Source organism: Sphaerodactylus townsendi, linkage group LG02 (genome assembly GCF_021028975.2).
Source record: "Sphaerodactylus townsendi isolate TG3544 linkage group LG02, MPM_Stown_v2.3, whole genome shotgun sequence".
NCBI classification, from domain to species: domain Eukaryota; kingdom Metazoa; phylum Chordata; class Lepidosauria; order Squamata; family Sphaerodactylidae; genus Sphaerodactylus; species Sphaerodactylus townsendi.
In genome coordinates, this window is record NC_059426.1 from 70,422,481 (window position 1) to 70,494,379 (window position 71,899).

Here is a 71,899-nt window from a genome sequence, read left to right on the forward strand (position 1 = left end):
GCCCAGCTAAGGCCAGGAAGGGCATGATATTAAATAAAAGGTTTTTGCTGTTGTTGTCATCATCTCAGCTATTCCTGCTTCTTCAATCTCTGTGGCACTGCCGCCTTTGGCTGGCACTTTGGGGAAAAGCAGTACAACCTAATACAACCTAAAAGAAAAGAGCGAAGACAAGGACTATAAAGCACTGAGAGTAACTGATAGTTATGGGCAACAACTCTGTAATTACCCAAGGCCTCTTCCACACATGTAGAATAAGGTACTTTCAATCCACTTTCACAATTGTTTGCAAGTGGTTTTTGCTTTTTTGTACAGTAAAATCCAGTTGCAAAGTGGATTGAAAGTGCATTATTCTGTATGTGCAGAAGGGACCCAAGAGCCAGGCAGAAGAGACATACATCCTTTGTTGTGGCTGCCATCTTTAGGAACTGGTAGGCTATTTGCAGATTCTTTCCATGTAATGAGATGAACCTAATACACAAGTGCAGACTACAAAGCAATAACCCCTAAAAGTTACTCATAACCATGCCAGTAACAGTGAACACATTGAACTCCCTTCTGAACTGTTATCAGCATCTGCTTTTTGTACCAGCTGTATCATCACCATTCATGAAACCATGTTTTTGTTTTTAAAAAGTGAATGTTTATATGCCATCTCAGTGAAACTGATTTCTATTCTCAAAGGTGCTGAGATTATTATACCTGCCGCTTGTGATCTGCATTATTTAAACTGCAAATTATCCAGTTCTAGACTCTCAATATAAAGTCCCTGCTGAATAGAACAGTCTCTGAGATGTTATCTCAGCAGTCCAGTGTTTCTCAAGAATCTGTAGGTGTTATGATGAAACTCTCATTTTTACATCTTCTCCATCCTATTAGTGGAAATTGCACCAGGAGCAGAGGATTGGACAAATAGAAGAGTTTCAACTTCATACTCGCTCTGTCTAATGAATCAAAAATATTAAACAAGTATTTCTAAATAATCAGAAGAGCAAAAGGTGATAGGAGACCACAGAAAATATGGGTAGGTTAAAGAACATTTCTAGTTTTTACGTTAACTCCCCTTTACTATAGATGACCCCCATTTGTGGGGTGCCCAAGTGCACCTATTTCTTTTTCCTTTCATCTCTTTCTTGAAAAATCAGGTGAACAGTGGAAGGTGAAAATTCTTTGCTCATTTCTGCTTTCCTTTACATCCCTTTCACGCCTCTTATATTCAACTGGCCCAAGTGAGTATATCCAAAATATTTTAAGTATATGAAGGTCTCATCACAAAGATTTGGAGTACCATTTTATGTGGAAAAGATGTGCCAGTGTTGGGGAAAAAAACATAATCCATGGAAGCAGGAAGGGTGGCTGTCTTTCCATGCAAATGTAGACAGATTTGATAATCATGACATCTCTCAAGAGAACTTGGAAATTCGAGCTCTGTGTGGTATATCTTAAAGAGAATTCATGAAGCCTCACAAGCAAGGCTGCCAAGGAGGAAATAAGAGGACAATATTCTAGAAGCCCAGAATAATGTGAGACTCAAGGCAAAGAATGTGATTGGCTCTCATGTGAAGTGTAGGGTGGGGGGGGGAGGAATTTTATTCCAGGTGCCCATGGCAGATCTGTGTAGTTCAAGAAGTTACACTACCCACAATCTTTTGAAAGAAACTGACTATTTTTAGGGGGGGGGGGGGTTAACGACTGTGAAATAATTATTCATGGTTCTTGCTCAGAAGTGGTGTAAGTTGATTTTTTAAAAGCCTACGCAGAAGAGATAAAATATATGATTTTGTTCAAGTTAAAGAAGATATTCAATATTACTGAGCAATAGACAACAATATTAAATATTGTTATCTTTTGTGGGACTCAAGCAATTAATCAGGAAACCAGAATGGATTCTAACACCTTCTTCAAAAGGAAAGAATTACTTTATTAAACATTTTAATTTGAACCATTAAGATGTTTTTATAATGCATTTAGGCAATGTAAAGGCTTAGTGATCAATTTCTCTTTACAAATCTGTCAGTCTTATGTAAAATTATGCCAGTCAATTAATTTCAGTGGGTTTAAACAGGAGTAACTCTATGCAGGATTGCACTGTTTGCTCAATGGAATAACTTGCCATAATGAAATCTGTAAATTCTGTCTTAAACAGCTGAGCACACAAATATTTTCTCTAATGAGAGTGCAAAAAAGAAGTTCAAGGTCTGAAAGTCAGTTATTAATACTTAATATTCATAAAGCACTTGAAAAACAAGGGGCTGTTTCCTATGAAATTACATGGAACCTTTCACTGGTGCAAGAGGCTCTTCTGCCAGCACCAGGCTACTTATCCAGAAAGAAGGCTGTGTTATCAGTGGGAATGCTCTGTAGGTTCCAATCCAAAGTACTACACAGGAATATTTTAGACAATTTTCTCTTGTAGTGTTTAGCAATACTGTTATCAATGTTTATCACATTTATCTTGGTGTAGGGGTTGTGTGCAGTTGTACCCCGCCCCATTAAAACTTCCTTTATAAACATCAGTTACAGTATGAAGAAGCAGAATTCTGGATTTGTTTTTAGATGCTTGAGGAAGCTCTAACAGTACCAGATGCAAATAAAATATCCTGGTTTTGGCCACTGGCACTGACTGTGGATGTTCAGTCCTGATTTTATATTACGTATTCTGTGATTTAGTCATTTAACACATAGTAACACATAGTAAAGTTATCTTCTGAAGAAATTCATCACATGATAGGGAATCAGTAGTCATACTTCAATCTGTTAAATATTTAGAATACATGTAAGAATCTCTACAATGGGGAACAGAAATGTTGTGATGTGTGTGCCATAGCTGTTTTATACAGTAATAACCACTAAGTAACCAAAAAACATTGGCTGTTTCCGCACAGCCAGATTTGTGGGGCTGCATTGGCATGATTCATGTTGATGCAAGCCCTGGGGCCACTGGCGTAATGCCCATTGGGCAATGTGGGCAGCTGCCCAGGGCATCACCTTGTGGGGGGCATCAAAATGCTGGGTTCATTTTTGGGTATTTTAGTGGTTTTCCATTTTTGGCCTGCAGGGGGCGCGGTTTTTAGGCTAGTGGCACCAAAATTTCAGTGTATCATCAGGAGACTGTCCTTATGCTACCCCCCAAGTTTGGTTCAGGGAGTCCAAAGATATGGACTCCCAAAGGTTTGGTTCAGGGAGTCCAAAGATATGGACTCCCAAAGGGGGTGCCCCTATCCCCCATTGTTTCCAATGGGAGCTAATAGGAGATGGGGGATACAGTTTTGAGGGTCCATAACTTGGGCCCTCCTGAACCAAACTTCACCAAACTTGGGGGGTATCATTAGGGCAGTCTCCTGATGAGACCCTGAAAGTTTTGAGACTGTGCCTTCAGAAATGTGCCCCCCACAGCCTGCAACCCCCATTGACAGCAATGCAGAAAACTCAATGCAGAACAAAGATTCTTGGGCAAATTTCTAGGATGTTCCTGCACAGGGTGCATTTTTGGATGTATCGGCACCAAAATTTCTGGGTATCATCTGGAGATGATGGCACCCCCCAAGGTTTGGTGCAGTTTGGTTCAGGGGGGCCAAAGTTATGGACCCTCAAAACTGTAGCCCCCATCTCCTATTAGCTCCCATTGGAAACAATGGGGGATGGGGCACCCCCTTTGGGAGTCCATAACGTTGGACTCCTTAAACCAAACCTCACCAAACTTGGGGAGTAGCATAAGGACAGTCTCCTGATGATATGCTGAAATTTCGGTGCTGATATGTCTAAAAATGCACCCCCTGCAGGCACCAATGTCCTGGTGCAAAAAAAATTGGTCGTGGTGGAGTGGCCGCCCATGGGGGGGCGGGGGCATCCAACTCAGGTTTTGCCCAGGGCTACAGTTTGCCCAGGGCTGCCTCGTTATGCCCCTGCCTGGGGCTGTTCACATGGATAATTTGGCCCTCATCCGGGTCATGCGCCAGCTGGCAGGAGCCGAGTGGCCTACTGTGCAGCCACACAGCCCCCCACACAGCTTCTTACCTTCTTCCTGGCTTCCATCGCTCTGAGGAGGCCAGGGGACACGCCCCCATGGCCAGGAAGCGCACCCGGCTTGGAAACAATGGGAGGCCAGGAAGGCGTCAATCCTCCTGGCCATTCCTCAGAGTGACGGAAGAATGGCAGGAGAATCAGTAAGAAGCTGTTTAAGCAGAAGAATATGCTGTACGGCTTCCACCCCTGCCCGTTAAACAGAGGCAATGGGTGGAAGCCGGTGTATTCCAAAAACAGTGTCTTTCCAAAACAGTAAACAATATTTATTTGATCCTCTGAAGATGCCAGCCACAGATGCAGGCAAAACGTCAGGAGAGAATGCTGCTAGAACACGGCCATACAGCCCGGAAACCACACAGCACCCAAATATTTATACTGTATTACAAAAATGGTGTTTAAAAGCGGCGTCTTCACGCTGCGGGGGAGGGGGGAGTGAGGACGGCACTGCTGTGATGCAGCAGTGCCTCCTGTGTGAACAGCACCCCAGGGACAGTGTTTTTTCCGTCCCCAGGGCACTGTTTTTTGGCCATGCGGAAACGGCCATAGAGAACTCTCCTAATAACTACAGGGCAAACTACATGTGAATTTGGGGACGATTATGCACAAGATTTCTGATGCGCAATGGGGGCAAATGTCTATCACAGCAAGATTTCTTGTATGGATGTATTTCCTCAAGCCCTGCTTTTACTTTCCATTCTCTCCACAAGTGAGACCTCTTCCAGTGTGGTTTTTAATTTGCTTCACCGCCAGAGCAGGCAGATTTGCCAGTGAGCCCAAGTTTGCCCCAGACTCGCCAGCTTGCCTGGCTCCACCCTTCCCACTCCACTCCCTCACACTGCTCTCCCCTTTCCCCTTGCTCCCCCATCTATGTTGCCAGCTCTTTCCTGCTTCTCTAGATGCTCATATTTCTCTAGATGCTCATATTTATATCAATATAATAATAACAGAGGAATTTCCCAAGAAACAGTACAACCCTCCACCCCACCTCCCCTGGTCTGCTTCTGCCCTCCCCAATGATCAAGAGGGCTTCCTAAAACTTCATTTCAAACAAGCCTTTTATTTTAAAACAATCCTATCTCATTTCTTCTCAGCAGTGGCAGGAAGAAGGAGAGAGAGAGAGAATGTGTGTGTCTGGAGGGGGAGGGAGGGGAAGAGAATATCAGCTCTATCACATTGTCCTCTTCTTCAGATGCATGTGGTCCAGGCTTTGTCTCTTTCTTTTGGGGGAGGGTATTTTTTTGAACGTTATATTGATATAACTGCAATTTAAACAAAGCCCTTTATCTTGCAACTATTGGGTGTGATAAAATTGGTGCCATTAAAAGGGAGGTGATGGGCAGATTAAGAGAACCAGGAAAGCAGCTGTGGTTCAGGCACTGGACTGCCTCCTCGTGTGTAAATGTGAGAAGCCCATACTATAGCCCCACTGGTGTTGGGGAAAGAGTGTGTTAACTCCCCTTCTCAGCAAAATGTTTTTCAACAGATTGAAATTGACTCTTAAACCTGTTTTCAGTCCTAGTGGAGAAAAAAGACACACAATACTAGTACATATCTGTTTTCTCTATCGAGGGTAAAACAGTCCAGAGGGAATTTTCAGTCAGGGAAACAGCTTAGGGTAAGAGTAGTAATTTTTTAAATAAAAAACCTTCACTAGTGCCACAGCCCAATCTATGGCCCTTTCCGCACGGGCCATTAACAGTGCCCTGCAGATGGCAAAAATGCCGTCCCCAGGGAGCTGTTCGCAAAGGGGGTGCAGCTGCTGTGCAGCCGCACCGCCCTCGCGCCTCCCGAGCGGTGCGAAGCCGCCATTTTCCGACCTCGCTTCCCCAGTGAGGTTTATGGAAAATGGCAGCTTCGAGCCGCTACCGTGTGAACGACAGCAGCTCAAAGGCGCCCTCCCTCCCCCTTTCAACTGTTGACCTACCATCGCCACGGTCGTTGCTGAGGCCTGGGGACATGCCCCCCCCCCGCCCTGCGGACGGCCGCGGCAACGGTAGGTTGACCGGGCGACGGCGCTCTGCGGCGCCGTCTTCCCGGTTGTTTCTGGGACCGTTCGTGCGAACGGTCCCAGGGGGGTTGGGTTGGGTTGGCGTCGTGTACGCCGACCCAACCCCAATCGTGGCCATGCGGAAACGGCCTATGTCTTCCATCACACTTCTTAGATGCTTTCTAAGAGCCAGAAATCACAATGGGAGTTCCACTCATGAAACATCAGCACTATGTGAACATTCATCCTAAAGGCCTACGGCATTAGTATTTTTGTTGGGTTTTACATGCAGTTGTACTGACATTTACTTACCACATTACAATTGCCATTATGTAATTCTTAAAAAGATTTACCATGTCCAGTTTATAAAAACATAAAAGGGAACTGTATGCTGCACCTTCTTCAGATCATCTGGGCAAGATCTATAAAATCCTTAGACCTTGAAGTTGTTAATCTTTTCCCCATTATTAAGGAGAGATGGCACACAGGCTTCAATCAGATCTCTACAGAAATGGGGAACAACTGAGAATATATTAACTGGGTTTTTTTTCTCTCTTGTTAGTGGAAGAAGATGTGGCAATGGAAAACCATTCTACAATTCAAGAATTTATTTTTGCTGGATTTGCTGAATCATCAAACCTGCAGATTCCTCTCTTTGCATTTTTCCTCACCATATACATTATCACTTTGACTGGAAATCTAGGGATGATTCTTTTAATAAGAATGAATTCTCAGTTACACACCCCCATGTATTTCTTCCTTAGTAATTTGTCCTTTGTAGATGTCTGCTACTCCACAGTTGTCACACCCAAGATGCTGATGGACTTTATTATAAAGAGGAATGCTATTTCATTGACTGGTTGTGCTGTACAAATGTGGTTTTTTGGTCTCTTTTTAGCCACTGAGTGTTTCCTCTTGGCTTCTATGGCATATGACAGATACATGGCTATTTCTAATCCACTGCTCTATACAGTCATTATGTCACGACGAGTTTGTGTACAATTAGTGGTCACCCCTTATCTAGTTGGAGTGTTGAATGCCACAACACATACAACTTTAACTTTTCAGTTGTCATTCTGCAATCACTACATAATCAACCATTTCTTCTGTGATATACCTGCAGTCATCTCAGTGTCCTGTTCAGACACCCAACTGAACAATATGGTGCTTTTTGGTCTATCTTGCACGTTGGGCATTGGGAGCACCTCTATTATTATTGTCTCCTACATCTATATTCTCACTGCCATTCTCAGAATCCACTCCAGTACAGGCAGGCACAAAGCCTTCTCCACCTGCTCCACCCACCTCACGGTTGTGACTATCTTTTATGGGACTCTCTTTTTTACGTATGTGCGTCCCAGCTCCAGCTCATCAATGCAGGAGGACAAGATGGTCTCCATGCTCTACACAGTGATGATCCCCATGCTCAACCCTTTGATATATAGCCTGAGGAACAAAGAAGTGAAAGATGCAGTGAGGAGAGTGTTCAGAGGGGGGAAGCTCACTCTAGCATAGAAAAAAGTGCACTGTTTTTGATCCTTTCCTGATGGACCATAACAAACCTTGAGTAAAACAATAATGGATCCTTTCAACAATTTTAATATGTTAATTTTAGGGAGCATTAGGCAAGCACTTTTTTATGATATAACTGCATAGGACATTTTTTTCAAAAGCGAGAATATTATTTCTATTATTTCATATTATGGTATAGATTGGGGGGTTTAGATTATGAATATAATAGTATATGTGTCTGTCATTAAATAATTCATCAACGCATGGAGGTATATGAGTGAGAATGCATCCACAAGCTCTGAAAAAGTTGTGTTGGACCTTATATGCTCTGACCTGACATTAGTGTACCTGTTCTGTCATTCAACTCCAGTAGCACCTCGGTGGTGCTGGAAAGTGCCATCATGTCACAATGGACTTATGGTGAACCCATATGGTTTTCAAAGCAAGACATATTCAGAGGTGGTTTGCCAGTGCCTGCCTCCAAGCAGCACCTTAGAGACCACAACATTTTGGGAGTATCAGCTTTCAAGGGTAAAGCTCTCTTAGGCCCTGTCCGCACGGGCGGTTAATGGCGCCCTGGGGACGGCAAAAACGTCGTCCCCAGGGAGCCAGCCATGCAGCCGCGCCACCCTTGTGCCGACTGACTAGCGCGAAGCCACCGTTTTCCGGCCTCGCTCCCCCTCCCACCCTGCACTTACCTTGTCCCCGGCCGTCCGGCACGTCGCCGAGGCCTGGGGACACGCCCCCCTACCCTGCGACGCTGGAGCAGTCATGCAGGGCCGGGGAGGCGTGTCTCCAGGCCTCGGCGACGTGCCGGACGGCCGGGGACATGCTGGGTTGGCAGGGCGACGGCGCTCCATGGCACCGTCGTCCCGGCTGTTTCTGGGACAGTTCATGCCAACGGTCCCAGGGGGGTTGGGTCGGCGTGGGATGCGCCGACCCAACCCCCAACGATGCCGTGCGGAAACGGCCATAGGTATCTGAATGCCCCAGAAATCTTGTTGCTCTCTAAGGAGCTACTGGACTTGAAACTAGTTGTTCTACTTCACACCAACACAGCTACCTTCTGAAGCTATTATGTTCTAAAGTGGGTCTCAGCATAAAGAGTCAGACATGTTCTTTGGATAGCACATTCACCTCAGATCATTATAAGTCATCCTGATGGTGACCTGAAACAGAGGTTCCCAACCACTTTAAGCCTGTCGGAACCGTGAGAATTCTGAAACAGAATGGTGGGTGAAGGAACAAAAGTAAGGTTTTTTAACACACTGGGAAACATGACAGAGAATGAAACACTATGGTGGCAGCTCATGGTAAAACTATGTTATTTTAATCTGCATAGCCAATCAGATCCCCACTACAAATTAAAAGTCCTGCTGGCAATAGCCCCACCTGGTCACACCCACTTTCTAAAAATACTTGGCAGGCTCCAGAACAGGTGCTGGAGAGTGCCATGGTACCTACAGGCACCATTCTGGTGATCCTTGACCTAGGGGATTACTGTCACTGCCAGGAAATTTTACCTTGACAAGCCATTCTAGCAACTTCAGAAAGTGTATCCATATGAGAACCCCTAAGTAGAGAAGCTAACAAATTTTACATGAAGCCATGTTTCATGGAATAGTCCCACTGACTCACAAGAGCCATTCTATTTTGACTCTCCAAGGTGTCAAGGTACAAAGAAGTTTCTCAAGTCTCTACCTGGCAATGAGATGAACTCCCGAGTGTGCCTGACTCTCAGAATTATTTTCTCTTGCTTTTCTTTTGGTATACTGCCACCATCTGGTCAGTTTCAGAAATTCCTGCCAAAAGAGTCAGCAGTCCTAGCTTTCCTTCTACATTTTCATATAAAGGCTCCTCCTAGTGGTTGTTGTGGGCTTTCCGGGCTGTGTGGCCATGGTCTGGTAGATCTTGTTCCTAATGGTTCGCCTACATCTGTGACTGGCATCTTCAGAGGTGTATCATATAGAGAAGTTCTCTCTGTTGAGTCCAGTAGTGAAAGCTCTTCCTAGTGCCCATGTCTCCCACTACCTGGTGACTGGTTACCAAGGGGGCAGCTTACCACACTTGCACACCCCAGCAAAAAAGTGATCTAGAAGCCAACTTCCTCACTTCCTCCGAGTCTGCTTTAGATAGCATATTTGAAAAGTGGAGGCCTGCGTGGTGCACAGAGCAGCTACCAACATTTAAAATATAAAGATTTATTGAAAAAGCCACTCATATACTCTGCACAGCCAGAGTAGCAAGGAATACAAATAAAAGACAGTCCTCTCTCCCTCGGCCCTACATGGCCCTACACAGGTTTTTATGTACCCATGTTTCCCCAAAAATAAGACAGGGTCTTATATTAATTTTTGCTCCAAAAGATGCATTAGGGCTTATTTTCAGAGGATGTCTTATTTTTCCCCCATGATTTTGTGTCCCGCAGCTGACCAGATCAGCTGCACCAAGGAATCTGTAACTAGGGCTTATTTTTGGAGTAGGGCTTATATTTCAAGCATCCTCCAAAAATCCCAAAAAATCATGCTAGGGCTTATTTTCAGGGTAGGTCTTATTTCGGGGAAACAGGTAGTATCTACAGGGGGGGAAAGATATTTTGACTGGGTTTTCTCAAGCCATTAGAAAGTCAGAAATTATTGCATGAATTGGGGTGCTGTGTGGTTTCCGGGCTGTATGGCTGTGTTCTAGCAGCATTCTCTCCTGATCCTCTGAAGATGCCAGCCACAGATGCAGGCGAAACGTCAGGAGAGAATGCTGCTAGAACACGGCCATACAGCCCGGAAACCACACAGCACCCCAGTGATTCCGGACGTGAAAGCCTTCGACAATATATTGCATGAATTCCTTGACCAGGAGCTCCATCCAAAGGGGGAGGTGAATCCGCTTCAGGGAGCAGTGCACCACCATGCCAGCCCATTCACCCTCCCCAGGACACTTATCCTGGCAGAGGGATGCCATCATCCCCCAGTGCTGGAACAATGCACTGAATGCCATGGCAGCATCGCAGCGCTCCCACCACAATAGCGGGGCCAGACTCTAAGTACACTGAAATAATAGTTTAATTTTAAAAAAACTTCTGGAACAAAAAGAAGGTAGATACCTGCCTCATCTGTGGATGGCCTGTTTTGCGGCTTTCAACATTCAAACAGGAGCCAGCATTTTCCAAACAGCTATATTAGATAGTAAACTGAACTAAATCTAATTGTTTAAAATTATTATTCTGTTGCTCCCTGGGTGCAGACTTAATGGAGCCTTTTCCCCCAAATCTCCTTTTTTGTTCTTTAAATAGAAATAAAATGATATCTTAAAGGGAAAGTAACACAGTTTTTTACCCATTGTTTGCAGGAGTGATGCAGAAAAGCCTGCCCCAGTTCTTTTATCCAGCAGAGGAGGAGGAGGAGGAGGAGGAGGATTAGTTTGGATTTATACCCCACCTTTCTCTCCTGTAAGGAGACTCAAGGTGGCTTACAAGCTCCTTTCCGTTCCTCTCCCCACAACAGATACCTTGTGACGTAGGTGGGACTGAGAGAGTTCTGAAGAACTGTGACTAGCCCAAGGAATGTAGGAGTGTGGAAACACATCTGGTTCACCAGATAAGCCTCTGCCACTTAGGTGGGGAATCAAACCCTGTTCTCCAGATTAGAATCCACATGTAAGAAACAATGTCCACAGAGAGGAAAAGGCCAATTATACACTGGTGCTCTGCCCCACAGGAACTGTACATTTATTTTGCAGCAGAAGCCACACGATTCCCGAGAGCAGGCAAACCCCGATATTTTCCTTTGCTTCAGGGTTTCCACTTTTTCTGGTCTTCCCTTCACACTCCCCACAGGCATTCCCAGGGGACTGATAACCGGCTTTTTTAAAACAAAAAATTAATATTAAGGTCCCATCACAATAGTGATGTGAGGAATATCGATATAGCCCTGTTTGTGCACTCCCAACTCTTCTTCCCTCCCCCTTTCCCATCCTCCAAGTTCCTAATGCTTTCTTGGGTGAAGAAGCAGGGGTTTGCTGGGCCATTGCATCCTCCTCCACCACCAATGATCAATTGCACCTGGCCCACTTCTCTACCAAGCTGTGCAGCAGTGCAGCAGAGGGAGGGAGGGAGGCTGTGCCATGGAAGAATATCAATATAAAATTTAAAGGTTTTTTTGAAAACTGTCAATCTTGCAATTGACAGGGAGCAACTCAGAAGCAAAGGCAGGTAAGCCATGTAGATGGCAGTGGGGTATCTCCTTGCGTGCAAACAAGGAAACTCAAGGAAACCCCAGTGTGACCCCTGTGTGGAGCAAAGAGTTTGCAGAAAGCACTCCATGCATAATGAGCCCAGGTCAGGAAAAGATTTAGGAAGCAGATTTCTAGATTCCCCCTGGCAAAATATATTAGCAAAATACTGCACTGCTATAAAAGTCAGCAAAAGCCATACAATGAATCTTTCCTTGCTCAGAGGCAAGGGAAGTGCATAGAACTTTTGACAATATATGCATCCTAAGTAACTCTTTTGTTTTGAAAGGGTATCTTCAAATCACACTCCCATGGAAATACTTTCTATACCCAAAGGCATAGAGATAATTGTAACTGCCATGTGTGGCCTGATTACTTGGAGGGCAAGTCCAAGTAAGCTCTCAATATAAAGTCTTTGCTGAACAGCTGAGCCGGAGATATTGTGGGGCTCATCTCAGGCAGTTCAATTCAATCTGTAGGCATCATAAGGAAACTGCCATTACTGCATATCCTCTGTCTTATCACTGGAAATTGAATTGATGAAAAAAGTGCACCACATAGAAGAAACTCATCACACCTATCCCCATTAATGTGCAAGAGCAAATCAGCACTGAAAACTTAAAAATAACTTGGGGAAGTGCTCGGAGATCATAGGAAAATGGGTAGGTTGAAGATTTTTTCAGTTGTTATTTCCACTTATCACAGAAAGCTAGATCTGTCTCTTTCCTTTCCTTACCAAATTAAAAGCACAGGCAACAAAAGCTAAAATATCTTTAGCAGTAATATTTTACCAATTACTGTCCTCCCTGGCACTCTTACCCCACCTTACAGCTCACTTGACCCAAATGAAGAGAAATGTAATTGCTTTATCAAAGAGAATTCAACTGCTGGAGGGTGGCGGTCTTGAAAAGGAAGCTATCTTGAATCCTTTTATGTGAATGTGCTGGAAAAAAAGAGACCATACCTGTAAAAAAGATGTATCTGGTGAAGGAAAGTAAAAGAGAGGCATATCCATTCATTCAAAAGGTGCCATGGCCAACCTGCTGTGGGTTTGGATGGTGCTGTAAATCTCCTTTTTATTATGAAACAGCAAAAGGTGACAGTGAAACAATGACTCATGATTTTGTAATCAGAGCAAGAAACAAGGAAAGTAAATCATATTCTTGCTCAAAGCTAAGATCTACAAGTGCATACTGGCTGTCTCCTTTTGCAAGAAAGGAGGGTATGAAATATTACCAAAAAAGCAAGATTAGATGCTCTTCAAGGTACGCATAGTCTGTACTTGATAAAATTCCGTCTGTTCATCAACCCGTCTCATCTCGGGTCCAATTCAACTAGTTTGTTTGTTACAGGCAGTTAACCAAGAAGAAGGTCTGAACATAAATGGACATAGGAAAGAGTCGTATTCTGGTTTATAATGCAGTGAGGTACTGAAAAGGCTAAGATATAGGTTTTGCTTTAAGAACTATGGTAACAAACAAAGTCTGCCCATTCGTTGTAGGGACCAAATGTTTTAAATGTATGAGCACTGTTTAGAATAATATTCATTAAACATCTTTTTCAAAAGGTAGTGTATGCAGGATTTTCTACAAACTTTTTACCAGTAGAATTTAGTTTTAAAACTATCTGAACCTATCATTTTTGTCTTGGAATAATATGTGGTGTTACTGCCAGTTACAGCTGATTTTAAAAGCCAATTGGAGTTCAAGAAACTGGAACGTTGCTAGTGACTCAAAAGAGGTGGTATTCTATGCTCCAGGGAGACTAACAAAGTGCCTTGTTTAAATCCATTCACTCTGGTTGTTTAAAATTTTATCATGACTGATTGGGCCATTCATTGTTCTGTGTGCCATTTGGCTTAGTGCTTCAATACAGGAGATTGACTCTACTTTTAATATCAGGAAACTCATTAAAAGACAGGAAGACAAGAGACATTTCCATATGTAAGGCAATTTAAGAATGCATGTAGTTTTTCTGGCAAGGGAAACAGAATGACTGTGAAGTGTACACTGAAAACAAATAGCTCCAAAACTCCCCTTTCTCTGATATGCCAGTGTTTGAAGCCATTTCAGTCTCACGACAGCCAGAGTTGGCCATGACAAACCATGGCAGACCTCAGTGAACATAGATGCATGCATGCTTTTTTGTATTTACTTAAGCTGATGTAAATCATGGTCTACTTCCGAAGTGAGTTAAAAACATTTGGAATTCAAACATTTCTTGATGACAGTCTGTTTACAGATGCAAACAGAGAGGAAAACTTACACAAATAAAAATAAGAATTCAGAAGAGCCCTGCTGGAACAGACTAGTGGGCTATCAAATTCAGAATTCTGTCTTCCACATGGCCAACCAGGTAACACTGGAGCTCAGAGATCAAGATCCACCCCCTCTTTCTGCTGCCCCCTCCTAACAAGTAGCATTCAGATGTGTATTGTCATTAAATAAACATACATGCACGTACACAAGCATACTGCCTTCTATGGAATTGGGACTAAAGATTTCCCTTGCATTTCTAAAATAATACATCTTGCACTGGTCATAGTGTTTGCATTCACTGCCACACCTCCTTGAGGAGTTTATTCCAAATTGTAGCAGTAAAAGATTTCCTGCCAGAAGTTGCTAATCATTTCCATAACTGAGGTGAATAGAACTGGATTCTTCTGCTGAGTCTCAGAAGGTAAAGTTATATAAATTGGAAGTACAAGAATTGTTTCTTTTTGTTCCATACAGTACAACGAGATGTAGCACTGGAAAACCATACTATGGTGCACGACTTTGTTCTTGCTGGATTCAGTGACTCTTCAAAACTGCAGATCCCTCTCTTTATGTTTTTTCTTGCAATATACGTTACCACCCTGGTTGCCAATCTTGGAATGGTACTGTTAATAAAGACTGACCCTCAACTTCACACTCCCATGTACTTCTTCCTGAGCAATTTGTCCTTTGTAGACTTCTGCTACTCCACTGTTGTCACCCCCAAGATGCTGGCTGACTTTTTTATGAGGCAAAAAACTATTTCTTTAACAGCGTGTGCTGTACAAATGTGGTTTTTTGTTTTCTTTTTAGCCGCAGAGTGTTTCCTCTTAGCTGCAATGGCATACGATCGATACATTGCCATTTCCAATCCACTGCTTTATACAGCAATTATGTCACAAAGAGTTTGCTCCCAGCTAGTGGTCCTACCCTATCTTGTTGGACTGCTGAATGCCACTATACACACATCTTTATATTTTCAGTTAACTTTCTGTAACAACAACATAATTAATCATTTCTTCTGTGACATTCTTGCAGTCATATCACTGTCCTGTTCAGATACACGACTTCACAAGAGGTTGCTTTTTGTTCTGTCTGCCACTTTTGGTATTGTGAACATTGCTATTATCATTGCATCCTACATCTATATTTTTACTGCCATTCTCAGAATCCACTCCAGTACAGGCAGGCACAAAGCCTTCTCCACCTGCTCCACCCACCTCACGGTTGTGACTATCTTTTATGGGACTCTCTTTTTTACGTATGTGCGTCCCAGCTCCAGCTCATCAATGCAGGAGGACAAGATGGTCTCCATGCTCTACACAGTGATGATCCCCATGCTCAACCCCTTGATATATAGCCTGAGGAACAAAGAAGTGAAAGACGCAGTGAGGAGAGTGTTCAGAGGGGGGAAGCTCACTCTAGCATAGAAAAAAGTGCACTGGTTTTGATCGTTTCCTAATGAACAATAACAAATCTTGAATAAAATGAAGTATTGCAAATGTTATGAGGCATTTTAATTCCATACAACTTCAGATGGAACAATACTGTTATTTCCTTAATATCCTTTTTTATCAGTCTACATGAGTGTAGACAACAGAATGATATCACTACATAGAGTGAGTAAAAAGAAAAAAAAATCCCATTGTATGTTGTTTGGCTTGTTGATTGGAACAAAATACTTAGGGAGTACCTGTCTTTCACACTTTTATATGCAGACCCAATAACATGCAGTAATTTTCAACTGCACCAATCAGTCTTATCCTGGAAATACCCTTGTGAATGTCCACATCTCACAAAGCTCATCTGCATGAATGCAGAAGTCAGGTCGATTGCTAATAGTAACTGTACAAGGATTGGCAGTATCTCCAGTTCTGTTGTGTTTTCTAGAATCCATACCATTTATAGTTATTGCAAAGGACATGAGAGAAAAGTACAGGGATAATCAAATATATGACTGGTTGCTTTCAAGGCTCATCCCTTAGGCCCCTTCCACACACGCAAAATAATGCATTTTCAAACCACTTTCACAACTGTTTGCAAGTGGATTTTGCCATTCCGCACAGCTTCAAAGAGCACTGAAAGCAGTTTGAAAGTGCATTATTCTGCATGTGCGGAATGAGCCTTAGAGTCAGGAAACCTGATCTGGGAAGCTTCAGAATTGTTGTTCTGAAGCCAAGCCTGAAGATTTCTGACAGTAGTGGTTTGAGGGGGGAGAGATAGGAAGGAGAGGGAGACCCAGGTACAGGGTGGCTTCCTCACCCAATTCAAAATTTGACTTTTGAATTCTCAAGCATATAGCTGCTGAGAGACTTGCTATTATTCAGCTGCATCCAGAAATTGTCACTGGATTTGTTATTCCTACTGCACTTTTTCATCTGATCGGTAAGGCTGATCTGCTGCTGAAACATCCATGCATTATATTTTCATCGACACAATTTTGGAATACATGCAGGCTAATAAACTGAAGCGAAATCCTGACAAGACAGAAGTGTTGCTGGTGGGCAGCAGGTTTGACTTCAAATTTAAAGTGTCACCCATTCTGGATAGAGTTGCCCTCAAGAATCACATCCATAATCTGGGTGTTCTCTTGAACCCAGACCTACTGGTAGATAGGCAGGTGGCAGCTGTGGCCAAGAATGCCTTTTACCAGCTTTGACTGGTGAGCCACCTGAGGCCTTTCCTGGACAAGAAATATCTGGCCACTGTGGTGCATGTCCTGATAATGTCTAGATTTAATTACTGTGATGCACTCTATTTGGGGTTACCCTTGAGAAGTGTCTGGAAACTTCAATTGGTACAGAATTCTGAAGCAAGGATGTTGAGTCTGTGGATTATGGGAACCACTCCAGTCTTGGTCCACAAAGAGTGGCTCACAGTTTGTTTCCAGAAACAACTGAAGATGCTGGTCTTGATTGTCAAAGCCTTCTGTGGTTTGAGATCAACAAACCTGAAGGACTGCCTAATTCCTTATGAACCTGCTCAACCACTATAGTCATCTTTGGAGGCTCAGTTTTGAGTACCCCCATCTCCTGAGATTAGGCAGTTGGCGACCTGGGAGAGGTCCTTCTCATTCTTAGCACCAAAACTCCAGAACTCTCTCCCCTGAAATTTGTCTGTTTCTTTCTGTTGGCAATTTCCACCAGTGGGTGAAGACTTTTTTTGTAACCCCACATTCCTAACCAATGTTTTTATGTTTTGTACATTTTGAACTATTTTGTGTTTGGAAGGGAGACAGACGTCCATGGAATATCAGGGAAGTGACATGGAGACAAGCAATGACAAGCCACCTCTGAATGTCTCTTGCCTTGAAACCCTAGAGCTAAAATGCCTTCTCCATTGTGGTGCCCACTTTGTGTAATAGCCAAGCTGGGGAGGTCAGGAAGACTCCCACTCTCCTGACTGTCCATAAACAATGAAAAACTGAATTATTCAGAAGGGGTTTACAATCAGAAGAGTAGGACTATAAAATGTAATGTTAATGCTTATGCTTTGCTTCAGCTCTGATTTTTTAGATTCTATAACCCTAATCCTATCAAATAAATAAATAAATAACAATACCTGAAGGTCTGTGTGGAGATCTGCCTTCCCACCCCCGCCCACTGGAGCCTGTGCTGTCCCTCCTAACCCTTCCCAGGAGGTGTTGACCCGGACTCTGTCCCAGGTTTGGGGGGCTGCAGTGTTTTGTATAGCCACTGGACCCACAGGGTGCCTGAGTGGGACAGCTGAGTGAGTCATATGGCCCCTCCACCCACTCTTCCACACCAAGTCCTCCTCCCTCTGACCCTTGCTCTGTTTGCATCTTTCTTCCTCCTGGTTCTATTTCTACCTTCCTCCCTCCAAACTCCTTCTCCCTACGCCCCCCCCCCCCGTGCTTGTGTTCTCTCATCCACTCTCCACCACCATCCTTCCTCCTTCTCCTCTTCCACCACTTCCTCATCTTCCTTTTCCAGCCCCTTTTATCTCTTCCCCTCCTTCCTTCCACCAATCTCACCCCCTGCAGTCAATACGAAGTCAATACGAAGGTGGACTCTCCTTCCTGGTCAAATTCTCCGGCCCTCCCATTGGCCAGTCATCCCCTGAGCCCTCTTCCTGGGCATGGGCTCCATGCCTGGCTCGCCCGTCCCTTCCCATCCGCTACTACGGTCATATTCTCAGGCCCTCTTTTGGGTGCCCCGCCTTCTGAGGCTAAGCAGGTGGCAACTTGAAAAATTAACTTATCTGATATAAATTTTGTAAATAAATACAAATAAAATGTTCCTCCTATCTTTCTTCTGTTAGTTTAAAAATAGGAAATTCACTGATTGCAGTATGCATTGAACATCAAGACATACCCCTGGTTATTTATGGCATAATAATTAAATTGTCATTAGGAGATTATGAAGCTTGAAAATAGCATAGAAAACAGACAAGGGCAGCCAACTGAACTCAACAATTCTCTGTACTTTGCATCAAAATTCTTGTTAAAACCATTTCAGTTCAAAGCAGTGAAATAACTTTGAAAGGATAGCATTATTGACAGTTTACTCCAAGCTTAGTCACATTTAAAAGTCAACACTAGCTCAGTGCTGTGGTGACCTAGATATAGTTTATCACATGTGATGACCTTATCTGTTTTGATCTGATTTTTGGAAAAAAAAGTGTTTTAACAGATGAGGAACATTAGCATTCAATCTATCATCGTAGCATCTAGGCGCAAGTCTGCTAAATATTTTTAAAGAGATTTTTAAAGACCTTCTTCATATAGATTTGGTTCTTTTGCTTTTGTGCATCTTCTGCTTCCCCGGCTGCATTCTAGTAACTTAGGATATAGGATGGAACAATTACGGAGTGTGTGTGTCAAGTGCCATCAAGTTGCTTCCAACTTACGGTGACTCTTTGAATTTTAAAACCTTCAATATGTCCTACTGGTAACAGCCTTGCTCATGTCTTGCAAACTGAGGTTAAAATAAGTATTTAATAAGTGTACACATAAAAAAAACAAAGATTAATAGTTTAAAACAAGGGTTCTGGAAACCAGTTCTCAGCATATTTTGCACATCAACCCCTCCAGTTTATACTCAGGTGTTATTACACATACAATTGATGAAAATACCAAATGACCAACAAAACCATACGTGTTTCAGCCCTTGTGGCCTTCCTCAGTGGTTAATAAGATAACATTTTTGAAATACACATTCAACAATTGGTGTAAAAATCCAAACCAGGAATTGTTTTCTTGTCTCACCTTGTTGTGCAATTTAAGAATGAAGCAGCCAGTACTGGGTGGGGAACACACCAGGGACATCTCTGAGGAGGATGGCAGCTCTCAAACAAATGAAGTGGGCAATTGGAGAAATGTAACCCATAGAAGCAGAAGGAATAGGAAGCATTCTGTAAATTTGAAACTATAGAATCATTTTGAGTTTCTCTCCCTTCTCGATGAGGATAAGAAACAGACACAGGAGGAAGCTAATTCCAGGGTCTCCAGAGCAAGGGCGTAGAGTGGGGGTGGGGCTCTCGGGTTCCAACCCCCATTACATGTCCAGAAGCTCCCTAAGCCTCCAATTCCCTGTGCCCTGTGCTCCCCATGCCCCTCCTCCCCATGCCTCGCCCTGGCTCTTTCATTGCTCCCCCATGCCTCCCCACCAGCTGGACTCCCAGTGGCAGTCCCTCCTGTTCTCCCCTCAGGGGAGAAGAGACTGCCATCCCCGGCCTTGGAGAGCTGCTTTTATAAGCACTGAGTCCAGAGACGGGGCTCAGGGGGTGGGCCCACACCCCCACCTGCCCCTGGGCATGTGGCCACGCCTCCCCAAACCTCAGTGCTTATAAAAGCAGCTCTCCAAGGCTGGGGATGGCAGTCTCTTGTGGCCTCCTGGAGAAGTCTGGACACAGTGTGTAACAGACTTCTCTCTGTGATACACCTCTGAAGATGCCAGCAACAGATGCAGGCAAAATGTTAGGAACAAGGTCTACCAGACCACAGCCACACAGCCCGGAAAACCCACAACAACCAACATTGAAAGTGGTGCTGTTTGGGGGGTGGGTGGGGGATCTACCCTGAAACAGCATCATTTTCAATGTTCTTTAAACTAGGGAGCCCAGAGTCTCCCTTTAATGTGGATTTAAAAGGAGAATCCAGGCTCTCTAGTTTAAACAACATTAAAAGTGATGCTGATTCAGGATGGATTCCCACACCCCACCCCAAAACAGCATCACTTTCAATGCTGTTTAAACTAGGGAGCCCAGAGTCTCCCTTTAAGGTGAATTTAAAAGGAGAATCTGGGCTCTCTAGTCTAAACAACATTGAAAGTGATGCTGTTTTGGGGTGCATTCCCCCCTCCCAACAGCATCACTTTCAATGTTGTTTAAACTAGAGAACTTCGGGTGTGCAGATTTGTGAGTTGGGGCATGTTCTATAATGTGATGGTGACTTTGAGATGACCTGGTGCAAAAAATCATTCTTTTGTTGTGGGGGGGGGGGGGGGGCCACCCATATGGGGAGGGCATCAAACTCAGATTTTGCCCCGGGCTCCATTTTTCCTAGCTACACTTCTGGGGCAACACATTCCTGCTCAGCATGGTGCAAGCAGGGTGGGCTTACCAGGGGGAAGCATCCTGGAGCAGCCTATAGAAGTTGTCATCTTTGACTCCATCAGAGATACTTGGCATCCCTTCCCTGAAAGAGACTGGGCAGAGCATGATAGGTGATCATGGAAAAACTCACCTCTTGGCTGGCTGGGGGCTGCAGCGTCAGCCCGACAGCCTTTTTCTCCTCCCAAAGAAACTCTGCATGGTCATGCTTCTTCAGAGGGTCCCAGAGGGCAGAAGTCAAGAGATGAGTCAGATCTTTCCCTTGAGTGATCAAGACCCTACATAGTTGGCACAGCACAAAACGGCACTCCTCCATCAGTTGAAAGTGCTTCCAGACTTCAGAGGGCCAGATTTTCCTATATCTAGGCTGCCCACACTGTAGTCTTTGTCTAGTGTGTCTGGGCTACCTTTGGTTCGGTTGCCAGCTGCTCTATCCTTCTTGGAATTCAACATTGGCATTGAACCCTTTGGACCCTATCCTCTACAAGACAGTGGCCATTATACTCCCTGCAATGACCTACCTCTTTCAAACCTATCCCCTTCCCTCCTTGTTTCTTACCATTAGTGCATGTGCATGTGTATGTTTATTATTTTATTTTCTTAATAAAAATTGATAAACTTTATTTCTGGACTCTTGTAGTTTTCTGATGGAAAAAACCTCCATAAACCCAGGTGGCAAAGATCCCAGTTACTCTCTCACACAACCTAAGGCCTCTTCCCTGTTAATTCCCCATCCTAAAGGGGACAGACCCTACCATTTCAGGTAACACCACTGCTTTGCCTTTCTGCCACCATTATATCCCTGAGCCAATCTCTGGAACTGAAAAGCACAACCACCACAAAATGTAGGCAAAAGGGGGAAAGGAAGGATCAATCAGAAAAGCTCAATCCTCCTGTCAGACCCTGCCCCCCAAGCCTTGCAATGCATTTTGGGGCCCCTCCCCCCCCAACCATCTATTAAGCAAAAGAGCAAATGTCCAATAGACAAAACTTTAAAAAAATTAAAACTAATTATTTATGAAGTGGTAAAACAAAGCATAAAGAGGTGCTGTCTTTCACCCACTACCCCCCACCCACCAAGTATTCGGTGGGATCCGACATCCTCCTCAAAGACATGCAGCATAAGACACTGGTTTATAAAAAGGTTGTTGCTGATCTGGTCCCTTTTAGCATTCCATCAATAATTTCATGAATTTTTTTTTTAAAAAAAAAGAGACTGATCACTATATTAGAGCATTCAGTCATCATCCCCCCCCCTCCACAAAAATAAAAATAAAAATCGGTAGCAGGGGGTGGAGAGATGAAAAAGTGGGAAGGTGGGAGAGGATGGGCATGGATGAGATGGCTGGGTGTTCTGGGTGTCACACGGCAGGACCATACATTGGGGTGTGTCCTGACAAAGGGATGGTGGGAAAAACTGAATGGATCATTATGGATATCAAATGAAACTAACTCTGAAGTGGCTTGAAGAAAAAATGGACAAAACGTGCTCCAATCCTTCCCCCTTTCCCAGAAAAAAGCTATTAAATATCAAAGCAGCCCTAAAGAGAAAAAACATGTGTGGAAAACAAAATGACACAGTTGGGGACTAGAACCAATGAAAACCACTTGTGCAGAAAAACTCTTAAGCTCCAATAAGGCAGGTAGTGATTTCCGCCACTACAGCTGTGCTCCTTTTCAACAGATTTACCTTCTACAGTTCTGTGTATTCTGTTCTCCAAAGAAAAAGGCTATCTGTTCCAACCATTTTTTAAACATTTTCATTGATAAAAAATAAAATAATAGGAAAAAAAATGGAATCTTATCAATATTACAGTTCTAAATACTGAGAGAGAAAAGAAAATTATGCATACAATACTATGTAGAAATCATAACAGCTACCCTCATTGGCAATTTTTGATATAAATTCTAACAGTGCTAAATAGATTAATATAAAGCATTAATGAATGGTTAGTAATTGATTATTATAAATTTCTAGCATTTTTCTCACAAACTGTAAAAATATAAATAAAAATCATAATGGAAATGTTCTGACAATTTTTAAATTACCTCATTTGGCATAAAATAGAACAGAAATGAATCAAAATATAATTTAATGTAATTTCTTGGGAATTCACTGGGAGTTCCATTCTTCCCAAGTATTTGCAGACCCAGTTCTAATTCAGACCTCACCACATGGACAAGAGGTTTCAGCCTTCTCTCCTGCACACTATTTTCCTCTCCTGAAATGGCTCCCAGGAACCAATATTTTCTCTGTTGCAAAAACTGTGAGTAGCTGTCATTAAAGTTTCCCAATGAAGCAAATAGTGGCCACCTCCTAACATACTATCTTAACATGGAAACTATGGCCCTTTCCCCACTTACCATTTGCGGTGCGCTACTCTCAGCGTGAGTAATTTCTGGCGCGGGGTCGTGTTCCCCACTGCCCCGCGCTCTGCGCGGGGTCATCAAAAGGTGCCGTTTTTTCAGCGCCAGAAATGACGGGCGCTGAGGGGATGCAAGAGCGGCAGAGTCGGGGCGGCTGCGTTGTCGCTGCTCGGACTTGTGGGGAGCGCTGCTGGACCCCGTGCTATTTGGGGAGAGTAGCACGCAGCAAACGGTAAGTGGGGAAAGGGCCTATATCTTCAGTCCAAGATCTGTAAATTCTACATTTGCTTGCTGTTTGTGAAAAAGTCCAGCAGGTGGCAGTAGTGCACCACAACATTTGCTGCTCACAAAAACATTACCATACAAGGATGTCTCCCTTCCCTCAACAATGTTCCTCCTGTGAGTAGATGACTGCTGTCAGCCTGTCAACTTATTTACCAGAGGGCAATTGATGTGAATCGGTTTGGGCAGTCACTGTGTGTGCATCTGCTAGTGAATTCTGAATTAAAGTAAACAACCACCTACTCAAAAATCTCTTTGAAGAGGCTGCCTTTTAAAAATAAAATAAAGATGATGACTTTTTTAACATCACATTTATTTCACACACATCTCTTTCCCTTGGGACTAACATCTGGCCTTCACGAAGGCCACTCAATGACTCCCATCCACATCCATGCAGATCTCCCACTGAGCTCCATAAAGTGAGCAGCGGAGTAAATGCTAAGCTGACGAATCTTTCTTGAACACAGCACTGCCAAAGCTTCCTCCAGCTGTGATGCTATCCAGAATGTCACCAGGAAAACAGATCTTCATTAAATCTGCTTTGAGACTTTGCAAAAATAACCAAAGATGTAAGTAGTACTCTAATTTACCTTTGTATATTCTTTGATTTTAATATATTTATTGTTTCACGTATTTCAAATCTGCAAGCAAGGAAAACTGTTTTTTTTTATCTTCAACTTTAGACAGAGACATACAATGTTTCCATAAAAATAATCCAGTTAACAAGTCAAATTTCACTGTAGCACAAACTTGAAAAAAACCACAGTCCCCCACCAGGGAGCCCAGTTTCTCCTTTTAAATCCACCTTAAATGGGAGAATCTGGGCTTTCCAGTTTAAATAACATTGAAAGTGATGCCGTTTCCCTCAATTGGGGGGACTGGATACAACACCATAAAATGTTTTCATAGCAGTAATAAAACATTTTGAAAGAATTTTGAAAATGTTTTCCAAAAATTATTTCTGCTGTGTGGCATGGCCCATTTCTGTGTTCAGATTTGTGAGTTGGGGGATGTTCTATAATGTGATGGTGACTTTGAAATGACCTGGTGGAAAAAATCATTGTTTGGTCATGGTGGGGGAGGGTGGCCGCCCATGGGAGGGGGATCAAACTCAGGTTTTGCCCAGGGCTCCAGTTTGCCTAGGCGCGCCTCTGCTGAGGTCCCTGTCATCCCTAGGTGCCATCCACAAACCTAGTAAACATTTAATCCTATTTTAACTGCCATGCATTTATTTACATTAGTTTTATCCTGCTTTTCTCCTGTAAGGGCCTCAAGGTGACTTACAACAAGAAAATGTAAACAAGAATTCAGATTATAAAATAAGCAATAAAAATGCATACCAGTTAGTACAGAATAGATCCTCTCTCCTAAATTCTAAGAATCTGATAAGGGTAACGTGAAATAATGTGTGATGTAGAAGATCCCATTGAAGTCTATAGGAACAGAATGTGCATGCCAGAGGGTTTATAGGATTTCCTTAATCACAATCAGAAAAATGTCAGAGCTAGGGAGCCTTTTCTACCTGTGCAATCCCTCAGCCTTCTTGCAGCCTTCTGTATAATAAGCCTCAAAACAGATCAGAATTAGATCTATCCCATCATTTTATGGGGTCAGCTGTGGAACAGGTGAACAGGGAGATGGTACTATATCAGTAGTTCCCAGAGGCGGAGCAAGGGAAAACTGCTCCCAGGATGCGTGCGTGCCCTGCGCCCCTGCTGCAGCATTGCTCACCCCCGCCTGCCCCCAGAATGCCCTGGAACGCCCCTGCCACACCCACACCACGCCCCCTCAAGGACTGGCCATGCCTCCACTGCTGTTCTGCCCAAAGTGTTGTGCCCCCCTGCCCTGTGGGCATTACGCCACTGGTAGTTCCCACTGCCCAGCATTTTGGTATGGTGACCTACAAGTTGAAATTTACTTTGTACAGTGAGCCATCCAGGGCTGGCCCAAAGTTTCTGTTTCCCTAGGCAAACTATAACCTTGGCACCCATGAATTCCAGCATTCCATTTTCTATAGCAGGGAGAAGTCAACAAACATCGCACGTAGGGTGCAATTGCCCTACTATGAAACATCAAGCAAATGGGAATTCATCTCCTCCTCCTCTACCAGTTGGGCCAGAGTTTGAGAAAGTGTACTTAGAGTGAGGAGATACACAAAGAGGGCAGATGGCACTGAAAAGGTTGGTGGCAAGGGGCTCAGTGCAGTACATTTCCCATAGAAAGGAGAAGGCAATGAGGCACTGGAGGGGGCTGGACAAGAGGTTGGGCTGCTGAAGGAGCAACAGCAAGACAGAGGCATGCCCACAAATGCCTCTTTCAGTAGACCAATGGTTTTATCATGGCATGCTGAACAGCTCCCACCTACTCTACAATCCTCTATCCGCCCTTCTTTCAACTATTATTGTCAACTTGTTGGTTTCCAGACAGCATTTCCTCCCTCATTAGTATCACATAAGGGAGAGAAAATGAGAATGGGACAAGTTGGCAAGGAGGAAAGTAAAGGATACAAAAGGGAGGGGACGCCATTTGGCAGGGATGCAGTGGCGTGGCCAGGTGTGACGCGATGCCCCGGGCAGAGCAGTGGAAAGGGAATGGCCGGGTCACACAGGGGGCATAGTGGGGGCATGGCGGGGCACTTCAGGGACACTGCAGGGTGGGGCAGGGCAGACAGCACTGCAGGAAGGACGCAGGGCACGCGCACACCCCAGGCTCAGCTCCCCCTTGCTCCACCTCTGGAGGGGTGGCCTGGGGGTTGGGATTTTGCAAGTGTCTGTCTCAACTCAGTTATAAAAGGGTTAACTGTTTGTATGTAAACGAGTTGCTGAAGTCACTGTTTACGACCTGATCTATTGGTTAGCTATTGGTCAGTCTGATAGCCATTGCTTACATGTTAGTGAGCATGAACATCTGAAGTTATAAAGTTAACTCTGTTTCTTGGTTTGAGCAGACATGGCACCAGAGAGGAGACACGACATAGACATCACGTGAGACAGCAGATGGGTAGCAGGACTGTAACCAAACATTCAGTAATGCAGATGCGTAACAGGAAGAAAGGATTTCTTATTTTATCTCCATGTAACCCTCTCTTGATAGTTAGTAAACTCATTTATGAAAAGCAACTGAGAATCTGTCTCTTCTGTTCTACTTTGCTTACACACACACACACCCAACACTGTGACCCACTTTTGGATCTGAGCCCATAGGCTGAAAATACTGTACTAGATAGCAGTGACATTTCCTGCCATCTTTCTGTCTGGTAGCTAAAAGCGTCAGAACAGAAACCTGGGCCATAACTACACCTTCTTCTCATCTCATATGAGGCAGTCATCTAGAGAAGCCCACCCAGTATATTACTGTAAGTCAGATAAACAGCACTTTTTAAGATTGTTCTTTTGGTACCAATTACATTAATTGTTCCAATAACAAACAAATGAATCCCACACTTTCTCAGAACTACCAACTGTAAACTCCCAAAGGCAGCTAAACATTTTGAAGGTGTTCAAATGCTTTGAGGAGGATCCTATGACTATCTGCTAGCATTTCTACCTGCACTTAACTTGTACAGACCCCCTCCTGCTACTGACACCTCGAGAAGTTCATGAGGGCCCCCTGGTCTCCAAGAGCTATATTTTGGGAGCACAACAGCCCTCTGAGGGAAGGGGAATATAAGAATGTACCCTGTCCTTAGGTTCCAAATTTTAACTGGTCATTTTTTAATACTTGGCTAAATTTCTAGGGCTCTTGAACAGGAGAAAACTCACTGGTTGCAGTTGGACTAAACAAAGGACTATTGAATATTAACAGCAACAACCCCTCATTTGCAACCATGTGTACTCTCAATAGGCAGCAACAGCCAATGCTAGCTCTCTGGTATAAATGTATTACACATGTTACCAAATATGTGTTGGCCTCAAAAGTCCTGGTAAACAAGCAAGACTTTCAGCATCTCCTAAAGGTCTCCAAGGAGGGGACTCCCCACAAAGCAGGATGAAAAGGGCCATGGTTGATGCCAGACAGCCTACCCTAAGTGGTAGGGTAGCCAGTCGATGGACTGCCTGATTATCATAGTTGGTGCACAGGGATATATGGAAGGAGGAGACTGTCCTGCAAATAGGAGTGTCCTGAGTCAAGAAGGGTTTAACAGTCATAACTAGCAACCTAAAATGCCACCTCAAAAATAGACTGGCAGGCAATATAGCTGATTCAAAATGGGCAGCATATGTTTCCAGTGGTTAGCCCCTGACAATAGTAAGGCTGCTGCATGCTGAACCAGTTGTAGTTGCTAGGTTGTCTTCAAGGGCAGCCCAACATTGAGCATACTGCAGTAATCCAGACACAATGTTACAGATTTACAGAATCATGAATCAGCTTGGCTGGATCAGCTGAGTCTTGCTAATGAGAGAGTTGGCAAACAAACAAGACTTCCAGATTTCAGCACCATAAGAGTTAACCCACGTAAATGTGCCAAAGCAAAAAGCTGGAATGAACAAAAAGTACTACATCAAGGACACTGAATTATTCCCCACCCCAAACTCCAAGTGTATCAAGCAAGTAGGTAAAACCTTTCCTAGGAAGGCAAAAGTTCACAAATGAAGCAAGCCCGTCTTGCAGAGAAATCCCTCCTGATCCCAAATAACTGTGTAAAGTAGGCTGTCATTCCTTTGGGCTTTATTTTTATTCCTCCATCACCATCCCAGATTCCAAGGAAACATATACAGATTTTCCCTCTTGGAGTTTATCATCACAACAACTCTGTAACATAGATTTCACTGAAAGAGAGTAACTGACCCAGGTTTACCCACTGAGCATAATGGCTCAGTGGTGAATTGAACCTTGATCTCTAACCACTACACCACACTGACTCATTCTTCATCTCAGAACTACTCTTTGAAAAGCTCTAAGACAGGGGTAGGGAACCTGCAGCTCGAGAGCCGCATGCGGCTCTTCTGCCCTTGCACTGCGGCTCCGCTTCAGCCGCGCTGGTCCATTTTCCTGCCCCGCCCTGCAGGCAGCAGGGCGGGCGCACCAACTGCCCGCGGCCGGCTAGGCCGCGCCACGGGCTTCCCCTCTCACCTGCCCCGTTGGAGCAGGGCGGGCGCTTTCCCGGCGGCCGGCGAGGCTGAGCCGCTGGCCCCATCCTTGCCCGCCCTGCAGTCAGCAGGGCGGACGCATCCATGCGCTTCTCAGAATGAGCGGAGTAAAAGGTAAAAAAAACCCCATTCTATACAGTGTTATCTTTATTTTAAATGTCAAAAATTATTTGCGGCTCCAAGTGTTTTCTTGTCCCGTGGAAAACGGGTCCAAATGGCTCTGTGAGTGTTAAAGGTTCCCTACCCATGCTCTAAGACATGAAAGGCGATGCCCCTAGCCTTACACCAGTCTTTCTACCTGCTTTTCTCCGCAGTTTACCATTGCCAGCATCACTTGCTTAGACCCCACAGGAAGCTATGGCAGATAGTATGCAAGAGTCCCAACAGAAGATCGCCATAGGAGGCACATGGATCAGAGCATTTCCAGATAACAGACAGCAGTACCAGGAGATGATCTAGTTGCCTACGGATAAACTAATAATGTTCAGCAAGAAGTAAAATATAGTTTGGAATTTATTTTGCTACTTGTCCTCATGTGTCTAGCAAAAGAAGAAGAAATTTCACAAATTAATGTCGACATTTCCTTGATTTGCTTACTTCATTCTTGCATTCTGATTGGTTGTTGTTTTTGGGTGGCAGTTTGAATGAACGTCTCCGCCCTGCCTTTTGAATTGCTGCCCCCCTTTTTTTCCAGTTCTTTTCCAGTTCCAGTTTTCTCCAGTGGATAGGGCCCAGAGCAGGCCTCAACACAGCAAGCGGCAGCAAAAAAACAATGGGTCACAGCATCACATCACATTCCCACTCACATTCTCATATTTTTGTGGGAAATGAGAGACTCCCACCTCCGCCGGTGATTTGCCCACTAACATTCAGCCCAACGTGCACAGCTCCGAGCAACCAGTACATGTCCAGAACAGAAAACTGGGACATTTTGGGACTCCACTCATGATTAACCCAGGCAAAATGGCGCCCGGTCGATAACATGAGCAGAAAACATGCTTGGGGGAATGTTTGAGGAAGGGCAGGCTGCAATGGTTGTCGGCTCAGCATGGTTGAAATGATCAGGTGGGCGGGCGGTGGGGTGAGGAGAGGTGGCTGGGTAGGAAAAATAAACTGTTTCTGCTTCCGTGGTATTTGCATGGTAACGGGTTCACTGCAGGATTTTTTAAAAGAATCATCAAATTAGCAATTTTTGAAAATCCCGGGATGAGGAAATATTGCAGGACAAACTTGATTTAGGACCGGGAACCATGCAAATGTCTTGGCCAAACTGGGAAATTTCCCTTGCTCTACCCATGATATTTGGACAGTGCAGAAGTGACCTTTGTGTTTTCATTCAATTGTTTTATAATTTTAGATGATGTTTTAAATTATTCAAATGATTTAATGTTTTACATGTGCTGCCTTAATGACCCTGATGAGATGGAAAGACACCACAAAAATATCTATATATATAAAAAGCTAACAGTGTTTTTGTTGATGACAGTATACCTCAGTAACTGCTGGGCCAATTCCTCTGAAAATTCCCAGCCACTATAGTCAGCCAGGCGAGAGTGCTTTTAGATGTTCACATACCTGAAATTTCACACCTGGCCCAGGTAAAATGCTTTTCCTGGCGATCCCTGGTGAAGGGCATACAGCTGCCTGTGTGTAACTGTCACCCTTAGAATGTTCGTGCTGCTTAGAATGTTCACTCAGATGGCCAGAGATGAGCAGTGAAAACAGTACATAGGCAGTAACTCAAGTGAAAGTGAAACACATACACACACATACACATGAGGGAGAGGGAGGGAGGGGTGGCATGCAAGGGAAGAGAGGGAGGGAGAGGAAAGGGACGGAGGGGAAGGCATGCAAGGGAAGAGAAGTGAGAGAGGGGAGACAGTGAGGGGTGGCATGCAAGGGAGGGGAGGCAGGGGGCCCAGCATCTTGATATGACCCACCCACCCTAGCAAGGAAAAGGGATGGGAAGGAGGGGGAAGGGTGGCATGCAAGGGAAGAGAAGGGAGGGAGGGAGGGAGGGAGGGGCGACATGCAAGGGAAGGGAGGGAGGGGCCAGGCACCCTAGATTCCCTGAATACTGCGGTTACAGTTAAGAAAACCAGGCACGCATTACTCAGAAGTAAGCTCGGTACAGCAACTGTGACATACTTTGAATGGCTGTGTTGCGCCCCTCAGAGGGTTTCCTCAGAAGCGACACCCATTGCCACCAACCAAACTTACTCCCAGGTAAAGGATCATGACCAGCCAACCTAGATGTGTGGGAGGGGTGCCTTTCCATTCCTCCCCCCAAGGAATGCGGGCACACACATCACTGACATCGCACAGTATCAGGCTGCATGTTTGCATGAGCATGTACTGCTGGCCTCTGCAATTGATTTGCTACTACTGTTCCTTTCCCTTTTCACCACAAGAAGCCACAGCAACGCGTGGCCGGGCCCCGCTAGTTTTAAATAAATAAGCAGATAATATTCATCATTGAGGTATATTTCTTGCTGTTGCTGTACTGTGAGCCCAAACACTAGTTTTCAAGTCTTAGTTACACCAATAGCTAGAAAAATGGTGAATATCATTAGGGATACAAGATGATTTTGGGAAGGCTTAGCTCATGGTAATACTTAATGAGGTTTCTAAATAACTACAAAGGTAATCTGTGCATCTGAAAAAGAAAATGTGGAGACTTTTACCCACTACTGTGCCTTTTGCGGTTTCATGGGAACATCTGCATTTCTGAAGTCCAGTTCATGCAGGAAGTTCCTTTGCAACCTGGTGTGATCCTGCAGAGAAAACCAATTAATATCTACCCCGGGGAGAGCTCTAGACACACACACAAAAAGCCAACTTCTCTCCTGAGTGTTTGCACCATCTGTCTCTCCACCAGATGCCAGCAAGACAGGAATGAGAAAACAGACATGAAACATCCTCTAATAGGTGCCAAACCCCCACAGAGAAAGAAGAAAAATAAGCCCCAAGAGGGGTGATAAATAACTAATCAAAAGGTCCCAGGAGGGTGTTGGCAGGCCACAAACAGACCTGAGGGGAGAAAAAAATAGCTGCTGGGCAGTAAGTTTGCTGCCACAGGCTGTTGGCACAGAGGAGAATAGATCTTCAGGCAGGGCATGCTCTGTTAAGGCCGCCATTTTCAGTAAGATGCATGTAAGGGATTTCCTCTTGGCTGTAGATACACCGCTGTCAGCTGCAATGAGAAGCTGCCTCCCTAGCATCTTTTATTTATTCTCAGTCTATTTTTTCCCCATTTTCCTGTGTTGTGTGCAGATATATGCATGTCCCTATCTGGCTTATCTTTTTCTGCCCATGTCTGTCTCCCAGATCTCCAGCCGCCCCCGTCTGTCTGATTCTGCTTTCCCCCTCCCCCAGGATTTGTGTGCTCAGTCTCTATCTCTGGGATCCTGTGGGTGGGTTTTTTATTCTATCAATTGCTTCATCCTCCTTTTTTCCTCCGCTCAGTGGGGTCTGCAGCCAGCTCTCCTGTTGCTCAGAGATGAGGAGGCAGTTGCTAAGAGACAGTGAAACGTCAGTACCTGGCCCTCAAGGAAAAAAATAGAGAGGGGGAGAAGGAGAAGGGAATAGGAGTTCGGGAAAGACCTGGCTGAAATGACACACACACACACACAGCTGCAATTCAGTGAACGAGGCTGAAATTTCCCCAGCTTCCCTGCATTTGAGAGGTACAGAAGAAAAAAGGGTGAAGGGAGGCAAGAGGCACAGGAGGAGAAGGGAAAGAACAGTCACTGTCATAAAGAAGAACCCTTATAATGGATTTAGGCAATACAAGTCAGCTTCAGAGCTGAGCTGCAAAAATCATCAACCCTCAGAGTAAGTATCTCCTTTGAACAAAAATAGATGGTGTGGTGAACAGAGACGAAGAGGGAATATGCATGCTTGCCGTATGACTGTAAGAAAAGTGAGATTTTGGTGATCATTGTGTCGTGACCAGGGTGTGTCTTCAGTGCATGAAGGTGAACAGTGCATGAAGGTTGACTTATATTGTTGGAGCTGCTGTCTGAGAACAGCCATGTTGGAAGCCGCCTCGAGCCCCTTGGGGAAGAGGCGGCCTATAAGTTTGAAATATAAATAAATAAATAAAATAAATAAACAGCACATTTGAAGAAAGGGTGCATCCTGGTGTCAGGAGAGAAAGGGATCAAATGTGGGCCAAGGCATGGGAAGAATGTGTGGTGAAAGCAACTAGGAATTTCAACCTCCTGTTGGGACCTGGGGGTCCCCAAGAATTACAGTTCATCTCCAGACTACAGAGATTAATTCCCCTGGAGAAAATGAATGTTTTGGAGGATGGATTCTATGACATTGTACCTCACTGAAACCCCTGTCCTTCCCAGGCTCCATTCTAAATCTCCAAGAATTTTTCAACTTGAATATGGCAACCCTACCGTCTACCAATCCCTACCAGTGGCCAGGGGGAACCTGCCAACCCTAAGAGGGACAGGAGTTCTTCAGGGTCTGTGGGTCTGTGATTTTACTTGTTTGTTCAAGGGAAACAGAAGATTAAAGAAAAGCAAGACTTGGAGAATGAGAAAGGGATGGTTATTCAGGAGGGAGAAAGCTATGAAAAGGAAACATATGAAAGGAAGTGCAGAGTCGTATGTAGAGGCTCAGGAATAGCAGACAGGGGTATAGAGACTCTGTATTCACACTGGCCAATTGTTCAGCCAAGTATATTTCAAGAGCTGGGATTACACAGAGTTCTGATACCACTGCATAACTAAGGGTGATACAAGGAAATTAAGATGCCTCAGCAGACCTCTGAGGATGGGCGGTGCCCTTCAGCTGGGCCTGAAATAGTAAGAGATAATGTAGGTCACTATGACTAGGACATATTGACAAGGTTGTTCAGAATCCCAGGGCTAGAAAAATGACACCTAGATGTGGAATTGAGAACTGTTAACCCTGTCATTAGGTATAGTAGACCTTCACTGTTTATATGTTAATTTGTTTCTTAGGTGATTGTGAAAAATTTCATTCCTTGGACAAGTGGACAATGTCAAAGCTTTATTTTATTTTCTAAATGCTTCTCTGATCATAAATCTGCAGCTACAAGATCAGGCACATATGAACAAAGCTCTATGGAAACCCAGAGAGACAAGGTTTCTGAATGAAATTAATGAAGAACAGAATTGTATGGATGAATAGAAAATGAAATAAAAGTATAAGATAGAAATACTGATTCTAATAACATTGGGAAAAATAATGAAAACAATGGCATATTTACCAACTCTTTTGATTCTTTTTTTGTTTCATTTCAGGTTTCATCATCAAATTCTTGTCACTGCCTACTAAGAAGGAAGAACAGATTTAAAGGACAACATCTTTGTATTCTAAGTTCTTCTATTCCACCAGAATTTATGTAGACCTTATTATTTCTCCTATACATGGGAAACCTTATCACTTTCCTCACCAGCATTTCAAAGCAAGGAGCACTATGGACACATGCAGCCAGTTCCAAAGGAGAGTCGTGTTTTGGTGGTGTATGCAATAAACAGGTTTGTTAAGGTGATGATTGGTGTTGACCAACCCTTATCTTCACGAACGGCAGCTGTATGGACTACTAAATGGCTCATGTCCAGCCCCGGTACCTCCTGACCTTTTCAAGAGACCCTCGCCCCCCCCTCCAGTTTAGCAGAACATTGTCAAGAGCATCCTCTCCTGACACAGATCCCTGGGACACTGAGCAAGAGATTGCATAAAGATGTGCAATTCAATTTTTTTGTTCATCTCTGTTTTCTTCTGAAGGCACTTCAATGATTACAGGAAAAGGCACTTACAGTTCTGCAGAACTTCAGATGGATTTACTGGATATCACAGTTTATTGGCCTAATTCTATTTCACAAGTGTGACAAGAACCCTTTTGAGAGGCAGCAACAGGCCTATATTTCCAACAAAACAACATACCAAGAAGAAACATATTTTCTAGCAACTCAGACTCAAAAAATCTTATTGTCAACAGACACCTGTTAAAAGTCACCATCTTATTTGTTTACGGTTCTTTAGAGAAAGTATTTTTTTATATTTTCCTAGATCAAAGTGGTCATGTATGCATATGGAGGTAGACTTCTACTACATTCATCCTAAAGAGGAAAAATAATATGAACAGCTAAACAAATGACTAAAAGATCTTATTCTTGTCATCCAATCAGAGTCCTTCTACAGTACGTACTTCTCTTCAAGGTGCCTCAAGATCTACACAAATTTTGGTTCAGGGTCCTACCTTCCACCCAGCCTGAATGTAGCAGGTTTTCTGCATTAGTGGCTCTCATTCATTGGGCTGAATCTCCACCCACTGCTCTCCTATTTCTGAGTTCTTGCCCTTCCTTGGACATGTAACTCTAGCTGGCTAAAATGAGTATAGACTGTATTCAGTTGGGAGGAGAGCCGTTTGCTCCCCACTGCTGCCCTGCCATGACACTGAACCCTTTCTTTGTAGCAGTGGTGGTAGTCTTTGCTAGTGCTGTCACGGGCTGCCCTGTCCTGTGCACATGCCGCAATCAGGCTGTAGATTGCAGCGGGCTTCGGCTCTTTTCAGTGCCACCAGATCTTCCATTGGATACCAGAAACCTCAGCCTAGCACACAACCGTATCACTGCCATCCCTCCTGGATACCTAACATGCTACTCTGAGCTGCGAGTGCTGGACTTGAGAAACAACTCACTTTTTGAGTTACCTGTTGGACTGTTCTGGACATCTAAACGCCTGTCACACTTGGATTTGAGCTACAATAACTTCAGCCATGTGGTGGCAGATATGTTCAAAGAAGCCTACAGTCTAGTGCATATTGACTTGAGCCACAACCCCTGGCTGAGGAAGGTGCACCCTCAGGCTTTCCGAGGTTTGGTTCAACTTCAGAGCCTTGATCTCAGCTATGGGGGCCTCTCGTTCCTCAGTCTAGAAGCTCTGGAGGGCCTCACAGGATTGGTGACTCTTCAAATTGGAGGCAATCCATGGGTATGCAGTTGTACTATGGAGCCACTGTTGAAATGGTTGAGGAATAGGATTCAGAGATGCATGTCAGGTAAGTGAAATCAACAGTGGCTGAGGAATTAGCTTCAGATCTGGGACTCTCAATCTGTTCTCCATTTTGCCACCAACTCTCTGCCTCTGTTCACAGTGGGCACATAGTAACTCTCTTAGAGAGATGCCATAGAGCTTAGAAAGGTAAAGATTATTGTTGAATCTTGGAAACATGGTCCTTGGGAAGACCTTGTATTCTTCTCTGTTCAGTCCAGATCTGTGGGCTTTGTAAACAATTCCTGAAAATTGCTGTTCTAGGACAATTTATCAGAAATTATAAGGCAGGCAATAAAAATATAGGCGATAAGAATAAAAATGCCAAAATTACAAATTAATAGATACTTTGAAGTTTAGGCAAGAGTACAGAGAAAAATCATTAGATTTCAGTACTTCAACCTATCCCGAGTTACAGATATAAAATAAAAAGCTTTGTTAAAGAAACAATCACTCCTCCTTTCTTAAGTATTCCACTTAAGTTTTCATCCTAATTGTTTTAGAACTGCAAAGATGGGCAAAGAAGGGTTTGGGGGGGGAGGGTGTTTTTGCAAGGCAAAATTGCACCGGTGTGAGCACGGGAAATATCCCTGTGCAGTTGAGAATTCTGTACAGTTCCTGGAGCTGCCTTTGCTCCATGAACTTTCAAAAATCGCTAACAAGGTGGTGCTTTTTTAATATCCCTGTGTGATTCCACTGCCGTTCAAACACAATAGGAGCAGAACCAGGGCAGTACTAGTGTATTTTTTTCGACTCACCATTTCCACGCCTCCCCTCCTCCTACATGGCTCCCAGCCCAGCCAAGCCAGGCGCCCCTCTGTGGGCAGCTTGCCTGGCCAGTCCTGTGCTCCTATCTTCCTTTCCCAAGGCCAGAGCAGGGAAGGGGCTAGCCAAGGCCAGGGTCAGGCAGCCCTTCTCTCCTCCTCCTCTGTCGCTCCCAGCCCAGCCCAGCCTAGCCATGCTGGGTGCCCACATCTCAGAAAACATGCCCTGTTTTTAAACAGGACTGTCCCACATTTTCACGAGACCACAAGTCACAGAAACCAGCTCGAAGCCAGAGGACCCAGCCCTTCCCTGGGCAGAGGACGACATGCCCCTCAGCCCATTGCAAGATCTGCAACTGCAGCTTGACTCCTTAGAGGGGCAGCAGTGCTGGGGCAGGAAAAATTGTTTCCTCGGAGAGATCAGGTTTCACTGGCAAAGTGTAAAAAAAATCCGAGGGCCTGCATAACTCCAGGTGAAGGGGAATGCCAACATCCCCCCACCACTCCCAGGGATGAAATGTCATCCCCCCCAACCAGGAATGGTATGTTATCTACACTGGGGGGGGGGGCATCTCTCCTTTACAGAGGAAATGTCATTTACTCCTCAAAGGTGGAATGCCATTTCACCCCTTGCAGGGGGTGTATTTCCTATCCGGGGAATGCCATCCCTGCTCGTGGGGATGGAGGAATGTCATCTTACTTCCCTACAGTGGAGGAAATGCCATCTTCTCCTTGTGGGTGGACAAACATCTCCCCCTCACAAGGGTGCGGCTGGGGGAGAATGTCATCTCTCAATTACAGAGGGAATTCCATCTCTTCATTCCACGGAGGAATGCCATTTCCCCCTCTCAGGGGAATTGCCATCTCACCTTGCAAGGGTAGGGGAATGCCATTTTTCCCTTAAAGGAGGAATGCCATTTTCCTCCTCACAGGGGGGATGCCATATCCCCCTTGCATTGGTGGAGGAATGCCGTCCCCCTGTAATGGAGAGGGGATGCTGTCTCTCCCTTGTGTGGGGAATAGAATCTCCCCCTCACAGGAATGTGGCAAGGAAGAGTCTGCAGCAGCAGCCGCTGCTGCCTCCTGCTCACACGCTTTCCTTCCACCCTGCCTAGGAAAGGCATGTTGCTATTCATTCCTTTTCTTTTCGTCCCCTTCCCTTTATCTTTCTTAATCCACAGTTTCTCTCTCTGTGAAAGTGAGTGGGGAATGGGAGAGAATGACGCCATGTGTGTGACACGACCAGCAGCCAATCAGAATGAGGGAAATTGAGGTTGTCCACACATGCGTGGAACAGATAGTGGGGCAAATGAAAAAAGCCCTGTGCTCGTGCAGAAACAACTGTAGCATTACAGGGGCAGAAGCGGGTATCCATGTGGAGGTACAAACCGAGTCAAAATTGATCTGGTACGTGAGATCCCGGTTCCACCCGGTGCAATTTTGCCATGCAAAAACAGCCATAGTGGAACTTCTGAGGAGAATAAGGATATTGCCCTAAGAGTAGCAATCTGGAGGCAGAGAAGGAAAGACACTTAAAAGGAGAGAAAGTGCTGACCTCACTTTCCTATCTATCTGCCTTCTTGCTACCCCTGCAGGGTTTCCTTCTTTTTTTTTTTTTTTTGTATGCCAGACGTTGGCCTGTTATGCATGCTCCACTTCCCCAGTGGCTGCTCACTTCACAGTGAGGTTTCCCCACAGCTTTCTGTCCTTTTCTGATCACTCTTCTGTGAAAAAAGTTGAATCGAGCCAAGCTGAGCTGATAGTTTGCCCACCCACTGTCAACTTCCTTGTTTCATTTAAAACCCTTTTTGGCAACTAACTTTTTGTTCCCCATATTAAATCTAGCATTATTTTACTAGATGTAATATGCTTCATGACCCCAGTGATAGATCTACACACTTAAAGCCTTTTTTTAAACCCTTCCAAACGATCAGCAATGGCAGAAGGGGGGGGTGGGGAGAACCAAAGAACCTGAGAAGAGAGTGATGCCGCACCATCTGCTTCTCTTTCCCTGTAAAGTTGGGGAAAAGGTTGCTCTCAGCCCATTCTTTGAAACAGTGAGCCTTGCCAGATCTGCAACATGTTGAGTTTGGGAGGGGGGAAAGATATCCATAACAGAAACTCTGCCCCAAAGGGATTAAATGCTCACTGTGGGGCAGAATACAAATGTATAATAGGCCATTGCCTATTTCAACAACACACACACTTCCCAAAAACCTCTAGAGCCTGGACAATACAAGAGACTGGGAAAGGGGGAAGGAAGCCTGGAACTGAGAGGAGAGGGGATTACAGACATTGCAGCTCTAACATGTAGATCCATTGTTGGGGTCATGAACCATAGTAAATCTAGTGAAATAATGTTAGATCTAATATGGAAAACTAAATGTTGGGTGCCAAAAAGGGGTTTTTAATGAAACAAGGAAGTCGACAGTGGATGGGCAAAATGGCAGCTCAACTTGGCAACTGATCTCTGCTGAGCTCCAGGTTTTCTTTTGCCCCCAGTCCTGAGCTTCCTTCTTCCCAATCTGTCTTCCAGGATCTGAAGATTATGGGGAAGTGTGCATGTCAGTGTAGTAACTGATTCAGAATAACCTGCAAATGTCTCAAATAATCCTTGTTCCTGTACAACCATGGCTTACCCACCAATACAAACCCTATCACAGCCTCACACTGTTCAGCAAAAATAACATGACAGCCAGAAAAACTTGGGGAAGAAATAATGTTTTGCATCAAGAAATGTCGGTCTTACAAGGTAAGGAGGTAAACATTTAATGAAGTTGGAAGCAACTTGACACCACTTCACACACAAAATATTTCTTTAAACTTGTTAGGACACAATCTGTGAAGATATTCTCAAGTTAGCCCCACTGAAGTGACCTCCTCAGCTTTGCCCATTGACTTGAGTAGTTCTGCACTTTGACCTGATCAGAAGAATGCAGGGGATCACTGTGATACTTTTATTGCAGGGCCATTGTAGCTTCCCAGTTCACCTTATCAGTGAGCCAGTTACACACACACGCACCACAAACACACACTGTGTTTGGGCCTGCTAGAGCTTTGATATTCCATACCCTCTTTTCCTCCCTTATACAGAGGAAACAAAAAGAGGAGGTTTTCTGAGGTCCAGGGGGCTGCCTTACAGAACTGATAGATCACAAATTGTGGAGGCCTGTTTTAAGGATGTGAAAAAGATTACTCCCATTTCATACTGTTATAACATTCCATTCCAGGTTGCAATCTGTTGCTCTGACCAAATAAAAAAGCCTCTCCAGCAATAATATCTATGCTCTACATTATGAGATTGTCCTATGTAATATGAAATAAGTTCTTGAGGATGGAGGCATGTTTACATGTGCATGACAGTCTCTCCATCATATAATACCTGCATATATGGTTGCTGTTGACTTTCATGAGCAAGAGGATGTTTTACAAATATCAAGCAGCTTTTTCCTTACTGTACTTTGGCCTTCCTGCTCCCACAGGGTCCCAACAGCCAACCGGAAAGAAAAGTCCTTCTGCAGCTATAAAGAGGGGGGAAAAAACAAAAGCCATACGCAGCCTGGAGAAGGAATCAGAACTGTTTTCTCTGATCCTTTCTCCTAATCATACTTCCTGTTATTCCTACAGCAGAACCTCCCAGCCACAGCCAAGCTAGAGAGGAACTAGATGGATGAAACAGATAATGCCGTGCCTCAGAAAATCAGCGTCAAAGTCCACAGAAAACAGCCTTAAAATTTCATCTGCTCTAAAAGGGTTCATTTTGGGGTTCTTTTTCCTTTCCATGGTTCCCTTTCACATCGCAAACTAAAGCGAAAACAGGAAAAGGACGCAGCAATTATAAACTGTGCTTTCCCCTAATTGGGTGGAATGCATTAATATTTTATATCATTTGCAATGACTCCTCATGATTAAACTTTCTTATGAATATTTCCACAGCATGTGATGAGATTTATTTTTCACCCCATTTTAAAGAGTGGTGGGGAAAAAAATTTGGCCGAAGAAGAAAGTTACAGGGAACAGCCACCATGTGGAGATTATTTCCTATTTAAAATAGTTGGTATAAATTTACTCTGTATGTCTCTGGATTTGGAGGGGAAATTCAGTATTTCTCAACAAAACAATAGCTTGTATTTTTTTTAATCAATGTAATGGCAACCAACAAGACAAAAAATGACTTTTGCACAGGTTGGATTTAGCTTTTTATTTGGAAGGCAAGCAGACAAGAACATAACACAAAACTGTGGAAATTATGGAGGAGAAATATCTATTGAGAATACCAGAACTTAGCCAAAAGCCTGAAGATAACACCATAAAACTCTATAAAAACACCTGGACTTCTGCCAATTAATCTTTCAACAATAAGCAGAATGTTTAAAAACCTTCATTTCAGATATTATATTATCTATATACCAGCATTCGACTGTGCCTAAACTAACCATGCGAAGAGGAGAATGATTCAGCTCATGACACCATACATTTAGTAGAATGTCAGTATGTACACCAGTGTACTTTAATCTGCTAGCATAAGATACTGATGGGTGTGGATTTCTACTATATTCTCCCAACACAATTCCCAGCTGAATTCCAACTCCAAGAAAGCTGATTCTTTGGGTGGAGGGATCCACACAGACTGGTAGCCACATGGGCTGGGAGCATCTGCCATCAGCAGAATTGTTGTCATGCACTGGGAAGGACTTTCCCCTTGCCTCTTTTCACAGCAGCTCCTTAACATGGTTGTTAGGCCATGCGGGTTTGTGATCCTGGTGTGGGAACAGGCCAGAATGTGTATAAATTTGTATTTGATTAAGTTATAGAACCAAGGATTTGCAAAGAATCAAAATGGCTCTCTGTGTAAGTGACCCAAAGCCTGCATTTTTGCAGTAGGTCAAAGCTTGCTGGTGACTATGCTAGCAAGCAAGATAACATCTTTGACATCTTGGCACTGAGGGCCTACGTGACAGCAGAAAGATGCATTTTATAACCTTGTTTTTGTGGGTTAGGACCATCAATAGGGGATAGCAAAATCCATGTGATTAATTAAATAAGGAATGAACACAGAAATGATAAATAAGTGATTCACATGTATTTGTATTTCACTATAATTCTATTGTCTTAGAATCAATAAGTGTTAGAATCATGTTTTAACATTTCATGCTGGTAAAGGGAAGTTTTATGATCCAATGGAATCCTGCATGCCTTAGAGGTATAGCTCTCTCTGGGAGAAACTTAGCAAAACGGGTTATTCTTGAAGACAGCAAGCTAGTTTTATGGTAGCCCTTTGCATATGCCTAGAGGGCCACGAGCTCACACCATGTAGTGTTTGAGTAACAGAATCTTCATGTGAACAGGAGACAGATTCTGACCAATGGGGTTTGACCACACATGCTTGTAGCACGTGAAAGGAGTATGGGATAATACGTGGAACATAAGGGGATGGACTATGTGACGTCTTTGCAACTATAAAAATTAAGGCTCTTCCTCTACTGGCCATGCCTCCTTTGAGAGCCACCCGGGAGGGGTAACCTCCTGTAACGTTCTAAATTCCGTGTCTCTCAATCGAGAGCACTGGGGCGTGTCTCTCCCTCGGGAGAGGTCACCTTCTGTAATCTTATCTAAATTCTGCTAAGTAAAAACTGTCTGTTTGTTTCTAACGACAGATGTCTTTTGCTTTATTTCAAATTTTAAGTTTTTCTTAAAAATAACTCAGCTGTGTAGGACCAGAAACGCGATCCTGGCCCCACACTGGGGATCAACATTCTTGAGGTCAAAAGAGACTGCTGGGAAAGGAGATTGTGGCAAGGAGCCATGCTCCTGCAATCTGCTGGAACCAACCTCATTCACCAAGACTCAGAATGCACAATGAGAGAGATTTTCTCTGTGAGTGTGGAAGTTCCAATTACAAAGAAAATCCTAGGCATGCACATTTATGCACCTAGGGCTCTGCGTAGACAACCAAAGTGGGTATGATTCTCACTCCTCTTTAGGAACAATCAGTGCTTGTGTAAAAATCCTTTCTAAGCGCACACTGGATTGCAGACTAAGTTTTGTAGCAATATCTCAATATTAAAGAGGAATGCAACATTACAATATGTTCTACATCTTCCCTAGCCTAGTAGCCACTTTGAAATAGATTAAGAAGCTGAGGTTCAAAGATGCCACATCCCAAACTTCCTCATCGACTTCCCATTCTACATTTCAGCCTTTGTCAGATATCACATTGCAATATATTTGCCATATTAATCTCTTCTTTGAAAAGAGGACACAAGGCTCAAGTTTGCATTAAAGGTTAAACTTACAACTCTGCCTTGCACCAAATTTCATTCCAGCATTTCAGAATTCATTAGAAACGTCATGGTCTATTCATATACCCATAATGAATGCCTAATGGCCAAATCAAACCAAAGGCTTAACTGTGTTCACACCACAGTGGACATGTTGGAGGCTTTTAATTGCTCAGTCATGCAATGGCAGCATCACCCATATTTGTGAGAAGTATACCTAAAATGTAAAAAATATATATTGGGCAGGTGGAACTTCTGATATTTTGCCCCATTGCCAGACGGATTTGACAGTTGTCTTGAATATTTCAGTTTAGCAAGCCTTTATTGGCATAGACAACAGTACAACAATAATAAAAAACAGATTAAAAAGCATATACAATACAGGAAATAAATGTTAGGTCGAAGGAAATCTACTGGCGTTTAGTAATTTCCAGGAGAAAGTCTGCCACTATCATACAGAGAGAAGGATCAGGATTGTCCAACAAGTAGTGTAATCTAATTAAATCGGGAAGATCAGGTAAATGTAAAGGAGTAAGATTCAAATACTTGGATCTGATTTCCTTGAATCTGAGACAGTGTAGCAATTGGTGGGCCAGAGATTCAACTGAGCCATCATTACATGGGCACAATCTTTTTGCCTTTTCTTGCTTATTAAATCTGCCTTGTAACAAGGCAGAAGGCATAACATTAAACCTGGCAAGCATTATGGCTCTCCTTTGAGCAGGGTTTATTAAGCAATACAGGTAGTGTGCCAAGTGGCCCCAGTCAAATGGGAGAGAAAAATACAGGGGGGAGCACGTTTTCTTGGCTGCGGTGATTAGGGTAGAGAACTCTCTATCCAACAGTTGACCTTTTAATTTTCTATAAGCTTCTGAATAGGGCAAAGGGGAAAGTGAATCCACTGACAGTCCAATAGAGGCCATTATTCTTCAATTATGGAAAACCAGGGGTTGGAATGAATGTCAAACAGCAGACAGTGGACCAGGGAATTACAGTCCAAGAGAAAATGAATTCGCAGCCAGAATCTAAAAGCCCTCAGCCAAGCGGCTGATTCCAAGAAGTTTTGACCTAACTCCAGACAAAGGGCTGCATAGGGCATGCAATTTGGGAATCCAGTTATCTTATGAAAAAAATTGGATTGAAGAGAATTCAAGGAGTGGTTAATAGCTTGAATCCAAATTGGGACTCCGTAAAGCAATCTCGAGGCGATTTTGGCATTGAAAAATTTGAGGGCAGGAGGGATAAAGGAGTGGCCACTGCTGTAAAAGAAATGTAGTAATGCTGACATACTGTTAGATGTAGCTAGGAGAGCGGCCTTCCTCTGGGTTGCCCATGAAAGGTTAAAGGAGAATGAGAGGCCAAGGTATTTATAGCACTTAACCTGTTCAATTTGGGTGCTTTTCATTGCCCATGTGAGCTTCTTAAAGCGCCTAGGGAAGCCCAATACCTTGGTTTTTTCATAATTAATTGTCAGTCTGTTGGATTCACAGTAATCCACAGAGTGCTTCATTAAGCTTCTGAGGCCAACTCTGGATCGCGAGAGAAGGACAGCGTCATCTGCATAGAGCAGAATACATGGGATGTACCCAGTTTTGGGGCATGGCTGTTCACTGCTGAGAGAGCAGAGGGGAGGTCACTTAAGAAAAGATTGAAAAGAGTGGGGGCCAGGACGCAGTCCTATTTGACCCCTTTGGAAATTGGAATACTGTCTGTCAAAAGGCCTTCGTGGGAACACTTGATCCGGCAACTGGTATTTGTGTGCAGTTGCCTAATTAAGAACAAGAGTCTGGCATCAATATTGAGGGCAGCCAGTTTTGCCCAGAGAAGTTCTCTCGGCACAGAGTCAAAGGCAGCCTTTAAATCAATAAAGGCACCGTAGAGTTTGTTATCTGCATTGATTGAGTATTTACTGGCTGGGTGTTATAGCACCAAGGCGTGGTCCAGAGGAGATTTCCCCTTACAAAAGCCTACTTGTTCAGTCCCCACTGCACCAGAGTGGGAAAGCCACAATTGAAGTTTCTTCAGTAACAATTTAGCATAAATCTTCCCTATCACTGAGAGGAGGCTGATGGGGCGGAAGTAGGCGGGTTCTGAATGACTTCCTTTTTTATGGATGGGAAACACAGTCGTAGACAGCCAAGTCTTGGATAGGATACCTGAGCTGTTTACTTGGGTAAAAAGAGTGGCCAGGATAGGGGCCTACCAATCAGTATGAAATTTCAGAATCTCTGGAATTATAGAATCAAGGCCAGGGGCTTTCCTTCCTTTGAGGTCCTCTAACAGCTCAACTACTTCTTGAGAGGTCCTCTAACAGCTCAACTACTTCTTGGCAAATCTAAAGGGATAGGTGAAGGAGATCCATTGCTTAAAATATCATCATTAAAAAGTTTGCTGAAATAGTCATGCCAAATATCAGGGGTAATACAGGTATGGGTAGGAGGCTTGCTTCGGTTAAAATTATTCAGGACAGCCCAGAGTAGCTTGGAATTGTTAGAAGTTACTGCAGAGTGGAGATGTTCCCATTGAGTGTTGACATGTTCCATATGGTTCTTCCTAATTAACTTCCTATTTCAGTTTGCTCAATAATCCCATCATGACATCACGAATTATTGTTTCATGCAAAATATATTGAACATTGTGGGGACCACTGTTCACAGATAAACTGAAAATCTGCAACCAGACTACAGTCTCCAGAGCTTAAAAAAGCAATAGCCAGAGCACAGCCCAAGAATGTGTTGAACAGTCTCCAGTTTGCCCTATGAATTTTACTTTTATAATATAAGGGAAAAATAATCATTGTTCCATGTATATATTCTATTCAATATTGTCTTACATTTGACCTGCTTGTGAAAATGCCAAGAATTATAAAGACTCAATTGAAGCTGGAAACTAAATTTGTTAGTTTTTGAAAATAAGCATGCTACCTTTCTACCCTAAAGTGCATTTAAGGCTTTTTTTTGCTATATATAAAATCAAAAACCACTGTATAAAGCAATATAAAACAACATTAACAGTGATAATAACTTCATATTATGAACATCATAAAAGCTACTGTTTTTAACTTAATAAAAACAATAAAATATTCCTGTCTCAAAATGTATAGGATGCAGATATTGGCTATATATAATTATTTTTAAAATGGCAAATTCAGTCTTTGCTGAATAGTTCCTGATCAGTCTAGTAGGTTTCCATCAGTACAGACTATACACAATACAGTGTGACATTAGACAGTCACACTGGGAAATACAGAATAGGGTAGAAATGGAGGGAGGCTGTGTTTCTATTTCAAGGCTTCTTTTTTTTAATTTCTATCAGCATTTGAGCATTAGCAGAAGCCACAGGTCACCACAAACATTATGTCTTTGGAGGACAAAAGGGCTAGGAGGTCAAACTGCAGCTGCCATTCATGTCCTGACAGACGTTGCCTTCCTGAGGCTTGCCTTGCCCTGCTTTCTCCCCAAGGAGGAACAGTACATATTATCATGCCCAGATGCTGGATGCTGGCAACAGACCCACATCTCCTCATTCATCTGGATCATACCTCTCTGATTCTAGAGGAAAGGGTGAATCTTTGGGGTGTGATATGAGAAAAGCCAAGGGGGGGGGGGGTTAACCATCTTACCAGTTCTTTTTTTTTAGTGTGCCTCCATGCCTATCTTTTTTAATATTGGGTTAATTAGCCTTAACTCTCTGGTTCTGAACTAGCTCATTTTCTCTCAGTTCCTCCCAGCCACAACTGCACTCTATGCATCCCCCTAGGAAAAAAAAACACTGGAAAAATAAAGTGTGATATATTTATAGACGTCTGATCTAATTGATCCAAGTAGTACTTTTTCAAGATTGTACATTTTGGCAGTCATTTGGGATTCATGTAGAAATGGGCATTTGAAATACAGGGGAAATATTTCTGATACACCTTCTTTATGGTTTTGTTATTTTGTTGTTGGTAATAGTTTTTGTTGGTATTAGTCTGGGTGAGAGCTAATAATATGAATCACAGTCCAGGCTGCTCTACAATAAACATATTATAATCTGCGCTGGTTTACAGTCAGTTGTTGCAATTCAAAGTGCTAGCTAAAACTTCCTTAATTTACCCCTCCCACTCAGGTTCAGAGTTATCGATCTAAATGAGGATTGTTTCAGGATTATGAAAGAGTGCTACTGAACAATCCCCCCTGAGCCAGATGAAATACTGTAAAGTTTGGTGGACTGTGCAGATGGAATTTGGAGTCTACCATTTTGTGGGGGCAGCAGCCATCACCAATTTTTCTTTTAATCAGAAATTTTCCTATTCTAAAAAGATTACCTCATTCTGCAAGCTGTTATGTCACAAGTGCAAGCTGTTATGTCACAATTTTTCAAATGTCTTTCAAGGAGTACTTAAGTTGGGTAAATCAGAGTGAAGTTAGCCAACACTGGTGACAGTCATACTTTAAACCACACTTCAGGGTAAGAAGGAAGGAGATCCACATTTTAGTCATTTTTAGCCTATATACCAACTAATAGGATCAGTACAAAGGAGAAAACAAGAGAATGATGGTAGCACAAAAACCGCCACAACTGGAAGAGCTTCCATTAGATACATACATCCTATTATAGCAGCTGTCTTCCTCTATCATTCCTCTGATCATTCCAGAAGCAGCATAAAACATCCACAGATGGTGCACATGCAGAAAGAAAATAGGATGATGGTCTATTAAACAGGTACAGTTGGAGGGTATGCCATTTTTCCAATATCTGAAACCCTTTTGTCTATGTGCCTATTCTTGTTGTTTTTACTTGGACCTCACACATACAGCTCTAACTCACTCAAAGAGGAACTTCAGAATAACATTTGCATCCTTTTGACTGTCACCTTATCCTGCTCATGGCCCTGGTGATATTTGTTCTTCCTGTTTGTCCATGTCATAGGCTTGAATGATTTATTGTCACTATCTAAAGAACTGGTTCACATGTGCTGCATAATACAAAGGTCTTTCCCCAAGGGAGAAATTAGCAACTGAAGATACAGACTGCAGAAGGTTCCTGCTGCAAGTGTGCCAAAGACTTATCAGGCACTGAGGAACTGTTCCTTCCGTCCAGGGATCAGCTTTGTCTCTAGTCACAAGGATTTCTTTTCAGATTTCATAGGTGGGGGAAAGCAGAGATTTTATCTGGCAGAGGTAGTGTTCTAAAGAGGTAGTGTTCAAAAGCTTGGATATATTCAAGAATAAACTGCCCAACCGCAGTTTATTTTAATGGCCATTATCTTATTTTCATCTTCTGTTTCATGTATCAGTATCTGTTTCAAATATCAGAGGCTCCTGAGTAATCTGCAGAGGTTGTCTGACACCCAGGGGAGGAGAGATCACCCCTTCCAACTTCCCCAGGTCCTCTGACTGGTTCACTGTGCATGCATGAAAGCCAAACCCTGTTCACATAAAATGGGAAGAGGCACAGCCGGAACGCTCAGTGGAGAATGGAGCCGTTCCTCTATGTTCCACTTCCTCTCTGTGAACATTAGCTTGTCCAGGAACATGGGAAACCACCAACCAGAATAGAACAATGTTGAATTGCAATTATTAGAGTAAATAATATAGCAGAGTTGCAAGTGAATTGTTTTGTAGAACTCTACTGGATAACAAATGAAGTTACACTAAATATAAGAACAGCAAACTCTATCTATGCAAATACTCAGTCTGGGTGTCTGTGAAGTCCATATGCGCCTGTGTTTCTCTCCTCTTTTACTGGAAGAAGACAGCAGAGAGATCTTTCCAGAAGCTCATGTGATTCTAGGCATGTGACTTCAGCAGTTAACTCTTACTTGACTGAATGAAGCAGGCACTTGTAAAATCTTAGCAAAAAGGCTTCATTAAATATCAAGAGCTGTAAAGTGGCATGGTTCCACTGATCTCCCAGAAATGCCAGGGGAACTGCTCTAGCATGGGTAGGGGAAGGTGGAGGGGACCAGAAAAATTAAGCAGAGCAAAACACACACTGCCAAGCTCCACTTCCCTAAGCAGGCAAGAAAAAGATTGTGCTTTGCCCACTTCTAGAACCTCAAGCCTCCTCTGATCTGCAGTGCAGTGAAGTCTGAAGAGGGGAATGTGCACAATTGAGAATCTACCCCAAAGGTAATGTCTGCTTGATCTAAAGAGAGCAAATATGTACAATAACTCCCTGTGTCTCGCTGAGGTCCCAACTCTCCTCAAAGTCCACCCTCCCCAAGTTCCATCCCTGAATCTCCAGGAATTTTCCAACCCACAGTTGGCAATTCTACCCCCAAGCTATATACAGCATACTTCTATATACTGTGACTACATGAAGCTGATTCAGTGCCAAAGTGGGTCGCTCTGACTTTGAGTGTTGCCATCTGGTTGGTTATAAGCCCAATCTCAGTCCTAGGCCATTGCCAATTTGCTTACACATTTAAATTAATTGATCCATAGAAATTAGAAATGAAGGCCTAATGATCCTTCATCTCCTGTCATGCATTCCATCATGAACAAAAACATTTGTCATAATATACAAGTTTCTCCAAATTGTTAACTTTAGCAGCAAAACAGAGAACTACCTTTATTGCTATCTGCATGTTCCTTGTTCTAACCAGCAGTATTTGCTTTTCCTGTTTGTGCAAGTGAGAGGCCTAGAAGCTAATTTTCTTGAGCCTTCTTTCCTGATTTACTGCTAGCCATTTCATTTCCCACAGGGGCAGCCTGATCCCTAACAGCTGCGGTTAACTCTACAAACACAAGGGTCTGTGGAGCCTTTTGATGTAAGAAGTAGAGTGTGAAAGCAGGTTTGAAATTCCTCACCTTGTCTCACAAGGAATGGAAAACAACAATAAAGCCTATTATTTAACTTTGGCTCCCTAAAGGCACATATTTAATTCAGTTCAGTGGCAGGGTTGCTTTTCACACAGGGTTGCCTTGCCAGCTATCCCTTATTTTCTTTTGTGAGAGACATCTCTTACTCCAAATAGTCACTGTAACTAACATACAAACAGCTTTTAAAAAAAAACATGAACAGTGAAACACTAAGCAGATCCCCAGGGTTTCTTATTTACAAAGAGCTGATCTGACCACATTTCTGGCAATGCCCTTTGTTTAATGTCTAGTCTCAGGCATACCCATTTGTTTAATAATGTTTCATAATGCTGGTACTTCCAGTTTTTCTTTGTTGTTCTTATGGTTCAAAAGATACTAATTGGTTGGAAAAAGATTATTGGTTAGAACCCTAGATTAGAAAAGGATTATTGTACAAATGTTAAGAATGAAACCTATGTATTCAGGGACAGAATACTTCAGGTTCTTGTTGGGACAAAATAGTTCAATTTAAAGCTTACTGGGAACATTTCACCGGCTTTTCTTACCTTTGCTTATGTGTGACATTACAAACACCTTCTGTTGTTCTTTCTTCTGCACAACTGTTAAGAGTACCTCAGATAAGAGTATCTCAAAATAAAGCAACATAGCTTTGAGGTACACAAAGTTTATTAGCATTGGATAATCAGGATTTGTTGTGAAGTGATTCAACAATGAACCTATCTAGAGAAACAGAAGAATCACTAGCATCATGAATCACAGCAGAACTCAAGAATATAATAATTTCCCATCTAGTCTAGTTAACTTTAATCCTGCTCCCAACACAGTCCCACCAAATGTCTCCGAGTTTGGCCAAGCAGAGACCTCTGGACAAGTGGAGGCCAAGGCAGCAGCCCTTCCTGGCATCTGGTGTTCAGATCAAGCAGTCTCTGTACTTGGGGAGGTCATGGGATCTATTCTAGCTAATAATTACTTTCAATAGACTTATCTTCTATGCGTTAAACTTTTTTTAAAAAAACTGTCCATATTACCAACCTTCACAAGAAAATTCTACAAGGAAAGTATGCACTGTGTTAAGTTAACTTTTGTTTAATGTATTGTCGAAGGCTTTCACGGCCGGTCATTTCAGGTTGTGGCTGAAGGCGTAAGCATGCCTGACGTTGCCAGATTGTGGCTGGCATCTTCAGAGGATCCTCTGAAGATGCCAGCCACAGATGCAGGCGAAACGTCAGGAGAGAATGCTGCTAGAACACGGCCATACAGCCCGGAAACCACACAGCACCCAACTAACTTTTGTTTGCTATAAACCTTCTGCCACCTGAAATGAGATGGCAGATGTCTTTTCCACACAGTAGAAATAAAACGTCCTGCAGACATTTTAAAAAGATTTTTTTTGTTCATTCTGTACGAACAAAAAAGCATTGCCAGCCAAAATGTGTTTTTTTAAACAGAGAAATTGCTTGCAGATAAGCTGCAAGCAGGGCAAACCTCCATGGGAAACCTTCACCAAATGGCAGAAACAGGAGGCTCCTGAAGAGGGCAGAAAATGGTGGGCACAACTGCAGCAAAAATCAAAGTAAGAGCTGGGGAAAGGAGGCAGGAGAAATAGTGTCTCCTTCATGCTTTTGTTCACACAAACAGGCTGACAGGCAAACAGGAAGTGTCTTCAACCTGTCTTCAGGAAAACGATGGCTACTTTAGCGACTTTTTAAAAACCTGGGTTGAGAGAAATATAACATCTTGAGGATGTTTGGGGGGGGGGGAGAGCTGTGCAAACTTCTTCCCCAAAACGCTTTTTATAAAATCATCTAGACATTATATTTGTGCTGTATGGAAAAGACCAATCTGCCTGAGAACTAAGAGCAGCTTAGATTTTAGCAATGACAGCGAGAAAACACACTCCTCTGAGTTAAGTGCCTAGGCCCCACCTGTAGGGCTGCCAACAGTATGGGGGAAATGCCCTGTTTCTTTAACGAAGGCTTAAGGTATGGAAATCGGTTGCTGAAACTCTTCCGACCTTTGAGGTAAATAATATTATCTGGAAAATAGCATCCTATTAAGCATCTATTGAAGGGAGCAGACTCTTTCCTCTTGGCAAATGGCAACTCTACAGTAAGCACTGTACCTAGAACTTTTCATCGTACGTAGGGAGCACTAACAATATATAAAGACAGTTTTTCTCATTCGTGGAGGGAGCAGCAAAATTGCTATGGTGTTTCCCCATGTCTGATAGCCTGACTACTGAACAAGATTGAAATTGGCGGCATTTGTACATATTTCTCTCAAAACAGGGGATTCAAATTGTACCTTTGAATGACTGGAGGTAATTATGTGCTATCCTGTGATTGCCAGCCCCTTGTGGAATTCTCCCAGAATTACAATTTATTTCCATACTGCAGCGATCATTACCTTGGAGAAAATGGCAGCTTTGAGTGCTGGAATTTATAGCATCACATCCCTGCTGAGGTCCCTCCATTTCTAAAACTCTGCCTTCTCTGGGCCCACTCCTAAGTCTTTAGGAATTTTCAAACCTGGAGTTGACAACCCTTTGCTACTCAGAAAGCTGCTATTTGATAAATAAATTGTCCAACACACTTGAAAAGAATGAAAGGGAAATGTGTTTTTCCATAAAAGCTGAGGACTCAAGGTTTACTTATAGTCCTCTCAGGGCTGTGATCTGGACTGTCCAGGCCAGCCAAATCTTGTGAGATCTCACAAGCTAAGTAGGGTTGGTAGTGGTGTAGCACCTATGGGACGGGGGGTACGATGCCCCAGGCAGAGCTGTAGCAGAGGTGTGGCCGGGCCATGGAAGGGGCAAAGTGTGGCGTTCTGGGGCGGGACGAGCTCAGGCAGTGCTGCAGGAGGGGCGCAGTTTCCTCTCACTCCACCTCTGAGGGTTGGCCCTTGTTAGTACTTGGATGGGAGGCGACCACTGAACAGAAGGGTAACTATGCAGAGGCAGGCAATGGCAAACCACCTTTGTTTGCATCTTTCTTTGAAAAACCTATGGGGTCAACATAAGTCAGGTGTGACTTGAGGGCACCTTACAGACACACATACAGTCCACTCAGGAAAGTACCATTTGGTACTTAATCTAAGAAAAACTGGTTACTACAAGTCTGAACGCTGACATTTACACATCACAGTCAAAACTGAGAGTGAAAATCTGACTTATGTCAACACCTAGTATGTTTTGAAATTAATCTTTGGCTGTAATTTTAAAAAAATTATTTATTTTGTTCTCTGTTCTATAAGGCCTACTCTGCATGGACCATTAAACACGAATTTAGAATGGGGGGAAATTTATTTTGGGGAGGGCACTTTGCACAGATCCTGCTCCTAAAGCAAGTCTGCCCCGTGTTATTTTCTCCAAATCAGGTTTTATGAGAATCGCGCTATTCGCGAGTCTTTTGAAAAATCCTGAGTTGCAGCTGCTTGCAAGCGAACAGCCAGGCAGGAGGCACTTTATTTGCCTGCACTTTCCTTTTTTTTTTTTTGCGGCTTACATCTTTGTAGCCATGCAGGTGCAGATGGTCCCCTGCATGGCATGCCAGTGTTATATCCTCCAGTTTAGAGGTGGGATGCCAAGGCTGAGAAAGTGGCTTGCCTATGGCCAGTGGTGGGATCCAAAAATTTTAATAACAGGTTCCGATGGTGGTGGGATTCAAACAGTGGTGCCGCCGCACACACGCACCTCCAGTCCCTACTGGGCAGGGAGGTTGCTTTAGTAACCCCTTCTCGGCACTCAGAAAAAATTAGTAACCACTTCTGATTAGATCCTACCTCTGCCTATGGCCATCTAGAATGAATTCATGGGAAAGTCAAGGCCTTAACTGGAGGCCTTCCAGATCATAGCCATTAAGCTATACTAGCTCTGGAGGAAGCCAGACTGGGTGAGGCATGATCGTTAAACAGGCCAGTAAGGCACAGATGGAGATCTTTCATCTAAGTTGTGTTGTTCCTTATAATAATCTGTTGATTTATGTAATCCTTCTCCTTCCCCTTCCTTTTGTTTGTCTGACCATGTGTGCAACACCCAGCAAAAACTTGGCACCCTTCATATTATTTATTATTACATTATGAAGATTCCTATTCCCCTCATCCTGCCTTGATTTTTTTTGTGCTAGATTTGTGTGCAGTTTCCTGATTAACTCAAGCCACGTTTATTTTTTAACTTATTTTATTTATATTGTGAGGGATAGTTCCACCAAGTTGCAGTCAACTTATGATGACCCTGTAGGGTTTTCAAGGCAAGACATGAATAGAGATGGTTGATTTCCCATTGTCTCTCTCTGCATAGCAGCCCTAGACCACCTTGATGGTTTCTCATCCAAGTACTTAACAGGGCTGATCCTGCTTAGCGTCAGAGATCTAAAAGATAGGGCTAGCTTGGGCCATCCTGGTCTAGGCACTTCATTTCTACACTGTGTTTGTGCACAGTGGGCACTCAAAGCAGCATACATCTTTTTCTTGTTTTCTATTTTATTCTGGCAACAATCTTGTGAGGTGACTGACTCAAGGTCAACCAGAAAGCTTCAATGGCACAATATAGACTTGAACCTGGGCCTCCCATAGGGTTGCCAGATCACCCCCCTTTCAGTGGTAGATGATTCCCCACTTTGGGGGCACTCCCCCCAGCACCATTCAACTGACTCATGGGGAGCCGTACTGGCAGCAAATTGAAGTCTAGGCCCCTGTAGCCAGCAATGCATCAACATCACTTCCAGCACTCACCAGAAGTGACAAAAATCATACCACTGGTGACATGGGGGATGCTGTGGTACGTGGGCAAAATTTCTATGGTAAAAATGGCTTCTACATAAGAATTTCTGTCCAAATACAAGAGCATCCCCATGTCACTGCTGACAGAGGCCTAGACCTCAGTTTGTTTGTTTTTTTGTACATGAATTATGCAGCATAATAAATTGTGATTCTTGATTGCCATTTTTATTGCCACTGCTATTTAAAATGTAATTTGCATTTTCTGTAATGAGGTTCTAGCATAATTGTTATGAATTTAAAAATACGTTTTTAATTCTATTTATATATTCTATATGATATTTATTAATATTTATTGTACATTTGTACACTTATGTATAATATTTTATAGGTTTTTGTATTGATATCATGCAATGTACTTTAAGATAATGTATGGCAAAATGCTTGAATATTTATTGTATCATTTATTTTAATGCATAGTTGTTGCCCCACAAGATTAAGGGCAGCATTGAAACTGACAAGAAAAGCAAAAGGGGAAGACCCTACCAAAATGAGAATATTTAATGACCAACAATCTTGTAGCTTTACACATTGGGTGCAATGATCTTCTGAGTGTGATATTGTGGACATTTATAGATTCAGAACCTAGTATACCATTATAGTTGTCAATACATATTCTGTGTCTCTAGCTTTGTACATAATATACCAATGTGGTTTACATGCCCAATATGATATTAGATGGTTATGGCACTTTAAATTTAACACTTTCATTAAATATGAACACTTTCATTAAACACCGCATTAAATATAAGTTGCATTTCCTTTGGGTTTTGGAGTTGGTTTATATTTATGATATGTAGCTACCCTGTTTCCCCTAATATAAGACATCCCCGAAAAATAAGACATAGTAGAGGTTTTGCTGAAGTGCGAGATATAAGGCATCCCCCGAAAGTAAGACATAGCAAAGTTTTTGTTTGGAAGCATGCCCGACGAACAGAACACAGAAAAATAAGACATCTCCTGAAAATAAGACATAGCGCATCTTTGGGAGCAAAAATTAATATAAGACACTGTCTTATATTCGGGGAAACACGGTATGTAGATACAATCCCTAGAGAACTGCAGCACGAGGATTTTAAGTTTTATAGCTACAAATCTAAACATCTTTTTTTTTAAAAAAAACGAAACTACCAGAAAATGACTGCCAGGAGGCGTTTTTGAGGGAGTGTGGACAAATGGTTTTTTTTTTAATTGCAAAATGTTTGCAAATCATTCTCAGGGGCTGGTGCAGAAAGGGCCCATTGTTGAAACAGCAGTTTAACTGCAGGACAGAGCCAGATATAACTAGAACACCAGCACAGGTTAAATGGATACTTTAGGAGATTTATTAAAGAGTATGGTCAGCTTATTCTATAGACCTAGCATGACACAGAGTAGACTGCCCCAAACTATAGAACATGCAGAACATTTAACATGGCTGCTGTCTGGCAAGTGTGTTCTTGCACTCCTACTTTTTCACCACACAGAGTTTATGAAGCAAATGGGGACCCCATTGACCATGTGCTACATTCCAATTTTGTTAGAACTAATTGACCTAACAGCCTTTAAAGAAGTACCCTCCTTTCCTCTCAGCTGGCCCAGATGATCAGATTAGCCACTGGGCATCCTGACACAAATAGGTACCATTTATGTTCTTGGAGACTATTCACTTGATTTATTTGAACAAAATGGAACTAACGCTAGTTATAGTGAGCAAAAATACTTACATACATAGAGGGGGGGGGACTTGAAGTTATGAGACTTGTTCAAACTTGTATTCCTTGCAGAAGTTAATCTACAAAGGGAGAAAGGAGTAAGATAAGAGATCAAACTGGAGGTTCACACAACAAGCATGGTTGATGTCTATACATAAAAGATAATTCATGCCTGGGTGTGCCAGGGATCTGGAACCAGCCTCACCCCGGCACATATGCCTGTTTACAGACATGCATCTCCCCTTCATGCCTATATTGCTCAGAGTGAGGCCAACTGTCCACACAGCTGTTGGGTAAAGTGTGAATCAGTCCTCGGATTGTTTCTTGAATCCCAGTACAGTAAGTTAAAAATAAGACAAGCTACTGTGCCCTTCCTGTTTTATTTTAATACCTATTAGATATGAGTCAAATGAGTCCCAGAGGAGCTCAGCATTTGACATAAACTGCAGAAATCACTAAATCACTGTCATAAGAAAAGTTGCACAAAGAAAGCTGAACAAAAGAAAACTTAGTGCCAGCAACAACAATGCATCCTTTCCAGATATCAGCAAATGTTTGAGCAACATCATTAGCTATGACAGAAAGTAAAGTACCTTGAGAGGATCAGGAGTTGTCACAGGCCAAGTTTTCAGCTATGTTTGGCTACAGCTAAACTCTCTTGTTCATCTCCACAAGTCTTCTCTACACTGCACAGTCCTCAAAGCCATTTCTGACTCAGCTACCTATTGCCACGCATTATCTATACTAAAAACTCCTACGAATCAGTATAGCTATCACTGAAAGTTCTTTTTTCATTCACTGCAGATGGTACTATTCTTTAGAAAGGCAAATTTCCCTCTTACTCAAACTACATAAATCCCCACATTAATATTTGCCAATTGTGGCTACTACATTTTGGATGAGCCAGGTTAGGATTTGTACCTTTGTTTGCTTCCTGAATTTTTTATTGTTTCCTCAGCCTTTTCTATGCTTTGCCAATCTCATCAGAAATGGTTTACTGTGTTTCCATATGAACAATTACAATGTTATATTAAAAATTCAATAAAGAAAAAACACTTAAAAAGAAAAAAGAAAAGTCAGGGTTTGAACAGAAATATATAATTTAAGCAGCAATCTCTAACCTGTAGATATCGAAACCTTTTAAACCTGGTTGCCAAAATGTCTTTGGGACAGTTGAGAGGATACACTGGCCAAACTGGTGTTAAGAAACATGCCTTACCTTACCTCCCCACCCCAGTGGGCATCCATGTGCTACCATATCATCTAATTTGGTTGCACAGGCTTCACACACACGAGCAAAATGTTGCAGAATCTTGCATTTTACTACACACGTAGATGATACATTAATGCATGGTGAGTTGCAAAGTGGACAGGTAGGTAAAGTGAACATCCCACTCCACACTGAAACTGCCTGGATTTCAGGAGGTACTTGCCCTTCAAAGTTCACCAACAGCTGTAGTATTTTAAGCCAACACAATGCCTCCCAGGAATGTAGTCTGATGCAGATGCACAGAGGGTGGATGGCTGTTTGAATACATCACTCCTTAATAGCATCAGCTTTTTCATTTCAATCAGCAGTGTCAGGCTAAGGTGTTGTGAAGAATTCACACCCTGTTGCTGTTTGCTGCCTTATGGTAAGCAAAGAACCTTAAACCTCAAGCATTGTCCATCAACACATAAATTTACTTCAAAACAGTCCTCATGCTGTTGGCCTCTTTTGACCAATTATCTTGATCTATGATACTACTGAGATCTCATTGCCTTATTAGGTTTCAATGGAATTCTTTCCCTTTTCCAGATGCTATCTTTAGTCTGATTTCCGTAAGCAACTGTTAGTGATTTCTGTTTTGCCTAGTCATAAGAAAACAGAGGGAGGGAAGTACTTGAACTAACCTAACTATAGCCTTCAAACTTTGCTTAAGATACAAATGCACGTACACTTCCATAAGTCCAGCTTTTGTGTGTGTAGGTCTATAGTAGTATCAGGTCGATTTCGTACAGCATAAATATACTAGGTTACATTTGGTATTTAAAAATCCAGGTCTATTTTATCCCAGTTTTTTGTGATCTTTGAGCACCCTGACCCAGCTCATGTCAATGACACATGGGCGGGGTTGAGGCACGCGAAAATGATGAGGCAGCAGGACTTACTGGTCACATGGGGGGTGATTTTGCGCCCCCCCCCCATGACCAGAAGAGTGGCACCCAGGAACAAGTGTCACTGCCTGAAACATACCACATTACTATGGAAGCTATCTACACTGCAGTCTAAAGCAAGTTACACCCTTCTAAGCCTATTGATTTCAATGGATTAAGAAAGATATAATTCTGCTTAGGATGGTACTGCTAAACATTCAGCCGCAAGTCATATTCTCTGTGTGTGTGTGTTCTCCCCAGCTCCTCTAGATAACTGTTTCAACTTTCTAATATAGCCTCTCTGCATCTGAAAATTCTTCTATTTGTGCTGAAAATAAAGATGTGCAAATGGTGCTAAAATCTTCTGAGAATGGTGCTGGCCTGGGACACATTTGCTGGTACAGTCCCAGCAAACCAACTGACACTGATGAAATCATTTTATTTCTACAAGATGTAGCTCACCAAAGGAACACTTCCCCCCATCTTCTTTGCTTCCTGATTCATTTATAAGCCCTTTGCCACATGTAAAGCAGTCCTTCAAGCCTCCTCTCAGACCGTTCAGTCATACTTCTATTGCTGCCTTCTTTTAGGAAATATCCTGTAAGAAGTCACATCTCTAATGTATTACAAGAAAACAGTCATTTCCAACCATAAGAATCATTAGGGAAATTGCAAGGAAGGGCAAGACCTACTACTATTGTTCAGACACTTCTATGTTACACCCAGAGAGCTTTTTTTTTCAAATGGATTTTTCTAACCGTGGGTTTAACTCATGCTCCCCAGTTCAAATTAGATTTAGCTACACTGAAAGAGAATACAGAAATATGGCATATATAGATTGGCTTCTGGGAGGTCGAATCCCCACTTGAAGTTTGCACGCAGATCCAAACCTGTTTGTTGTGAAACTGTGTCCTCTTCATCAGAGTTTTTCCCCTCCCCACCGCGGTGATTACACAGCAGACACACCCAGTTGCAGAACTCTTAGCAATCCCCACTACCAGGCGAGCTCGCTTTGCCAGTCTCCACTGATTGGCTGGCGTGCCTTGATGGGGCGGGACCTTTTCCCACTGTGGAAATGTACATTGTAGGGGCGTGATTAAAAAACAGCATGTAAAAGTTTAACGTTTAACTGTTTAACTGTGCAAACAGTTAATCGTTACGTGTGTAAACCATTAACGATTCAAAGTTACATGTTTGACTGTTTAACGTTTGTGTCCCCTTCTGCTGGCCTTCTGCTGGTCGATCGCAAAAGCAGAAACGAAACCAAGGAAAGGCTGCACCCGTATCACAGTGCTGATTGGTTGCCCGAATTCCACCTCATACTCCAGGGCAGGAAACAAGTCAGGGTTTCAACCCTCATCAGTCCCCACGGATCAGCTCTGAACTGTGTTAATGGTGTCTATGCCACTTGCAACCAGGTCCTGCCAGAATGCAGATTAACGGGGAGAACGAGCGCCAGAAACGGAATCTGCCACGCAAGCAATGGGGAGGTCGTCCCTCAAACCTGGTTAGTTTGTGTTCTGAACCTGGCTAAGACGATTGTGGGGATTTGACCGGGGATAGGGAAGGACACTAGACTAATAGAGAAATGAACGGATATCAGGTTGTTTCCATTTTTTTCATTAAAACTTTAAAGACATACATATAGATAAAGAATAATCAAACAACGCAAATCTAGTAAAAAAAGAAAAATATACAAAAAATACATAAAACCCAAGAAGACTTTTAAAAGGGCCCCCTATTTCACCTGTACCAAATATAAACACACTTTAAAATTTACTACTTACTCTCTAATTAGTTATAAAAATAATTCTTAGTTATTCTTAATTTAAAAAGTTTATGCCTTTCTCTGTTTTATCTATTTACTTGTTCTCCTTCTCAAAACCACAAAATATAAGTTCATTCTTTTCTGTTTTATATTTTCTAGTTGTATAATGCTGCCAGTTTTTATCCTCGTTCTGAAACTGAATCTGTTTACATTGCCTTTATTTTGCTTAATTATCAAATGAGTGACAAAATGTTAACTTCTTGGAATCTGCTTAAATACTGAAAAATGTTCTATTAGAAAAATATATTTAATTAAGTAAAAAAAGCAGGTTTAATATTGAAATCTCAGAAATGTGCACATTTTTATTAGAATGAATGTGTACTTTTAAATGACTACATTTTACTGCTGCTTATGACTTTTTGTTATGCTTTGTGATTTCATTGCTTTTTAAATTTGTTGTAGCATGCATTGAAGATTCTTCAGGATGAAAGGCAAGTTATAAATGTGCTTAATAAACAATACCTCTCAATATATTTTGAAAAATTGAAAATATAATACATATTAACAAAGGTCTGATATTAGATCCCAAGAAATATGGAACGGATTTCTGACGGTCCAGGGGTTCATGAAGGTTCATGAGGGTCCATTTCAAGGTATGTTTCTCATGCTTTTCAGGGGGGGGGGGGGAGGAATCGGAAGAACCAATTGAAGGATGGGTGTTGTAATGCTTTAAAATATTTGCTCTGATTATTTCTCTGCCCAGAGCATAATTTCTGCTTGCACTAGATTGAAGTCAATGAAAAAAAAAATCAACAATATTCTTGCACTCAGGTGTCAGATCAAATATCCGTGTTTTAAAAGTTGTCAGGTTATGTAGTGCCCATTTTAACAAATCAGAACTAGATTAATTGAAAGTTGTTCAGCATAAATATTTGTGCAGCAGAATGTGAGGAGTAAAAGCTGGCAACTACATGGCAACACTGCGAGGGTTGCGGAGGTGGACACACACGGTAGCCTCCTCCATTGATAGAATTAATCATTCAAAGCATGTGCCTGTTTGTTCCTGTAAAAGCATGGAAGGAAAACATGGAGAAATTACCTGAGCAACATATTCCAGACCTATTTATTCATGTGGGTTGGTGGAGGGGTGTTTTCTGCCAGGGTGGGTGAGATTTTTAAATTAAATTTTAATGCTTTAACAATAGAAATAATATTCAATAGGAAAATCAATTTTAAAGAACTAAAAAATTTAAAGGAAAAAGTAAATCAGGGTCCCTAACCACTTTGAGCCTGTGGCTACCACAGAAGGTGGAGCTCACCACAAAACATCAGGGAATGAGGTAATGCGTAACTCTAATAATAACACTTCAGCACCTCAGGAGGAAGCTTTGATTAAAATGAATATATTGGATAAAATTAATTCTTTTCTAACACACAGATTACCTGCAGTCAAACAGTGAAGATCCTTGTGCTGTGGAGACAGCTGCTGCCAAAGCAACTTTTTAAAAAGATCTGTACAGCCAGTCAAAAGTACTGCTATGCAAAGCCCTGCCCACTTTCTAAAACACTTGGTAGTTACCAGGAAAGGTGTCAACAGATGCTATGGAGGGAGAATCCTGGAATAAATATATATTGATCCAGAATTGTTCCTTTGTTTATAACTGTCCTCTCAAAACTGCCTTTGTCCACACACATGAACAGGATTAGACTCTGCAAATAATTCAGTGATATTTTATAAACAGATCACTTTTGTCCATTTCTTCCCTCACCTCCGCTCCCCAAAATGTGTGTGCTGCCTCTCTGACAGACCTTTAGAACAATGCCTTACTAGTCGTAGCTTCACCTTAGTCAGGTAAGGAGTTATGATGATCTCTTCCTCCTTATGCACAAATATAAATCTAAGCTTTTTTCAGAGCTCCTCTGGGTAGCTACTAAGGGATCATCCAACAACATGTGACGTATCAAACTTTGTTTATTTGTCATATGTAATTACAATCTATGGTATAAAAATGACAGTCGCCATTCCCCTCTGAAATGTGACCCTGACATTCCAATCACAATCAGGCTTGTGAATATGGTTCAGACCATGTGCTCCAGCCAATGTGCCTGAAGGCTTTGATTCCCACACCACTCACACATACTATTATTATCTTCTATTCTAATCACAAAGTCAGCCAAATTTTTTTATACTTACATGCAGTGACTTAGAGCTATGTATGATTAAGACAGATCTTTCTACAAACCTTAAAAGAGTCCTAAGTTTGCAGGAAAATCTGAAATCATAACAGAAAATATCAGGAGCTTTAAAAAATAAAAAAAATGATAAATCAAACTTGCTTACCTGTAACTACTGTTCATTGAGGTATTTGGTGCAGACACACATTGTGACTGCGCCTGCGCACAGGCCTTCCGGCTGGAAGATTTTGCCTAACTCCCCAGCTAAGGAGGGGTACCCCTCCCATCCAGTTCAAAAGGTTTAAAAAATGGTCTGAGGAGAAGGGCCTATCTCCTTAAAAGACCACACTACCATTAGTACTAGACTATTTCCTCCTTTTGGCAGAAGGAGGACTGGCTACTGCCTCCATCAAAGCACACTTAGCAGCTATTTCAACCCTTCATGAAAGGGTGGACTCTTCAGTCACCCTCTGTTGAAAGTCAACAATATGTTTCCCCTGCATCCCAGAAGAGTCCCACAATGGCCACTATCACTAGTACTGTCTAAAATGCTGGATTCCTCATTTGAACCCCTAGCTCATGGTTTGTTTTCCTTACTCACTATGAAGGTAGCATTCCTAGCAGCAGTCATATCCACATGGAGGATGAGTGAGCTTGCTGCCGTAAGGGGTAGCAAGGGGGGAAAGCACATTGGTGCGTTCTCTACCCCTGTCCCATCCTGGAACGCCCATGCCACGCCATGGCCTTGCAATGCCCTTGCTCACAGGGGCGTGCGCCTCAGTGCATCGCACACACCCCGCCCGTCTCCTTGCAGCTACACCTCTGAAGGGTAGATTCCCCCATTCCTTAAAATCTTCAGTATCAGGATAGTACTTCACCCTTCTTCTTACTCAAGGTTGGGTAACACTTTCATGTGGCTCAAGAGGTGGTCCTCCTTACCTTTATTCCTATTCCAAGGTGAAGAAAACACTCCATATCCTTGATGTGAGAAGTACATTACTTTATTACATCCATAGAACTAGAGAGTTGGCAACCCTAGGGCTGGAAGCAAAGTTTCCACAACTTTGTTTATTTGCTACTGGGGTCCAAAGAAAGGTAAAGCAGCCTCTTCCCAGTCTATTGTTTGGTGGGTGGTTACAGCTATTAAGAAGCTACTAAAAGTTTGCAGGTGCAGCATGCCCATTGGATGTGAAAGCACATTCAACCAGAACACAAGGATCTTTGGCCACATTCCATCACAGAGTTCCACTGAGCGACATCTGCAGAGCTGCCACCTGGGTAATGGACAATACCTTTGTGTTGACCCAGGCACCATTCCCTTCCCCCCCCCCCACACCTACACCCCTGTCCTCCCTACAGCCCTGGGCAGGAAAATCCCCCACGTTTCTTAACCAAATGGGAAGGCCATCCCATCTCTAGCTGAGGAGCTAGGAAAAATTTGGCCAGCAGGCCTCCATGCAAGTGCAGTCTCAATGTGAAGCTCATACCAGAACACTGAAGTTGAAAAGGAGTGACTGTAGCTTTAAGCAACAGATTGCCTAAATGGCTATTGCTAGACAACCACAGTATTCCAGGCTTGGTTCTGTCAGTAAAAGGCAGGGAGACGGGGCAGGGTTATTTCCAGACCCCTGTTTAGCCTTTGAGGGAGGACTCATTAGAGCAAGGCTTAAGTAGGGTAGCTAGCTCCAGATTGGGAAATTCCTGGAGATTTTGTGGTGAAGTCTGTTGAGGGAAGTTTGGGGAGGAGAGTGGCCTTAACTAAATATAATGCCACACAGTCCACCCTCAAAAAAAAGTCATTTTCTCCAGAGGGACAAACCTCTGTTGTCTGCAATTCAATTGTAATTTTGACAGAGCACCATGTCCCATCTGGAAGTTGGCAACCCTAGGCCTGAAAGCTACCTCTGGGTTACTTGATAGTTGATACCATGCAATTTGCATGACTCAGTTAGGTCTGGCTGCTTGCTACGGTCAAGCAGCAGTCACCTGATGAAAGCCAGTATGGTGTAGCAGTTAGACCTTCAGAGTAGGTTCTGAGAGACCCAGATTCAAATTCCCATCTTGCTGGGTGATTTTTGACCAGTCATATACATTCAGTCTAACCTGCTTCGCAGGGTTCTTGGGTGAATAAAAACAGGCAGAGGAGAATAATGTAAGCTGCTTTGGTCCCCATGTGCAGAAAGGTGAGATATAAATGAAGTAAATAATAAATATAGCTAATGGTAGGAGGCAGATAAAAGATAAGTGAATGACTGAGAAGGAGAGAAAGAGACAGGAAAGGCAAGAGGACGAAGGTTGCCAGGAAGAAGAAAAGAGTTGGGGGAGGAAGATATAGGGAAATTGAGGTGCTTTCCCACAAGTACTTGAGAGTTTCTTACCTTGCAAGTGGGCCCTGACACCACAAAACTGGGCCGCAGTTTTGGCAGAGGGGAGAAGGAAAGCTTAAGGCAGAGGGACAGATAAAGGTCGCTGGCTGTTGGGGTGAGAAGGAGATAGGTTTGCCAACTCCAGGTTAGGGAATTTCTAGAGATTTGGGGTGCAGCCTGAAAATGGTGGGGTTGGAGGAGGTGAGGGACCTCAGAAGGGTACAATGCCATAGAAGCCACACTTCAAAGCAGTAAATTGCTCCAGGGGAATTGGAGTCGCCAGCCTCTTAGTGTGGGCTGAAGACCACCTGAAATTACAACTGTTCTTTAGATGATAGGGATCATTTCTCCTTGTTATTCCACCTCATTTCCACTACTGAAAGCAGGTTCAACTTAGAAGAAGAAGAAGAAGAGTTTGAATTTATATCCCCCCTTTCTCTCCTGCAGGAGACTCAAAGGGGCTTACAATCTCCTTGCCCTTTCCCCCCACAACAAACACCCTGTGAGGTAGGTGGGGCTGAGAGAGCTCCGAGAAGCTGTGACTAGCCCAAGGTCACCCAGCTGGCGTGTGTGGGAGTGTACAGGCTAATCTGAATTCCCCAGATAAGCCTTTACAGCTCAGGCGGCAGAGCTTACTGATTATGCACAAGATCTCTGCCACACACCAGGAGGGAATGTCTGTCTTGTATGGATGTATTTCCTTAAGCCCCACTTTCACTCTCCATTCTCCCCATGGCAAGTAAGACCACTTGTAGTGAGACTTCAATGTCCTTTGCAGCCAGAGTGGGGCAGATTTGCCATCACAGCTTTGCTCCATGCATCTTTCCTCCACCTATGGCCAGCCTATCTAGTTTCATCACTCCCACTCCCTTGTGCTTTCCTTCCTTGCCTTCCCTTTTGGCCCTCTCCCTGCTGCCAACTCTTTCCTTTTAACAATATTAAACACCAGGGTTTCTCTGGCACATTGAGGAAGGGACAAGTGGGAATCTGGAGAGCTTGGGAAAAAGTCGTTCACACTGTCCCTTTGCTGTTGATGAGTTACCATTACTCTCCCCCCGCTTCATTCCCACCATAGAAGAGAGTCAGTGACCCAGCACTAAACAAACAAATGTTTTAATATCAATATATAGATATATCAATATAAACGCTGTGCACCAATGGAAAAATTATGCTTCTTTTTGTGAAGGGGAGGTTTTTCTGGTGCTTTTTCTCCATTGGTGACATGTCAAAATGGCTGATCCCCTCTCCCTCTTAAGCCCAACAGCCTGCCCCACTGCAAAGAGGGCAAGAAACTGCAGGGGGAAAGGGGCAATGGGTAAAAATAACCAACATGCTCCAAAACAAAAGACTCTGCAGCAAATTCTATTTGGGACCCCGGCAAGCTCACCATGCATAATGAGCCATTCAGTCCTCAGCCTTTTTAGTTTCGGATCTGAAGTACAAATCAGGAGTGCTTCCTTCCCCACTTTAGACTCTTCACAGATCATCCCGTCCAGTCTTCTGAGATAGATGCCTGCATACCAATATGAGTGCAGGGCATTAAAGGAGCCTTCTCTGAAGCTAGAGAAATTGCCCCTTATCTCACTACAAGGGATGAAAGTTAGATATAAAACCCACAATGGCTTTCAAGTGTTCTCTCCAGGTCTCTGACCTAGATTAACACTTGCACACAAAAGACAGAGGTTGGTTCAAAGGTATTTTAAGTGCCATGTGAGGATAGGGATGTCTTTAGGGGTTCCCATCCATGGGAGTGTGTTCCCACATGAAACCTTTTACTAGCCGCTTAAAGTGGGGCAACCCAAAAGAGGTTTTATCACCCAATTCTGTTAAATGTTCAACTGGATTACAGTCAGCATCAGCAGTTCCTACTGTGCGAACAACAGTATTGTAGTTTTGAATTTATGCAAGGGGGTGTTAACAGTTCCCTATAGGATATGTAAATTTATCTAAAACATCCCAAGAAAGGTAGAAAATGAAATGAGACCTTAAGACATATTCCTGAAATCTCAAATTCTTCCATAGAATCATTAGGCTATAAATGCATGACACACAGATAACACAGTTGAATACTTTTGTTTCAGTTGGATCAATCTGGAAACATTTGCATTTCTAGGTTTGTTATAGTTTATTCAAACAAATTCAAACAAAATAATTCGGTTGCCAAAAATTGTTGTTTTGAAGCATTTATCAAAAGGTTAAAGTTTAGCAAAAGTTTTGTGTAAATGTTTTGCAGAAAACAAATAAAAATTGGGTGTTTTACAGAAAGGGTTTTTTTAACAAAAAATATCATTTGGCTATAAAAGAGGCACTGGGTTGGTGCGGGTAGGCTTGCCAGTTCCAGCTCAGAAAATCCCAGGATATTTAGAGGCAGTGCCTGGGGAGGACAGAGTTTGGGGAGGGATAGGAACAGTAAGGATATGATGCCATGGCATAGAGTCTGCCCACCGAAGCTGCCATTTGTCCATGGGAATTGTTCTGTTCTGTCTGGAGATCAGTTATTATTTTTGGAAAACGACAGGCCCCTTCTAGAGGCTGGTAGCCAAAGTGGGGAGCAACTAAAAACAAATTGTCCACTTTTGTGCAATGTCCCCTGATTAACACAGCTAATGCACATGCTTCAAAAGCCCACACCCAGAAACTTTCTAAGAGAGTCCCATGTGGTACTACTGAAAAGAGGGGAAAGAAGTCGCAGCATTATGCTACATGGCTTTATACTTCAGATCAGAGAATAAAGGCAAGAAACAGACGACAGAGGCAAGAAAATTGTGGTCCCCTCCCTCGCCAGGGGAATCTTTCCTGCTCATGCAAATACCTCTTCCAATATTAACTGCCAAAAGGAGCAGCTATATACATTCCCTCACATTCTAGGAGAAACCAGCTCCCAGTGGTTTATGGAAAAGAGTTAAAAACATGAGAAGGTTATCACTGAAAAACAAACAGAAAACACTGCTGCTTAAGCATCCATGCAGAAAAGAGATTTTCTAACACCTCATGTAGTGGGAAACAAGTAGGAGAAGGTTGGAGGAAGAAGGAAAAAGGAAGAAAGACTTAAAAATACAGTTTTATATCTGTTCCAGGGTATCTGATCAGGTCTGTCTTCTCTACAGGAAGAATGAAACTCATAGCAGGCGGAGTCCATGGTGCTAATCCTAGTGCTGTATCTTCAAAGCACCCATTTCTGGAGCTGTGACCGCTTCTTCCCATCTGAGGAATAGGGCAATTGTGAGCTGCAAAGTGCTAGCCTCTCTGACTGTCTGTTGACTACAAAAAGAAGAAAACAAACACAGTGGGTGGAAAGGTTTCTGAGACAGGCATCCTAAGCACCAATCAGTTACAGAGAGTCATTTAGAAAGTTATCACATTTGCTACCCCTAGCTTGCAGTCCTTGTCAAAAGGCTACAATAATAAATATAATGACTTGAAAGTTAATTCAGTGGGATGTGTAGCATGATCTCACCCATTTCTTTGCATGCCATTCCTGCTGATTTTAGCGGAATTTTGTGCTTATTACCATTTTACTGTTTTAAGTATATCTCCCAAATAGAGCTTGAATGATTTTTAAAACTTTCTGAAGCTCAAACAAACAAACTTCTATAGTACAATGTAGATACTTTTAAATTTCCTTAAACTCCTGGTTTCAGAGGAACGCTGAGTTGGTCTGCAGTAGAATAGAGTCAACACTCTCTTTGTTATACTGTCAAAAGCTTATACCATGAAAATTTTGTTGGTCTCTAGGGAGCTACTGGACTCAAACTTACTTGACCAAGATTCCCAGTCACCTCTTCCCTACATACTCACATGCTGTTTCCATAATATTGGAAAGTTACACTGTCTTAAAGCATAAATACACACAGAATACCTATGAGAAGCACTGTTCTCTAAGTGTATGGATGGGGAACAGAAGGCCAAAGAGATTAATTTAACATGCTCAGGGTCAGCAAATACTTACTGGATCTACTGTATAGCACTGTGGTGATGGTAGAAAGTGCCATAAAGTCACAGTCAACTTATAGCAACCCCATAGGGTTTTCAAGACAAGAGACATTCAGAGGTGGTTTGCCATTGCCTGCCTGGGTATAGCGACCCTGGACTTCCCTGGTGGTCTACCATCCAAATACTAACCAGGACTGACCCCATTTCTGAGTTCTAACAATATCAGGCTAGCCTGAACTATCTAGGTCAAGGCTACAGCACTTTAGTCAACACATTCGGATTTTTTAGTCCCAAAACATAGAACCTAGTTCTAATTGTTTCTGGGGAGCATACTTTAGCCAAGAACAACAGAACAGTCCTTATTCACAAAAGTCAAGTAACAAAGTTAGAACAAGTAACCTAGCAAGAGGAGGGAGTGAAGGTGGGGTTTACAGGGGCTTCTGTGCCTGAGGTTGCTAACTTCCAGATGGAAGCTGGAGATCTCCTGGAATTACAACTAATCTTCAAAGGATCAGTTCCCCTGGAGAACGTGGGTGCTTTGGAGGGTGAACTCTACATTATATCCTTCGGAGGACCCTAACCCCCCTGAACCTTGCAATCTCCAGATTCCCTCACCATTCCCAATCACCAATAATGTTCCAACCTGAAGTTGGCAAGCCTACACCGTGCTCCTGCCTCAACGGCTGGATCCCTTGTCCATTGCTGTCTCTTCTGTCCTGCTTAGGCGTACAGAGCTTCAGAATTGTAGAAGGAAGAGAGTTTGCTGCACCTGGTTCTTGCTCCTCTCCACTAGAGAGAACCCAACCATTTCCTCCCTGACCTGATTCTAAGCCCCTTACAAAGCCAGTGCAGTAGGCTGCACATGCTCAATCAATGCCTCTGAAGTCTCACAAGAACTAGCAGTCTCATGAGACCTCAAGGAAATCTTGGGCTGCTTCTGCAATCCCCCCCCCCCCCCCCCCGCCCCATCCCTTGCTCTGTCTAAACTGGCAACAGTTGTTGGTGATGATTGAAATGGTGCCCTAAAAGGCCACACTGGGTTACTTCTGTTGCAGCAGTTCTCCTTGTTACCACTATCCTGGTGGGCTTCCCTGTTGCTATCACTGCACCAATTGGGTGATTCCTGGGTAAGCACAGACTTTGGCGGTGGGGGGGATCCCCCAGACCAAGTGGTCCCCCAGACCAAGTGGAATGGGAGAAAGGACAAGAATCCAATGAAGACAGACAGAAGTCATTAGAAAAAAATGGAATAATAAAATAGCATCAGAAGGAGAAAGACATTGAAGAGTTGAATAAAATACAAGAGTTCACAATACCTAAAGTCCATCATGATTGATTGATGGTGTCCTTTTTTATTCCCGGAGCAGAGTCTCTTGACTGTCTGGGCTCTGCTTCTCTCTTTGTGGCTCCCCAGCTTTTCCTGGGTGGTTCTGGCTATGGCCAGAGGAATAGCTAGCCGACTTGTCCCCAGCAGCACCTACCAAACGTCCTGAAGAACTACAGAGGACAGCAACACAGGCCTGTCGGAAGCGGGGGTCAAAGAAAGCATAGAGGAAGGGGTTGAGGCAACTGTTAACATAGGCCAAGCCAGTGCAATAAGGGTGAAGATTGATAAGGAAGGCGTGGACCTCACAGGACAAGGGCATCATTTCCCAGTCCATCAGCATATAGATGGTTTTCACCAGATGATAAGGTAGCCAACACAAAGCAAAAGTGGCCACCAAGACAATGATAATTGTTAGCAGACGCTTCCTCTTCCTCAGTCCTTCACTGCGCTCCTTTCGAAAGTGGCTAGCAATGGTTTGGGCAATAAAGAAGTAGCAGGTCAGCATAATGGCGAATGGCACCACAAAGCCCATTAAGGTGGAGGACAAGCCTAGTCCTGCCTCCCAGGCTGCCTCTGTCTCATTGGATGCTACACCTGAGTAATCCATGAAGCATGTCACTTTGTTCTCCCCATTGAGTGCTCCTGCATTCCGGAATATCATGGCTGGCAAGGCCAGAAGAGCTGCCAAGGCCCAGAGAGTAATGGTCACTAAAAGCCCACTAGCTTTTGACCTGAGTTTGGCATTGGCAATGGGCCGGACAATGGCCAAATAGCGATCAAAGCTGAGCCCCGTGAGGCAGAAGACACTGGCATACATGTTGACAAAAACCAGGTAGCTGCTGAGTTTGCAGGCAAAGGAGCCAAAGGCCCAATGGTAGTCCAAGATGACATAGGTAGCCCAGAGTGGCAAGGTTACCACAAAGGTCAGGTCAGCCACTGCCAGGTTGGCAATGAATGTATCTGCCGATCGTCGTTTCTCCTGGCCTCCCCCTAAAATGGTCCATAACACCAGACCATTGCCAGTGGTGCCTAGTAAGAAAACCACCACATAAATGATAGGAATGAGAACCTTTGATGAACTCCATTCAACATAGTCACAGTAGAGGGATGAATTATTGTCAGTATCATTGCTGATTTCCATGCCTGCTCTGGAAGAAGGATAATCTCTAAAGAAATTGCCCTCTGATCCTGAACAGTCCTTCACTGAGCTGGATCCACGTTACCAAAGTGTCTTCCTTGCTGCCGAAGAGGGGGGGAAAACTCTGTCCCAGTCTCTCAGCTCATTTCTGACCTTCCTTCTCCTCCTCAAAGCTCCAGGCACATCTGGTGAATGCCCTTCTCAGTCTGTGTGTTGTCTCTTGCTCACACTTCCAGAGATAGCAGTTCCTTCCTTTTGAGTTGTCTTAAAGCTGTGTGCTCCAGCCCCCTTTCCCACCCCTCCCCTTGCCTTTCACTCAACATCCTAATGTGAATTGGGCAGCTCAATTTGTCACTTGAATCCATGCACTTAAAACCAAATAGCAGCACCTCCACACACATACACAGTTCCCACCCCCTGCACAAGAAAAGAAATGTGACAAAGCCAACCAGAGACGCCTGGGGATTCTAAATGCTTCCTAAGGCTGTTCAGCCTTGCCTGGCTTGTCTAACAGTTTCATTCATGAGCCTTTTCCCGTTGCACAACCATTCTCTGAGTGAAACATTGAGGCATCACCAAGTACATCCAGCTAAGACACCCTATTAACTGCAGCACTGTATTATTGGATTCATTTTGAGCAATGTTTGAGCATAGGTGCATTTTATGCCTAATAAAGGTTTACTGTAACTGCATAGGTGCATTTTTCTTTCCTAGTGAATTTTTAAATGTGTTTAACCTTTCAGAAAGGGATGACCTGGCATGAGATGTTGAGAAAGGTGGAACAAGTTAGGACAAATTTCAGGAACTGCTTGATTTTTTAGCAACACTTTTAGACTAGCAATGTATTGCATGAAACCTGTGTGGCAGATCACAGAAAAGTCCTAGGTAAGTTCTGGTTTGGTGCACAGAGAGGATTGAATGGTGAATTTCCAAGTTTAGAAGTAAGGCTTGCAGGGGAGCCTAGAGTCTTGAAGGGGGGGGGGGGTCATAGAAATGGCAAGTTTGGGAAATGACTGTAGGCTAGATTCATTTCCCTACACTGTACCTCTGAGACTCATAACAGCATTGCTTTTTCATACAGAAACAACTCTTGCAAAAGACAATGAAGGGAACCTGAATTAGAATAGAGTCCTGCAGTCCAAATCATTCATGCTTTTAAAAAAGATTCAAAATTGCAACCCAGGTTAGCTGTGATATTCTCTGCCATCTAAAGGTCTCCTGTAGCAAATTAAACCTGATCACTTGGGCTGGTTTCACCTTGTCAGTGTAGTCTGGAGGTGCACTAATTAATTAACTGATTTTAATAGAGTTGAAATGATACCAGAATCAATACATTGCATGTCAGTTATGGTTTTGGGGTTTTTTAAAGGTTGCTTCCACA

General features: G+C 43.2%; 4 protein-coding genes across 4 annotated transcripts; 3 read left to right on the forward strand and 1 right to left on the reverse strand.

Annotated features, from left to right (window-relative positions):
* Nucleotides 1-6,568: 6,568 nt before the first annotated feature.
* LOC125427020 (olfactory receptor 1009-like) lies at nt 6,569-7,525 on the forward strand. Its single transcript, XM_048485976.1, has one exon. It carries the CDS (start codon nt 6,590-6,592, stop codon nt 7,523-7,525), a length of 936 nt encoding a protein of 311 aa, XP_048341933.1. The 5' UTR covers nt 6,569-6,589.
* A 6,964-nt stretch (nt 7,526-14,489) lies between these two features.
* On the forward strand, nt 14,490-15,434 carry LOC125426278 (olfactory receptor 1002-like). The gene has a single exon (XM_048484539.1). The coding sequence runs from the start codon at nt 14,514-14,516 to the stop codon at nt 15,432-15,434; it is 921 nt and encodes a 306-aa protein (XP_048340496.1). The 5' UTR covers nt 14,490-14,513.
* Nucleotides 15,435-31,825: 16,391 nt separating this feature from the next.
* On the forward strand, nt 31,826-39,792 carry LRRC55 (leucine rich repeat containing 55). The gene is made up of 3 exons (XM_048484540.1): nt 31,826-32,150; nt 33,599-35,361; nt 39,746-39,792. Exons 2-3 carry the CDS (start codon nt 34,692-34,694, stop codon nt 39,790-39,792), a joined length of 717 nt encoding a protein of 238 aa, XP_048340497.1. The 5' UTR covers nt 31,826-32,150; nt 33,599-34,691.
* Nucleotides 39,793-65,219: 25,427 nt separating this feature from the next.
* On the reverse strand, nt 65,220-70,767 carry APLNR (apelin receptor). Its single transcript, XM_048483287.1, has 2 exons — nt 69,370-70,767; nt 65,220-67,381 (listed from the first exon to the last, which is right to left on the reverse strand). Exon 1 carries the CDS (start codon nt 70,519-70,521, stop codon nt 69,406-69,408), a length of 1,116 nt encoding a protein of 371 aa, XP_048339244.1. The 5' UTR covers nt 70,522-70,767; the 3' UTR covers nt 65,220-67,381; nt 69,370-69,405.
* Between the last annotated feature and the right edge of the window lie 1,132 nt (nt 70,768-71,899).

Bases quoted from the DNA above. Each gene is read 5' to 3' on its own strand.
- LOC125426278 (XM_048484539.1), top strand. From the start codon at position 14,514: ATGGTGCACGACTTTGTTCTTGCTGGATTCAGTGACTCTTCAAAACTG.
- LRRC55 (XM_048484540.1), top strand. From the start codon at position 34,692: ATGAGTATAGACTGTATTCAGTTGGGAGGAGAGCCGTTTGCTCCCCAC. The intron at 35,362-39,745 runs GTAAGTGAAATC...TTATTCCTACAG, and splicing joins GATTCAGAGATGCATGTCAG to CAGAACCTCCCAGCCACAGC.
- APLNR (XM_048483287.1), bottom strand. From the start codon at position 70,521: ATGGAAATCAGCAATGATACTGACAATAATTCATCCCTCTACTGTGAC.
- LOC125427020 (XM_048485976.1), top strand. From the start codon at position 6,590: ATGGAAAACCATTCTACAATTCAAGAATTTATTTTTGCTGGATTTGCT.